This window comes from Chenopodium album, chromosome 2 (assembly GCF_948465745.1).
Source record: "Chenopodium album chromosome 2, dcCheAlbu1.1, whole genome shotgun sequence".
NCBI lineage: Eukaryota > Viridiplantae > Streptophyta > Magnoliopsida > Caryophyllales > Amaranthaceae > Chenopodium > Chenopodium album.
The window spans coordinates 29,478,733-29,550,821 of NC_137835.1; the positions used below are offsets into that span (position 1 = coordinate 29,478,733).

The 72,089-nt window shown below is 35.9% G+C and overlaps 1 protein-coding gene across 1 annotated transcript; it reads right to left on the bottom strand.

Annotated features, from left to right (window-relative positions):
• Positions 1-5,898: 5,898 nt before the first annotated feature.
• LOC145571040 (uncharacterized) lies at positions 5,899-44,283 on the bottom strand. Its single transcript, XM_081630140.1, has 2 exons — positions 43,909-44,283; positions 5,899-6,015 (listed from the first exon to the last, which is right to left on the bottom strand). Exons 1-2 carry the CDS (start codon positions 44,281-44,283, stop codon positions 5,899-5,901), a joined length of 492 nt encoding a protein of 163 aa, XP_081486266.1.
• Between the last annotated feature and the right edge of the window lie 27,806 nt (positions 44,284-72,089).

Consider the following 72,089-nt stretch of genomic DNA (forward strand, 5'->3'; position numbering starts at 1 on the left):
TTCTGATCCATCTAAGCTGCATAATGTGAATTAAACCTTCAGAAAGAACCATGGCCAGAAAATTTTATAAGACCAAAGATTGGTGAGTCACCAATCAACCATCATCCTAAGGCAGGGTTCATGACCAACACAAAGAGTAACTTTATAGTAAGACATTTTTAATGTTAATCATCAGTGAGGTATGGAGGTAGATCTTCCTTAACAGATTCAGAGTTTCAGCTACCTTAACAAGGAGAATGAAAATTGGTTTTCCATCACTATTACAAGTACAAGTTAACCAAGTAAAGCTAAATGGTATGGCTAATTAATTATTAAAATATACAAAGTATATAGAATATATGATTAAAAACAAAATATTTAGAGAAATTTATAGTCGACCATTACATATAACTTACTTCGTTAATGATAAATTTTCTTATTTAATATAAGAAAGTTATAAGAAGACCAAATATAAGAGATAACAGTTCTTACTCAGACAGAAAGGCCGAAAGCAACAATTTTCTTGGGTAAAAACACTTGATATCCTAAGATATTTGTCTTTTAATATCACACATTCATTTTCTAGCATCAACGTTACTGTTTTTTCATATTCACATTACACATTATCACCGGATTATTATTCTTTTAATTATTACATACGATAAAAGTCATTAGCCACATTTCAAATTTCTTTGATCCCCCACTCATCTCTGTGTGTGGGTCTAGTGTGTGTATGAGTATGTCTTTTGGAAGAAGGGAGATGCTAGGATTTTGCATCGAAAACAATGCTTTCATGACCTGAGAAGCTGACATACCTTTAAAAAATCACCAGCTTGAATCATAAAATCCTTAATTACTCTGTGGAACTGAAATCCCTTATAACTTTCCTGCCAACTTAAACAAAGAATGTAAGAAGATTGCGTACAAAATGGAGCAATTAAATGGAACATTCTAACTCGCATCCCCTTAATAAGACCCAAAAATAGCAAGCATTAATCTAATAAATTAATACATACCTGTATTCGCCGGTACAAAACTGCTTGCAAATCTAGGAACCAACATCAAATTTATTAGAGAAGTCACACAAAAATACTCAGAGTAAGTATCAACAAAATTATGATCCTAGGCAGTGCAATAGAATACGTACACAATGAGATCAAATGTTTTATATTTTCACTGTTAGGCATTTGTTCATAGACAAGTAGTTCAATAATAATCTAAGAATTTAAAAAGAATAAAATTATGCTTTATTATAAACCATCACCCCAAAGCCCTTCTTATTTAACATGATTGAGTGTTGTTTCCTGCCATATATAGGTCAAAAGATAATTTAGAAACTTGGTACAACAAACTCCATAAGAGTATGAAGTACGAAAGTATGTAACAAACATCCTTAAAGTTCTAAACAATACCTCCAGATGATTCATTAACATGTCTATAGATGATAATCCCGTATCTCATACGACCTAATAGAGAAGTTATGTCTGAAGACAAACCCATCTTGAACCATCCTTCCCAAGCCAAAGGGTCAACAATGCAAGCACATCCGGAAGCTTTGTTTTCCAATCAAGCATCATCCACTACTTCTCAGCAGCCAAAAACATTATAGTAATAGCATATACATCAAATATCAAATCCTCACTCCATCGTCTCTTAAAATTGTATCATTTGATAGCAACATATGTATTGGAAATTATACAATGATTCAATAACAACTATAATTTTGCACTTTAACCTAAAATTTTAATAAATTAAATTATAATTAAATATATTTGCAATTTATAATTATATTAGACAAATTATAAGATTAATTTAGTAATTTACCTTAAAAAATAGAAGTAGAGATGTATAGAACTCAGAGAATGGGAGAGCTCTATCCTTCCGTTGCCGGTCAAATGTTGTCGCGGCCGCCGCCGATTAAGTCAGAGAGGGAAGTATGTAGGCGGAGGAGAAAGTTTTGGGACACCATTGACACTAATTACTACCATGAAGACGACTTTGCCATCGCTTTTGAGGTGAGAAAGAGAAATGAGAGGTCGGCAATTAGAAATTGATCCGCGGATCTAATAACAGAGACAAGTAGAGGTAGTCGTTGTCGGTGATTTTGCGAGGGGAAGAGATCGAGGTGAAAAAGTATGGAGGATTAAGTTCAGTCGGCGAGAGGCGATGAGAGGAAGTGGGAATGAATGAAGGAGACGATGGGAGGATGGAACAAAAAAGACTAAGGGAAAGAATGAGGTTTCTAGGGTTTTTAATTTTAGGTTATTTTGTGTCATAACTTGGCATAGATGTTGCCTGTAATAGTGCAAGAATATAAGAGACTCGTAAAGTAATTCTTTATGAGTCATACATAATGAAAGATGGGATACGTATAGTTTACGTGTCGCTTGTTATAGTGTAGGTAATGTTTATGATATTCAACCTATTTTTAAGTGTCTTTTATCTAGCTTTATGTGTCACATGCTTTGTAAGAGGCGACACTAAAACTTTACGCGTCACATGTTAATTTGAGGCGACTTTAAAAGGGCGACTCCATAGGGTATTTTTGTAGTAGTGAAGGTAAAGACAAGGCCAATAAACACACAAACAAACAATCAGCAAAGCTGAGTACATAAGCGTATTTAAACACACTAACATGCTTTACCTATCAACAACCAACTTACCTTGTTTTACCTGTTTTACAAGCACACAACATACCACAAAACTTCTCAACTAAGTACTAAATAATTTATTTAATATTTCACATCAAACAGGTTTCCTCCCTAACCTGCCCCAATAAAGGGGTACTAACATGGGAGTTAACCGTGCCAAAATAAAGGAACCACTCGTAAGTGGCGGAATTCCTACGCATAATAATAAAAGGAAAATACAGCGTCCTGTACACCCATTAGAAGTTATAGTTAAATATAAAACCCCATAACTCCGCACATATGTTCATACTCAAGGTATATACGTTCCAAGAGTTTTGGTGTGTAATTTCTTTCACTTTACATTATTTACATAATATTAAACTTGGTGATGTATCTCAAACCATAATCATTCAATCATAATAATTATTTAAATAATTAAACATTCCAATTTAATTCTTGAAAAATTTGTGACCACATAATATTTAATGCTGAACCCTTTTTTAATCTACCATGGACGCGTAATGCGTTAAAATTCCTATCCCTCGGTGCTAGAAACACCTTAAGTGCACTAAGGCACCAAAATATAATTTAATCCTCGTGTACAAAGACACTTAAATAGCTCATTTCCCATGCTTATAGTATCAATAAAAATTATATTAACCATAATAAAATTCTCTTTTTAATATTCCAAACCAAATTAAACATTAGTTTAATTAAATATGCTTTCTATTATGCAATAAATAAAAGTGGGGTTCATATTCAACATGCCAAACGATTATTTTCAAATCATTAATCCATCACAAATAAATTATGCTTCATAATTAAATCACCAAAATCAACCAAATCGCAATTTCCAACTATAATCTAGCATGATACTACTTGAGATTAATTAATCAAGCCTAGCATTTTACTACATCATCAAAAATATGCTAAGTACGCGAACGTACCTCAATTCGTCTTTCCAACTAGCCAAAATGCTAGAAATTACTCAACTTTAAGTCTCCTACAATACCAAGTATATAAACTCAATTAATCCCTTGATTACACAAATTTTCAGCAACTTTTAAACACTTTAAAACCTCTTTAACAGGATGAAATTTTGTTTTAAAACCCTTAAAACTCTTTATTTAAGTGGGTAATTAAAACCACAAATTAAAAACATAATTATAGTGCTTATATTAAAATTCCAGCACACTTTTTAAGGTCTAAATCCCTCAAATAAATCTAAAAATCATATTAAAACCAAATAAAACCTTCTCTAGTTATGGGTAATCAACACCTTTTTATTAAAACACAAAAGTAGTGCTTAATTAGAAATCCAACATTATAATTTAATTAAAACTCATCAAAACTCCATAAAGATACAATCTTTAAGCTTTATAACCACTTATAATAAATGGGTATATAAAACCCCCAAATCAATTGTAAGTTAGAACCCTAAAATCAACACTTTAATAATAAAAACTTTAACTTTTAATACTTTAAAAAATCTGAAAATAAAACACTTTATAATCTAATATTTACAATCTTTTATCATCAAAACATAATTATAGGACATACTAATCATATTTTCAATAATTAAAATCAATACCTAAAATATATATTAATATAAACTTTAATTTAAAACAAGGATTTAAATCAAGGAGGGGGAGAGAGAGGAGGAAAGACCTCCACAGTGGTTGGCCGGACTGCCGCCGACGGGAGTTAGGTGGACGGCTAAAGATCCGCCAGTGGTGACGTGGCGGCTTCGTGAGGTGATCGCAAGGTGGGTTGCGTGACTTGCGTGGGAAATTCATGCATGAAGTTCCAACAACAAAAGTAAAGAAAGGAAAATAAGAAAAGGAGGAAAAGAGGAAAAGAAAGAAAATAAAAAATAAAAAATAATACTTACCCCCAATCTGATTTTTGAGCCTCTTTGTGTGGGAAAATTTTAGTGTTTTAAGAGGTTTTTATCGAGTAGAAAATAGGGTTTAAATTTGGGCTCAATAAATAAGTGGGCTTGGATTATAAAACATTTGACCCACAATGGTTCAAATAAAGGGTTGAACTTATTTAAATGAAATGGGTTATTCTAATAAGAGTATGTAGAACTAGTTTACATACGATATTTTAGTTGAACCCAAATAATCAATAAACATTTGGCCCAAAATATAATTTACTTTTATAAAACTTTATAATTAAAATATTTTAGCCTTGTAGAATATTTAATTAAATTACTTGAACCCATAAATGTATATTTTATAAATACTTAAATACTTTATAAAAATACATAAAAATACGGAGTATTACAATAAGTTATCATATTCATGTATTATAATAGTTGTGATTGACTGTTTGTTAGTAGGTATAAGGTATTATATTAACAATGTTTGTTAATATATTATTATATAACCTTTATTTGATAATAAGCTACAACAATCAGTCAAAATATGATTTTTGTTTGATATTAGCTTTAAAGTTACGAATTTACGTTTTCAATTCTACAAAATGCATGTCATGATTTAAACTCTTGATAATTGTACACCCTAACTTTTTACACTAATATATAACATAAGAATAATAATGGATAATATCCTTTAGTCTTGAATAATGTGTTATTACAGTATCATATTATGTTGATTCGTTTGATGATAGGTTATCATATTCATGTATTATAGTAATTGTGATTGACTGTTTGTTAGTAGGTATCATGTATTATGTTAACAATGTTTTTTAATATATTACTCACTCTATCCCCAAATAATAGTCCCTTATGAGAAATTTTCAGTCCCAAAACGACAGTCCCATTTGCTTTTTTCAAATAGCATTAATATTTTAGTTTACCAAAATACCCTCTCTTTTTTTTATCCTTTTCCTCTTTCCTTCAATTTTACCCCTATAATTTCCTCATATTCTTGTGCCATTTTTTTCCCAAATTTCTACAATCTTCCTCTCTCTTTTGGCATTAAATTTTATGTCCCCTCTTTCTCTCGATCTTTTCATTTTCCCTTCTTCTCTCTCATAAATTCTTGAAGAACCCAAGTTTTTGTTTGTTCTCTCTCCTAAATTCAATGATTTCCAATGACGATATTGATAATCGAGTTGTAGATCGGTATTTACATAGGACCTGCGATGCAAAGCCCCCTAAAAAAACCAAAGAACTCGCCATTTTCATACCAAGGTATTCGTATTAAACCCTTTGTGCATATTAAACCCTTTGTGTTCATTTTTTTTCTTAATTTCCAAGTATGATTTGTTAGTTGGTGGTGTTTGGTAGTGCCAAATTAATTTTTCATGCCATTTTAAATCACTAGTAAGCAGTATTAAGATCATATTCAAAGACGTCTTCCTCATCTTCGTTGCCAACATCTTCAACAGCAACATGTAAATCAAAAAACATGTCTAAAGCCATTGAATACAGGCGACACTACAACAAAAATTCTCAAAGAGAGTCGTTCAAATATGCCTAAGAAACCACCTTTTAATGGGTCTCTATCTCAGGGGTCTGTTTGATAAATAGACCCCGTCATGATAGGCGGTCTGTTTTAAAGACTGTAGAAACCCAAATGTGTCTCCCCAAAACCAAACTCGGTGATGAACACCTTTCGCGTCATTTGATTATCGAATGAGGTGAAAGTGTGGAAAGTCTAATGATGAGGATGTTTTTATTAAAATATTTCTCTTTCTGTTTTCTAACAAATATTTCTTTTCTCACTCCTATTTATGAAAAATAGCCAGTCCAATTTGGTTTGGTCCATAATAAAGGTCCAATAATAATGTAGTTGGATTGGGCTCAAAAAGAGCTTCCCAATGATATATTATAGGCCCAATTCGGATGACTTATGAGAAGTTATGTATTAAATTAGATTAGGCCCGATAATCTAGAGGAAAGCCTATTATTTTAAAAGAATATTTTATTTAGATTAAAAATTATTAAATCTGATTTCGAAAACTGCTCGGAAGCATAATTACCTGCAACCGGTGTTGAAGGTAATTACGCGTAGAAAAGCGCGTTGACTTCTGGACCTGTGCGAGATGACGGAGTCGTCGCCAGGCGTTGACCTTCGTCGCCTGACGTTGGCCTTCGTTTCCTGGCAACGAGCTCGTCGTTTGGCGCTGGCTCCTGTCGTTTGCGACGGGAGGAGTTTTATTCCCAATATGATTTTCTTCGATCCCGTGCTATTTTTCTTATAAATAGAGGTCGTATCTCCCTGTTTTCAAATCATCTACATTCACAATCTACATCTTCTCCTTCTCTCTAAAAGCTAGAAGCTTTCTCTCTTTCTTTTCTTTTTCTAAACCTTCCCTCTCTCAAAACTCCTCATACATTAGCTTTAGAAACACCTATCCAAGTTCGAAGTTGCCTTCGCCCTAGACGTGAAATGTTGATACTTTCTGAGGGTTTGGTCCCTAATCTCTTCTTCGATTATTTAATTTAATTGTTTGATTTATTATTTTCCTTGAAGTTACTAACGTGTTTTTTTTGTTATTAGAAAGAGATACGAGGCATGAAAGTAAGTACTTCAATTGTTTTATTGATTTTTTGATATAGAAATCATGCTTAGATTGTTTTATTGATTCCTAGTATCATGTTAGGATGTTTTATTGCTTCCTAGTATCATGTTTAGGGTAATTCCTAATATCAAGTATGATTCAAAGAATGCTTCCTATGTGTTTCCTTATATCACGTTAGTATCATGTTAGGGCTAAAGCTTTTATTTTTATTGTTTAGTAACATGCTAGGGTTTGTTATTAATCTTGTTAATATCATGCCTAGGATCTTGCTATTAATATTATGCTTTAACATTATTATTATTATTATTATTATTATTATTATTATTATTATTATGTTGCTTGATCACACCTTTTATGAATGTTTAAAGGGAATTTGTACTTGTAATCACGCTTAATAAGATAATTAATAATCTTGTTTAGGGTTAATATGATTATAATTCAAGTGATCGCCAATAATAGATTTTTTTGTGCATTAATATTCAACCAACATAGAGTAAACAGGTTTAGGGTTAATCCTATTGATTGTATGTTAGTCACAAAGCACACATGAATGCGAGAAGAATAAAGTAGAGGCCTATTTTTAGGGCAAGTTCAATCTCTTTTAGGTTGGATTTGTACCTTCATCCTCGAACTTCCAATCATGGTTACAGACCTATTGGAGTTAACGATCTCCTGGATCGTTAAGGGGTGTAACCTTCACCCTGTGAACGGTTTACAATTTCCTAAAACTTGTTGGCGACTCTTTTGCTTTAGCTTCCTTCGCTTTGGACGCCACCATTCTTAAGTGTATGATCACAGTGGGGCTCAAGTGTGGGATGACTTGAAATATTCCCTACAGTTTTTTGGCGACTCCACTGTGGAGGATTTCTATTGTATTCCTAAAATTTATTTTGGCAATGATTTAAAATGAGTGGATGAGACTCGAAAAGTTCTAAATATTTCATGTGCGTAATTTTGATTGACATTATTGGCATAAGCATAAAAAGGTTCTCATTGGAAAGACCGTCCGTAATGAGTAAAAAACATAGGATTTTTCACACGTGGGAATCTAGGAAAATATCTTTCACAACTAGAATCGAAATAATGCTACGAAAAAAACTGGAAAATTCAAGAATAGAAAGCTGCTGAGGCATGTAGGAATTAGATCTGAGAAAACAGCGTCGGCACCTGACGTTGGCGTCGTCGCCAGGCGACAAGCTTGTCGTCTGGCGACGGTGCCAGCGTCTGGCGACGACGTTATTTTCTCGCGCCAAATTCTTCCACTACCGAGCCAAAAATCTACCTTCTTGTTTCGATTAGTTTTCTAGTACTGTTTGCCCGGTTTTACTTCCTTATTGAGTTTTCACTTATTTTTTGAAACCCATATGTGTTCTACATATAGCCATAACCCTCTAGGAATTCATGCTCCATATACCCAATTGAACAGTTCTGGCAACAAAGGGTACATCCGAGAATGTTGAATTCACCAAACCATGGAAACGAGTTTAACTCGCGGGGTCCCATCAACACGCGCCAACCCTTCCAAAGGTAAGGCTTCTGCGCAGTGCATCCGGACTCATAACCATGGACCCTTTTTTTTTACTAACCCATATCCCAAACTTTAGAGAACTAGAGCCATGGTTAGGTTGCAAACTCATTGCATCATATCGTGACTATATGACTACTTGTGCATCATTTGTTGTGCATAATCTATGTGCTTTTTCCTAACCATTTGTTTCACTTGTGTATGAGTTAAATAAATACAAATAATGACTAAAAGGACTTTGCTAATTTAATTAATTAGTTAATTAATAAATAATAAAAGTTTAATAAATTGATCAAACTGGACTTAGTACGACTTTTAGGCTAATCCTTTTAGACCAAAATATTGGAAACAGTCCCAGATCGATGTTCCATAACGGCGCAAAGATCTGGACTGCTGCGCCACACGCTAGTGTCTGGCGCCAGGCAACGATCCCATCGTCTGGCGTTGGCTGCCAGCGACTGGTGACAGGGTAAAGTCGTATCCCCAAATCAAAAGTAATTCCTAAATCCTCTAACTAATGTAGATAGGGAAGTAGGGTCGAATCCACAGAGAAACAGATCTTTCTATTCCTAATTAACTAATATAATCTAGATTATGAGGTAACCAATATTTATAATTGAATAATATACTAAACTACGAAGATCAAGAATAGGGAGAAAATAATATATAAAAGGATCTAGGGCATAGGTTCACCGATAAATAATATTCCAGGGTAGAATATAGTAATCATTCATCAATGCATACATCAATCAGATTATAAAGGGCTTTCGCTACATATTATAATCACACAATTAATTTACCGGTATTAAATCTCATCTTTCGAATCTCGACCTAACCATTTATAAATTAACCTGCCTATTGAAACTAGACCTAAACATCAATTCTCATCTGTCGAATCTCGAATCAATATTGTCAAACTCATGCATAAAAGATCAGGCCTAATCTAGTCACAGAGCATTAAATCAATCAATAGGAAATTAATCTAGCATTGATAATTAACAACAATAAATTACCCCTTCATATTATTTATGGATCCCCATAAACCCTAGAAAGAAAACTACTCACACATAATAGAAACTAGACTAATCAAAGCAATAAAGAAAGACATGATTAAAGGAATAAAATAAACAACTAAGATTAAGAGAAGAGAAATCGTTACCAAAATAAATCTGGAATTAAGAGTAGGTTAAGAACAAAGGTTTAAGAAAAAGAAAATCTAAGAAAACAATTAAGAGAGTAAAGAAAGAGTAAAGAGAGAGAGAGAGAGATAGATCCTAAAATCGTATTACGGAGGAGTATTTATACTCCGTACAAATCCTAAACTAAAACAAACTTAAATGACGAAATTAACTCCTAATAATAACACGCGCCCGATCGGGCGAGGCACCGCCAGATTGGGCGCGCCTTTTTGCTCTTCAGTTTGAATCTCGCGCCCGGCTGGGCGCGTCACCGGGCGCCGACCTTCGCTTCTCCCGCCCGGCCAGGCACGCCTCCGAGCGCCAGCCTCTTTGGCCGGGCGGCTCTCTTGGGCCACTAATTGGACTACCATTGAGCTCCAATTCTTTGGGCCAATCTGGGTTTCTTCTTCGGGTCTTGAATACTCGGTCCAAATACCCCGGTATCACACATATCGAGCCCTTAATCACCGGTTCGATGGCTGTAACCGGCCCTAGGCTATAAAATCTGGTCGTGCTTCTCCAATGCTTGTGATTGCTCCAAAATACCTCGGGAAAATACTCCAAAAGTGTAAATCCCTGCAAAAGTCAACCAAAACTACGAAAACACTAGAAAACACCAATTAGTAATAAAAGTGGCTCTAAAGAGCCAAAAACACTACTAATTATTACCAAGGGACGGGGGTAAAATACTATATAAAATAGACACATCAACTGGCGACGGTACTGTCCTTTGACGATAGTTTGTATTTTTGCTCAGGTCTTCACGATGTGTCAGCTTAATCGATTTGCTAATATGGTTTAATCAGTTTATTAATGGCAGTAATTATATTCAGTCCTTAATCGAGTCTTGGAACATAATACCATGGTCTCACAAAAGAGTCAAAGTATGTCACTCACAATCACTAGTTTAGCACACACTTTGTGAATATGTCACCATGACCATGTCTTATGTTCATGCATGAGTCATCCTTTCCGTCATTTGAGTTAGGGGTACATTCTATTCCTAATTCTTCTATATATCCCCATATACATCATCTTTCCATTCTCTACATGTTTTCTCCATATCACAATATTCATTCTTCCAACCTCCTTCCATCTATTGAATGTTTAATAGAGTTTGAGTCAAATAATTAACAGTAAATATCCCCAATTTCCTTTACACAGCACTTGGTTAAGGAGAGAAAGACGATTAATTAAGGACAATACCTTTGTTCAAGTCTCACTTTTTGACAACCCAATTAGTCGGAAAAGAAAGGCTAAGAAGATAATAGCGTCTCAAGAAGAAGTTAATGAACTCAAGAGGGATGTGGCCAACCTAACTGAATTAATGAAGAGTATAGCTCTTCAAGTCAATGAACCTGTAAGGCAACAACAAATGGAGATCATGCAAGAAAGCTTGAGCAAAATATCCAACGATTATAGGTTCCAGGGCATTAGCTCACAAGGGGTCTTAGTGGACAAGGAACTTCTTCCGCAGAAGTTCAATGCTAGTGACATCCCTAAGTTCAAGGCTACAGATAATCCTTACTTTCACTTAAGAGTGTTTGAGACAATAATAAATATTAAGGGGATAGATAAGAAAATTTTTCATACATTGTTTTCTTTATCACTTGAAACTGTTTGTCAACAATGGTTCTTTTCTCCTGATAAAGAGAAAACCTCTACTTGGGATGCTATTGTAAACGCTTTCATTGATAGATATAAATGTAATATTCAAGTCGAAACTAACTATAAACAACTTGAGATGCTAAGACAAAAGAGAATGGAGGCTTTACTCCTTTATTTAATAAGTGGAGGGAAACCTCTGCTAAGATGATTGAGGTCCCTATTGAAAAAGAATTTGTAAGGATGTTTATCAAGAATCTCCAAGAGAAATATTTGAAGAATTTGAAATATCAACATAATTTGAATACTTTCAAGGTCGTCTATGACATCGGTATTGAAATCAAAGATGACCTCACAAAGCAAAAAGCTGCTAACAATAGTAACCACAGTGGCTGGAAAGGAAAGAAGAACGAAAATTCTTCTTTTTTCGAAAACATCTAGTCTAGTAACATTGTTAATACCTTTGACCATAACGGTGTCTTAGACATGGATAATCAAGGATCTAAAAAGAAACCCAAAAGAGAGTTCACACCCATTGGAATGACCTATGATGTTGCTTTCGATCGTCTCTATGATCGAGGATTAATCAAACCTATTGGCCCTACCGATGATCCAACGCCAGAAAAATGATCTTCAAGATGGGATCCCAATTCTTATTTCAAGTACCATCAAGGAAATGGTTATACCACCGATGAATGCTACAGATTTCAAAATCTCATTCAAGATCTCATAGAAGCAAACAAGATCCCATTGCCTCTAACTAGCAATTCCAAGAAGACCGGGTGATGATTAGCATAAGACATGAGGCAGGTGTAACACCCCAATAATTCTCTCTTTAAACCTGTGAGGACCCTGAACAATATTCAAGAGAATTACTGGCATGCTACCGCCACGTGTTTAAACTTTAAGGCTTTATCAGAAAATAGCGGCGGAAAAATCAGTTATATAAATAAGTTTCAAAACCAATAACCAAAACCAAATTAAGTGATACAAGTTGGAACCATTAAGGCCCTTATTCAAAGCCCAACAAAAGTAGTAAATAAATAGAATCAGATTTTAAATAAATAGAATCAGAATTTATATAACTTCAAACTTATAAAAAGAAATATACTGCAAACAATAACCAACTCTCCACTCAAAATCCCACCACCTTGATGCAAGTCCAAACTATGTAAACATCTGTGATGAGTCTGCTCCCCAATATTACAAGTGTAAAGATTGGATCATTACAGGGTCATTGAAAGGCGAAGGCCATGACCAAAGAAAGACACACAAAGCACGCAATAAGCAAAGCTGAGTACATACAAGCTGCGAAACATGATAAGAAATCCCTAACATGTTACTAATAATCAATCATCATGCATCATTAAATTATAGACTCAACACACGAATCAATTATTAATTTTATTAAGACTACACTAGTTAATAGTAGCAAACTCATTTTATTTATTTCTTTGGATTAAGCAATAGACAAGGTTGTCCAACCCATGCTCCATTTGGCACATCAATAAAGAAAACCCCATGCCTCCAATCGGAAACATTAATAAACATCCAATGACCACGGGCACGACTCCGTGACCGTAGTTAGTATGAGATCTCACCTAAATCCTAGTTTTGAAAAATATTTGAAATAAGAGACTCGTAGATCAGACGGCCTCGAGAAAATTACACGGCTAATACCCCGTGTACCCCAACCCCTGATTGTCATTACTCTAGAAGTGCACCAATCTAGAGTTTTATTTCTCATCCATCTTGCACTTTACGTGATTTACAGGTTTAGACTTGGTGATGACTCATGACAGGCTCAAGTCGTATCACCTAATAAAAAGTAATTCCTAAAACCACTAACTAATAATAGATAGGGAAGTAGGGTCGAATCCACAGGGAAACGAGTCTTTTTATTCCTAATTAATTAATATAATCTAAATTATCAAGTAACCAATATGTAAATTTGGATATAGAACTAAACTACGAATATTAAGAATAAGGAGAAAACAATGAATAAAAGGCCTAAGGTATAGGTTCACCAATAAATAATATTCCAGGGTAAAACATAATAATCAATCACCAATGCATACATTAATCAGATCATAAAGGGCTTTCGCTACATATTACAATCACACAATTAATTTACCGGTATTAAATCTCATCTCTCGAATCTCGACTTAAGCATTTATAAATTAACCTGCCTATTGAAACTAGACCTAAACATTAATTCTCATCTTTCAAATCTCGAATCAATATTGTTAAACTCATGCATAAAAGATCTGCGCAAATCTAGTCACAGAGCATTAAATCAATCAATAAGAATTAAAATTAATCTAGCATTGACAATTAACAACAACAAATTACCCCTTCATATTATTTATGGATCCCTATAAACCCTAGTAATAAAACTACTCACACATAATTAAATTTAAACAAATCAAAGTAATAAAACAAGACATGATCAAAGGAATAAAATAAATAACTAAGATTAAGAGAAGAGAAATCGTTACCAAAGAAATCTGGAATTAAGAATAGAGTTAAGAACAAAGTATATGAGAGAGAAACTAATCTAAAAGATAAGTAGAGAGAGAAAATATAAGAAAGAATTAAGAAAGAGTCAAAGAAGGTCCTTAAAATTACGTACAAAAATCGTAGTTAAACCTCCCTAAAACAAATCCTAATTGAAAACTAATCAGATCCCCTAAAAAACACGCGCCCGATCGGGCGAAGGGCCGCCCGATCGGGCCCGCCTTTTTCTCTGCGTACTCTTGTAAACAGTCGTGCCCGATCGAGCTAGCAGCTCACCCGATCGGGCGCGCCTTTGGCCACGCACCGGCACAACTTTCGCGCGCCACGCTTGATCGAGCTAATCTTGCCCGATCGGGCCCTTGCTTAACCTCGAGGCTTGGAACTTCGATTGGCCTTATTTATTCGGCCCAATCCGGATATCCACTTAGGGTCTTGATCATTCGATCCAAATACCTCGGTATCCCGATTACCGAGTCCTTAATCACCGGCTTGATGACTCTAACCGGCCTTGGGCTTCAAAGATGGTCGTGCTCCTCCAATCTCCGTAGTTGATCCATGGAAACCCGGGAAAATTCTTCAAAAGTGCAATTTCCTATAAAACTCAACCAAAACTACGAAAACACTTGAAAACACCAATTGATAATAAAAGTGGCTCTAATGAGCCAAAAACACTACTAATTATGACCAAGGAACGGGGGTAAAATACTATATAAAATAGACACATCAAACTCCCCCAAGCCAAACCTTTGCTTGTCCCTAAGAAAAGATCTCATCAATGAATAAATAAATATGCTTCACCCCAAAAAGTAAAAGTCGAGCACAAACAATTCAAGGTAAATCGAATAAACATGCTTCAAAGTCAATCAATCAAATCCATCCAATTACCCTTCCTCCCAACAATTGTCAAATAGAGCAAACCACAAGAGCATATAGAATTCAAGACTAGTGCTCACACACTCAACTCTCATTTATGTGGCGAGTAAAAGATGCCCTCCCAACTCACACTCTCGTGTGTATAAAAACAATGTACGCTCAACCTAATAGTCGACTCGAAATATGTCAAATCGTTCTTTACATTGATAAAAAAACACTTTCACATTCATACAACTCTATGCACAAAGGTCGGAAGGTCTTTAAAGCTTGTAATGTAAGGCTAGGGTAAAGGGTAGGAATCATTTGGGAACAAGTGAGAGAAAAGCTATGCTTAAGGGAGAAAATCCTAGTAAAACCCATGATCAAAATAAATAATGATCAACATCTCCTACATAACTCAACTCTAACAAAAATCCACCAAAAACAACTTCAAACAATATAAACAATCCCAACTCTTACAATTTCACTCATAAGATATAATAATAAAGAAGTGGAGTGAATAAACAAACTTTATTTTTCAAACTTGAATTTTTCATTGAAGCTCAATTTTTCTTCCCTTTTGATCAACCTCCAACTAGAACATTTGAACATTAAACAATTTTTTTTTCTTTTTTGCTTTTTTTTTTTTATTGAAGTTCACTTATTTTTTTTCTTTTTTTTTTATTTATTTGAACTTCTCTTTTTTTATTCATAACATCATACTTTATTTTTTTTTTCAAGAAGATATAATTTTAAAACTCATCAAAAATGAATATTATCAAAACAAAATAACTTTTCAAAATCCACCCAAATTGTGCAAATAATACGCACACTACAAACTCCCTCACCTCACTCACTAATATCTCCCCCAAGCCAAGCTTGGGACTAGTAACCAATGGGGCAAATCGGCTTGTAATATGGCTAAATAAACAACAAAAGTCAAGGCAACAACATGGGTAGCAAGAAGGGAACAAATGTATCTACAATCATCTGGAGGCTACCTAAAAGAATGAACGCCTTCATCCTCCACAATGTGCATAATAATGAATCATATAAATACTACTTATAGTTGCAAACCAATACTCAAATTCATTGACATACCAGGAACTATCACACATTACTAACCAAATCAACTAGTCAAGCACTATATTCACAAGCAGTTAGGCAAAATTAACGCATGTTAAGGTATCTAAGCAATCAAACTTTAAATCATGATCAACTAATCCACAATGCTTATCATCAATAACCAAGAATTAAAACAATTTTCTCAAGTATGGGGCACAGGGAAGCATGATTTATAATTCATTGGAACGTTTTTTTGGAATTTTGTTTTTATTTTTCAATTTTTTTTGTATTTTTTCATAAAGGAAAGCAATAAAAAACTACACTAGAAAGCAAATAAATAGAGAAAAGGAAGAGAGTTACCAAAAATAAGATCATCCCCCCAAGCCAAATCAAGCAATGCCCTCATTGACTTGGGAATGTAGCTAGAGTAACTACTCCTCATCTTCATTCATCCTCGAATAGCCTCCCCCATGGCTAGAACCAGCTCCTCCATGGATCGAACCACCACCTCCGTAACCCGAACCACCTGCAAAATAGTTAGGGTCTACATTCCCCCCAAGCCCACCAAAAGGAGCATCAGTCCCATAACCGTGGACCAAAGAGTAGTCCACATAGGTACCAAAGGCACTTGGGTCCGAATATCCTCCTTGAGGATATTGAAACCAATCGGGAACAAGTGAGTCAGGGGGAATAGCCCCCCGACGTGCGTAGTCATCATACATGGGGTATAAACCCCTCCCAAGGTTTCTCTCCACATGCCCCACCCTCCTTTCTAGAGACCCTACTCTCGTATCTAAGTTTCGCACCATACTCTCCACTCTCCCTTGCCCCATATCAATCCTATCTAGTTGGCTCCTAAAAGCCGAGAAGTCATAAGGGGCGTTTGGGTTTATGTTATAGTTCGTGGAAGAAGTGGGGATGTCATAAGTGTAGGGATGGGGTGGTGGTTGAGGGTGAAATTGAGGTTGTGGTGAAGGTGGTGCTTGGTGAGCCGCTTGAGCCTCACCTTGGTTACCTAAAACAAAGGTGTAAGAAGGTTGACCCTTCTCAAACTTAGTCAAAATGGGGTAAGGCAACGTAAAGGCATTGTCCCTTCTACCCGACTCCCTTTGGATTACCCACCAAGTTTCACCCCCTATGACATTGATCTAGTTGAGGCTACCTAAGTAGGGTAAGTCCATAAGAGTCGGGCCTACTACCTTCCTAAAGTCGTTAGGAACAAAGTTAAGGTGCTTGACCACTATGTGGGTGACTAAACTGCCAAAATAAATAGGGGCCCTAGACCTACCACTCTCGGCCGCGTTGGCCGCCCGTTGAAAGTGTTGGGCTATCCTATGAGGTATGTTTAGCTTGTCACTCCTAGGGATCATGTAAGACCCTAACAACTCTAGTTCATCCCTCCTTACATTGGCGGGTTCATGCCTCCCAAAGATAGTGAGGCCAACAAACCGTTGCCAAATTTTTGGCACGGGATGTTGTATCCAAGTGCCCTTGGCATGTTGGAGGCTTAGTTGGCATCCCCCGTGAGGGATTGATAGACAACGACAATGTTGTCTTGGGATGGTTCAATAGGTCTATCCGATTTCAACTCAAGTAATTTACCAAACTCTTTTAAAGTCAATCTCACATCATTATTAAGCAAACGGAATTGAACATGAGTAATCAAAGCATTAGATTTTATCACATTAAAACTAGAAATAAATTTCAAAGTTAAATAGCCATAAGTATCATAATGCAATTGAAATAAACCACTCATTCCAATACCCTTAAACAATTTTTCTATCGGTTTATCGATTCCTAATCTAGAAAGCGTAGAATGATGAACAAAACGTGTAGGAATTACCTGCCTCGAGATGAGGTTGAGCATCCTTTGTCGTTGTTCTTGTGAGGTTATCACCACCTCGCTCCATCCCGGAATTTGCAGCTCCGGGTCAACCAATGGTGGTAGTTGTTGCCTTGAGATTTCACCCCTTACGGTTCTAGATCTTTTGGAGGCCATTTTTATGAGAAATGGTGGAATTTGAAGCTTTCTCTCTCTTAGGGTTTTGGAAAAATGTGAGAGAAAGTGGTAGAAATTTAGTGTAAATCGAAGGGAAAGATGAGAGGATTAAGAATATGTAAAAAATTTTGAGTTTGAATAGAAGAATTAGAGAAGATCTTGAAAAGGAGTAGAGTTTGAAGGTATGAAAATGGGGGTTTTAGAGAGATAAAGTGATGAAGAAGAAATGAAATAAGGAGAAAGTGAGAAAAGAAGAGGAAGAAAAGCAGGTAATTGGTTGGCCAAAAGTGGCGCGCCCAATCGGGAAAAAATAGTTTGTTCTGAAAGTTTAAGTGCGTGCCCGATCGGGCAAGCTTCGCCCGATCGGGCGCGAATGCAAAGGGAATTTTCGCCCTTTGCTCGCCCGACATATCTTTTCTCCTTACTCGATTTTTTAAAAATTTCGCCCGATCGGGCGAAAATAGATTGATTTCCAACCTCACTTGCGCGCCCGATCGGGCGAAAATAAAGCTGAAATTTTCTTTACTTGCGCGCCCGATCGGGCGAGGCTCGCCCGATCGGGTCCGTGCCCAAATCGGATCTCTTCTTTATTTTCAACTTCTTTTCTTAAGTCTCCGTACTTGTCAAATATATACCTGTACAAAAACCCTAGCAAAAGGTAAAATTGCACTCTCCTCTCCTCTCTAAAAAAAAAAAAAGAAAGATAAAGAAAAATAAAAGAAAAACTAGTCTAGAAAGCAAGAAATACGGGTTGCCTCCCGCAAAGCGCTGGTTTATCTAGGTACCGCATGACCTTCTTACCAAGTACAAGAACTAGGACCCTTGACCTAACGCTTGGTCGGGTGGTTTCTCACCCAGTCGAGCGATGTTTAGGCTACAACGCGGCTTCCTGACATACCCTGTGGGACGCCAATTCACCTCGTCTGGTGGATCCTCCTTGACTTGGATTAGGGGATCTTCAAAGTTCAGCACTAAAGATCCCTCTTCGATCGGGGGTTGCTTCAAATTTTCATTGCAATCAGCACTTGCAACTCGATCTGACGGAACACTCACCGCATGCTCATTTTCCACAACTTGCTCGATTGATTCCACCTTTTCATCCTCAAAACCAAGACCGACAGTGTAGAGGGCTCTTTCTATTGCATCAACTTCCTTCTGCCATTTGTCTATCTCATCTGTAAAGGATGCAACACAAGATACCGCCTCCAAGGGATCTTTTACAAGAGCTTGGGGCTTGTTAGAATAATTATGAACCACATTAACACTAAATCACTTCTCCTCTGTCATGGGGCATTTAGGGGTATTATTGAGATTAAAAATAATTTTTTCGTCCCCTACTGATAGTGTTAATTTACCGCATCGCACATCTATAATTGCTCCTGCAGTGTTAAGGAATGGTCTACCCAAAATAATTGGGGTTTGCATATCCTCAGCCATATCAAGAACAACAAAATCAACAGGTATATAAAATTTACCTACTCTAACAGGAACGTCCTCCAAAATACCTAGGGGGTATTTAAAAGAACGGTCAGCCATTTGTAGAGTAATATTAGTAGCTTTTAATTTACCCATATTTAACTTGGAACACACGGATAATGGCATAACACTAACGCTAGCACCCAAATCACACAATGCATTTTCAATCATTAGATTGCCAATATGACAAGGGATAGAAAAACTACCCGGATCTTTTAATTTAGGTGGAGATTTATTTTGAAGTACGACACTACACTCTGTAGTGAAAGCTACTGTCTCTACCTCACTAATAGACCTTTTCCTTGTCAATATTTCCTTCATAAATTTTGCATATGCAGGAATCTGTGTGATTAATTCAGTGAAGGGAACTGTTACCTTCAAATCTTTTACCATCTCCAGAAACTTACCAAACTGCTTGTCCAAATTTGTTTTCAAGTGACGATTGGGGAATGGAAGTTTGATAACCGGCTTTGGAGCATTATTGCTCTTATCTGGAGTGGACACCTTCCCTGGAGTCGTACCCTGCAATGTAGAATTAGATGTATTAGTACTAGGCTTTAGCCCTTCAAGGCTATTAGCTTCATTGTCAGGTTTAACGGAATCGAGATTAGCGTTATTTATTAAAACAGGTTCATCATTTCTGGGCATCGGGGGCCATTTATAGTTCGAACCACTCCTTAGAGTAATTGCATAGGCTTGATCCGTAGGCCTGGTCGGCTGCGCTGGCAGAGCTCCCGGTTGGCGGGCTTGTAGAGTAGCGGAAAGTTGCGCAATTTGATTATCTACAATTTTATTGTGTGCTAGAATTGAATCAATTTGGGCATCTCTACTCTCCATGTGCTTCTGCATGTTTACCAGCATCTCTCTAATTTCTACCAAATAAGGGTCGGAAGATGAGGAGGGTTGTTGTGGTTGGTTCTTCTGGCCAGCATTGGGGTGGTAATATTTCTGCTGTTGTTGTTGTGGCGCTTGTGGTTCTTCTGGTGGTGGTGGATTTTGAACATTAGTACTCCGGTAGGAAAGGTACAGATGATTCCGGTACCCAGGATTGTAGGTGTTGGAGTATGGGTTATTCTGCCTATAAGCTTGAAAGGCATTCACTTGCTCTACGGAACTCCTGCAATCTTGTTCCCAATGACCTAAAATTCCACAATTTTCACATAAAGCCTCATTAGCATTATTATTAATTGCAGAAACATTAGCTATATTAGCAGTGCTTAGATTATCTAATTTTTGGCAGATAGATGTTAATTGAGCTTGCAAAAAGGATACAGAGTCGACACTATGCTTCCCCTTGTTAGCAAAGCCTCTAGGATTCCCATATTGGGAATTATGTATCGCCATATCTTCGATAACTTGACCTGCATCATCAACATTAAGATTCATAAACCTCCCACTAGCTGCAGAATCTAAGATTATTCTAGATGAATTTCCAATGCCATTGTAAAAGGCTTGGATTAACTTCCATTGTGCCAAATTATGGTGGGGGAATTCTCTTTTTAGGTCCTTGAACCTCTCCCAAGCCTCATATAAAGTTTCATCGGCTTCTTACGGCTGTTCTATCTGCAGGATAATACTTGTTATAAAAATTCAAAACAAGAGTTTCCCAGTCAGTTATACCAAGTGCAGTTCTATTTAAACCATTAAATCATAGTTTTGCTTTTCCAATTAAAGAAAAAGGAAAGAGAATCTCCCTGATTTGGTCTTGTGTGACCCCAGCTTGCTTGATGGTACTACAGTACTGACAATAGTCTGCAATATGAAGATTTTGGTCATCACCCTTAGCTCCACTAAATTGCTTCCTTTCTATCATCGTTATAAATTGGGGTTTAATCTCAAACTGTACCCCATCAAGAGCCGGAGTGGGAGTAAGGTGTGGAAAATCTATAAGCTTTGGTTGTGAGTAATCATTAAGCTTCTTTGGAGCCGTCATCTCTGATTCTGGATCTGATGATACCTCTGAATTGCTAGAATCAGTTGGAGGATCTCGGTGATTATTATTATCACCAGAATCCGCTAGAATTTGCTTGTAAAGATTCTTCTGTCTATGGAAGGATCGTTCGATCTCAGGATCGAATGGGATGTAACCTGATCTGGAACACCTGGGCATAAACAAGAAAAACTAAAAGCAAATATGAGAATTGCCTCAAAGAACTAACGTTCTCTGAGACAAAAAGAAATAACCTAGACGACAAAAATAATCAGAAATAAAAATAAAATCGTTTCCCCGGCAACGGCGCCAAATTTTGACAGGCTCAAGACGTATCACCTAATCAAAAGTAATTCCTAAAACCACTAACTAATAATAGATATGGAAGTAGGGTCGAATCCACAGGGAAACGAGTCTTTTTATTCCTAATTAATTAATATAATCTAAATTATCAAGTAACCAATATGTAAATTTGGATATAAAACTAAACTACGAAGACTAAGAATAAGGAGAAAACGACGAATAAAAGGCCTAGGGTATAGGTTCACCAATAAATAATATTCCAGGGTAAAACATAATAATAAATCATCAATGCATACATTAATCAGATCATAAAGGGCTTTCGCTACGTATTACAATCACAAAATTAATTTACCGGTATTAAATCTCATCTCTCGAATCTCGACTTAACCATTTATAAATTAACCTGCCGATTGAAACTAGACCTAAACATTAATTCTCATCTTTCGAATCTCGAATCATTATTGTTAAACTCATGCATAAAAGATATGCGCAAATCTAGTCACAGAGCATTAAATCAATCAATTGGAAATTAATCTAGCATTGACAATAACAACAATAAATTACCCCCTCATATTATTTATGGATCCCCATAAACCCTAGAAATAGAACTACTCACACATAATTAAATCTAAACAAATCAAAGTAATAAAACAAGACATGATCAAAGGAATAAAATAAATAACTAAGATTAAGAGAAGGGAAATCGTTACTAAAGAAATATGGAATTAAGAATAGAGTTAAGAACAAATTATATGAGAGAGAAACTAATCTAAAAGCTAAGTAGAGAGAGAAAATCTAAGAAAGAATTAAGAAAGAGTCAAAGAAGGTCCTTAAAATTACGTACAAAAATCGTACTTAAACCTCCCTAAAACAAATCCTAATTGAAAACTAATCAGATCCCCTAAAAAACACGCGCCCGATCGGGCCCTTTCTTAACCTCGAGGCTTGGAACTTCGATTGGGCTTATTTCTTCGGCCCAATCCGGATATCCACTTAGGGTCTTGATCATTCGGTCCAAATACCTCAGTATCCCGATTACCGAGCCCTTAATCACCGGCTTGATGACTCTAACCGGCCTTGGGCTTCAAAGATGGTCGTGCTCCTCCAATCTCCGTAGTTGATCCATGAAAACCCGGGAAAATGCTCCAAAAGTACAATTTCCTACAAAACTCAACCTAAACTACGAAAACACTAGAAAACACCAATTAGTAATAAAAGTGGCTCTAAAGAGCCAAAAACACTATTAATTATGACCAAGGGACGGGGGTAAAATACTATATAAAATAGACACATTAACTCATATGCAAACAATACAATCAATCCAATACCAAATTAATCAAGTAAAACAACTTTCCAATTTGAATTCTTGATTTATTAGTGACAAGCAACATTTATTATTTATTTCTTTAACTACCTCGGTGTATAAACACCTTGAGTGCATAAGGCACCCCAAAACCCTAAACTCGTCTTATAAGACTTGAATTCTTCCTTTACTCATCCTATTTCAATAATCATGAATGAGTAATAAATAAATCATTACACATATTCACATACCTTTGCCTTTAAGCGCATCTTGCAAAGTTAATGCATAAATAATATTTATAAAGTTGAATAGTGCACATCATACAGAAATCACAATGTATAACCAAACAATCATTCCCAGTCTTCTCTATACATGATACTAGGTTTTCGTTACGTTCTAAACATGCTTCTAAAGCAAGGTTTCATAACTCAGACGTACCTTGAATAAACGAATTGGTATGCCACTTTACTATCTAGAAATCACCTTCAATAAACTCCTCTCCTAAACCAAACAATAACATCTTAATCAATACCCAATCAATTAAATTTACAACAATACTAACTTACTTTAAAACCTTCAAAATCCAAATCAAACAACACTTTAAAACCTTCCCTTTAATTAAAAATTAAAAGCTTATATATAGTTATTTAGGTTTCCTTCATAAAAACCTTAAAATACACCCTTATACTTGAAATTACAGCAAGTTTAAAACTTACTAAAAATCTGAAAAGTATTTAAAAACCCTTAAATATTTCACTTTTTAATGGGTGATTAAACCCTCTTTATAAAACATCAAAAGTAGTACTTAGAAACTATTTTCAGCACTTTAGATTAATTAAAAACCCTTTAAAACTTCATCAACACATCACCTTTATACTCAATCATCAATTAAAACACTAAGTACACAAAAGCCCCAAATTACTTTGATCATAAGAACCCTAGAATCTCAATTTAAATAAATTAAAACCCTAGGTTTTATAATTCATAAAATCTGAAAAATTAACAACAATTCTAAATATGAAATTATAACTTTCAATCACCAAAATATAGTTTTTCATACTAATTAAATTAATTTCAAAAAATAAAATAAAACCCAAAACAATTTAATAAACATTGAACAAAAACAAAAGGAAAACAAAGGAAAGAGAGAGAAGAGCAAGCAAGCAGCCACGTGGGCCGCGTTGCTGGTGGTGCGCCAGTGGTCAGGGGCGGCGGCGTCGGAGTCCGGCGGGTTGCAGGTGACTGGCGGCATAAGGGGCGGCAGTCCGAGCAAGCTAAGAAATGAGTGAAAACTCACGCAAAAATGAAAAAGAAAGAAAGAAAAAGAAAAGGAAGAAAAAGGAAAAAGAAAAAAATATAAAGGAAAAAGAAAAATAAAGGAAAAATAAAGAAATAAAATAAAGAGAAGAGAATTTACTAACCTTTTTGTGTGGGGAAAAATTTTAGGGATGTATGGGATATTTATAGGAGGGAGAGTAGTGGAGTAAGTAGAAAGATTGGGCCTCATGAAATTAATGGGCCAATTAAGTGAATAACAATGGACTAAGCTTTGTTTGTTTGGACATAATTAAATTGTAGAATGAAAGTGCATAAAATAATTTGTACCAAAATAGTTTTCGACCCAAATTAATAATTTGAAACTTTTGAAATTAAATTCCGGAAAAATACAAATAAATATTATAAATAAAATAATATTTCTTTTATAAAATATTTAAAAATACGGGGGATTACAGGAGGCTTCAACGACAAGATTTCATGACCTCTTTTTCTATTTCTTTTTTTTCATTCTTTCTTTCCCCAATAAATCTAGCATAGAAATTTTTTATTTTCCTTAGATTTACTTTGTAGGTTTTTTCTTTTTCTCTTTTTAATAAAATGAGCATTTATTTCCTTGCATATGATCATTGCATTACATTCTAAAAAAAATGTCGAACTAAGCACAAGGTATACTAATGATTTGAGGAACCTCTTGTAGCCCATCATATCATCTTGACCCTTTCAAATATATATAATCCTTTCTTGATAAACCACTTTGAGCCTCACCTAACGATAGGTCTTTCTTTTTTCGACCCACATCTACCTAACCTTGGGATGGGATGGTGTGCGATTTATGCAATTTTCAAAGAATAAAAGCTTGAGTGATTTTATAAAAATTTCAAAAGAATCAAAATAAAAGTGTACAAAAGGGCAAGTGTTCCAATGTCTTTGACATGAACACGTCTTTGATATGAAAACGTCTCAGACTGCGTCACTTATCGAGTGCTCGGTACCGTGCCTGAGAAACATGAATGTCAAGTGAGTGATAGACCGCATGATCGGGATTGTCCACACTTATAGAAAAGATTCAAAATAAAAAAAATGCTAAAGCAAAAAAAGAGAGCAAAAAAAAAAAAAAAAAAAAGAGCTCAAAAGTGAGAAACCTCAAGCATAACAATACAAATATTCAAAAGCAAGGTTGCACACCTTGGGGGCTTATCTAGGGTCTTGAGCCTTTATCCCCTTCTTCTTCAAACCTTTAGCCTAACCACGTTACAACCCTTAAAATACCACTTTGAGGTATACATACACTCGTGCGAGGTTCGGCTAGAGCTACGTTCGGCTTGATTTTTAACGGATACGTAGGCAACCTCACAAAGGGGTGCGACCGTAATAAACATGCATTCATATTCACATTCACACACTCACACCTTAATTATATCAAAGGATCTCCAATGCTCATCCCTATTCATTTAGAGCTAGACTTGGGGGCTTGATCCTTACATTATTAGTCTACCCAGCCTAAGAGTCACCACCATTTGACTCTTTTCAATATATTTTTCCATACACTTAGCCCTTGCGACCTAACTTTAGTGTCACTATAACACACATCACATATACATGACCAAATATACTTCCCTTAGGAACCCTTTGTCATGAAATCTTAACACAACGCTGAAGTATGCCTTGTCATATCAACATTAATCATCATTGCATCACAAAATATGAAGTACTTAGCCTCTGCGCCTAAGTTACCTAAATACTTTCATTATCAAGTCAACTAGGATAGTCTAAGGCGTTACAATCCTTGTACTGTGAGAGACAACGTTAACGGATTAAGCTCATTCAACATGCACCTTTAAAAACTTCGCTTCTTTCTTTTTTCGCGTCTTTTTCGGGAGAAAGTCGGTACCCTCCACAAAAAATGACGGAAATTTTTGTTTTTCTGCATTTCGAGCCATGTACATATCAGGCTTCATGAGTCAACACTATGCACACACGAGTCACACGAAATGAGTCATCATTAAGTCAAGTTTATACCTTGAGTCATGTCAAGTCAATGAGTCAAGCAATACTAAGCCTTAGGTCAACCCTAATTACATGAGCAAAGTCCTATAGTCTAAAATGTAAATACAGGTACACTAAGTCTAAGACGGACGGGTAAGCTTTACAAAAGGTTTGAAGCAAAAAGACGCAAACAACTTCGCAAATCAACTAGAGTCAGCTTGATTGCAATCATATTTGATTGTCGATCGACCTGATGGCAGTCTTATTAATTGATTGGGTTCGTTGGTACGCCAGTTTAGCCCCTATAAGCAAATTGACATGATTAGTAGTCGGCTCGATTACAATCGCAGTAAGTGATTGGCCTGACGATGATCGTCTCACTTAGCTTAAGCTCCTAAGCATTGGCTCATTACAAGCACCAAGGCATCGTTTCAAAAGCAAGAACTTATACGAAAAAATTTTCCAAGATTGGATTGTCATCCCCAACCGACAATACTTCCAAATATGGGTTGTCGCGCATTCTTCTTAAACGACAATTTTTCCAAGATTGGATTGTCATCTCTGGCAAAGTTTCCAAGCGTGGATTGTCGTGCTCCTGCTCTGTTTGGAATTTTTTTTCCAAGTTCGGATTGTCATCGCTTGCAAATTTTTCCGAAATTGGATTGTCATACACATAGTTACCTATGGAAAAATTTCCTCAACGTGGATTGTCATTCATTTTAGTAAGTAGCAAATTTTCCCAAAGTGGATTGTCGATCGACTCTTCTTTTGCAAAAGTCCAAGACGCGGATTGTCAATTGTGGCAACATTTTCCTAAAAGGATTGTCGTATAGCATTGGCAAATTTCCAATATGGATTGCTTTCAAGAGTTATAGATTGTTACGAAGCATTGACAACTTTTCCCAAAAATGGATTTTGGCAAAATTTCCGAGATACGGATTGTCGCTTTATTGTGGCAACATTTCCAAGGACGGATTGTTACGTAGCTTTCACAATTTTCCCTAAATCGGATTGTCTAGGTTATTTAAGAGTTGTGTTGACAATTGCTCCTAAAAAAGAGAGGATTGTCAGCAAAGTTCAAGCGAGCTTTAAAGATCGACGGGCCTTGATCTTTAGTGATTTTCTTTGGAATATTATCACAACAACTGAGGATCGTTTCGGGCGAAGTAATCTTCGATCATATTCCCTAGCTTGCGGAAGATGGACACAAGGCGGTAGAAGATCGTTTCGAGAGAAGCAATCTTCGGTAGTGTTCTCTGGCTTGCAGAAGACTATCACAGCAGAATTTGGAAACAGTTACGGGCGTAGCAGTCTTCATACAGTATCCCCTAGTTGAGGGAGATCGATTAGCTCTTTGTTCAGAGACGCGTGGACATATCAAAAAGCTCCATTGTTCAGAGACGAGTGAATATCAGTAGCGCCAAAGCAGCAAGATGGCGTTCCCTAGCTTGTGGAAGGTTGTCACAACAACAAATGCAGCAACAAATTGATTACCCTCAGAGACGTGTCCTCGACGGTGCAAGATACGTGTTTCTTAATTGTATTATCTATTTTAACTAACGCTAGTTTACAAGTATCGGCGTTACAAGAATGGTTTGGGATTGCAGAATGGTACGACTGTCGCGTGTCTACCAAAAATAAACCTAACTAAAACCTCCTAAAATGTAGTAGGGTAAGCTAGGGTCGATCCCACAAAGAATTGGATTATCAAATTATTACTTGTGTAAGTTAGAAACCCCTGTTTTGAACAAATAATGATATGATCTAATAAATAAGCTACTAGCTAGATAACAAATAAAATACGGGGAAATAAACTAATAAAAAGTGAAATACGATAAAATCAAGAATAACGAAATAGGGAATCGGGAGATGTATTATAACATTGGAGTATCAAATATTGCTCATCAAATTATACGAATTATGTTTATATCTTAATGTTAACCAATGAACAAAAACAAGCATTCAACACTTCCCTTACTTGCAAATACACCAAACGAGCTCTCGGAATATCATCTAACTAACTAATAATCTAGAACAAGCTCTCTAGACTCGATAATTAGCCGCATTAATAACAAGGAAGTAGTTAACTTAGGCCACAAATCTCACAAGCTCGGACTTGTGCAACTCGAATGGTTGATAATCTTAGGTATTACGACAAGTTTTAGTCACCAATCAAACACCTAATCACTACTAATGGTATTAACTAGGACAATTACGGAGCAAAAGTTAATACTCTAGTGATTAAACTAGCAAATTACACTAAAGATGGCCGGTCTAAAATATAATCCTACTAGTTCATAATAATCAAACGGATTATCAAACCAATTAATACATAAGCATAATACCCAATAATTACAACAAATCTATTCTAATAATCCAATGCATAATATATCTCCCTACCCACTAATAATCTAGCCTGACATATTAAGAATTAGAATCATAACAATGACAATTATATCACTCATATGACTAAAAAGAAAGAAAACAATAATTGAGATTGAACAACTTCGTAGATCATCCAACAAATAATCAAATTGCAATTATTATAAATCACCTAATCTAACAAAGAATTGAAACAATAAAAACAAAAGTAACTTAGCAAATTCTACTACTTTATCCAACGAATTATCATTAACTGAAGTTATACATGCAAAGCCATAAGCTACTAATTAAATAAAGAGTACCACTTATTACAGCTGAACTTTGGGGAATCAACCATGAGCAATGAGCAGATTCATAAATTGCTTCTTCCTTCCTTCCTCTGCTAGCTTCAGTTTTTTTCCCTGATACCACTCTCTCCCAATTCAGATATATACTTCCAATTTATAGTCAACCTAGCCTCCAAATCATCCCCCCAAAAAATATTAACTGAATTCCTTAAAGAGCTCCTCTAACAGAAAGATAAGAGGCGTTTGATTTATCTTAGCTACTCCGAATATTTCGCTCAAATAGTTATCTGATTTCATCCTTTTCTTCTCTTGCTTGATAATTTGATACCCGCGAAAATCGGTGGAGGTTTTACTTTGTGAACCCGCAAGAAAGAGAGATGTTCATGAGCTACCCTTCCTCTTTTGTTCTAGCTAGTAAGCAACTGATATACTCCAAGGCCCACTTGGCTATTTGCAATATAACATTATTGGGTTAACACATAAGTGAGTTGGTCGGGCTTGTGACCTTTGCGTCGTTTATTCCGAGCGGCAATAAAATATTACTTTGATAACGTAATCTTCCTTCCTACAAACAAATAAATCAAATAGTAGTAACTCGTGTCTCGGGAAGAAAAATTACTTAATAAACATTTAAATTAGTAAAAGTCAATATAAAAACAAGAGTCTAATAAATAAAATAATGTAATTTTATGACCTTATCACATAACGTTTTGAATCATTCTCCGTCCCTATCGTTACTTTGACATTAGTTTTCGAAAAAAAAGTTTCTCCGATCCAAACTTAGTCAAAGTGGGGGCTTCTGTAGACACTCAAATGTGTCTCCCCAAAACCAAACTCGGTGATGAATACCTTTCGCGTCATTTGATTATCGAACGAGGTGAAAGTGTGGAAAGTCTAATGATGAGGATGTTTTTAATAAAATATTTCTCTTTCTGTTTTCTAAAAAATATTTATTTTCTCACTCCTATTTATGAAAAATAGCCAGTCCAATTTGGTTTGGTCCATAATAAAGTTCCAATAATAGTGTAGTTGGATTGGGCTTGAAAAGAGCTTCCCAATGATATATTATAGGCCCAATTCCGATGACTTATGAGGAAGTTATGGATTAAATTAGATTAGGCCCAATGATTTTTAAAGGTGGCCCAATGAACTAGAGGAGGGCATATTATTTTAAAAGAATGTTTTATTTAGAATAAAAAATATTAAATCTGATTTCGAAAACTGCTCGGACGAATAATTACCTGCAACCGAAGTTGAAGGTAATTACGCGTGAAAAAGCGCGTTGACTTTTGGATCAGCGCGAGACGACGGAGTCATCGCCGGGCGTTGACCTTCGTCGCCTGGCGACGAGCTCGTCGTTTGGCGCTGGCTCTTGTCGTTTGCGACGGGAGGAGTTTTATTCCGAATATGATTTTTTTCGATCCCGTGCTATTTTTATTATAAATAGGGGTTGTATCTCTCTGTTTTCAAATCATCTACATTCACAATTGACAAGGGAATAAACGCGTCGTCAATTATCTATCCCTAGATCAAATACAATTTATACAAGCTAAACAAACCTAATACGAGTATAAGGCAAGCATAGGGGTCGAACCACAGAGAACGGATAAACACCACCAAATGTTATCGACAATTAAGCTAGTCCGGCATAGGAGATAAATAAACTAAAGTCTAAAGATGCTAAAACAAGAAATAAAACATTAAGGCACCAAGGGAAATGGGTAGGTGAAGTTGACGCTTGACCATACAATAACAAAGTAGCATATCAATGGTAAACTAAACATGCATGAATATCGAAGTAAAGGGTCCAATCTAGCCGCCTTCCGGGGTCAATTGGCTTCTCCTAACATAGCCTCTATGTTTCCACATTAGAACCATATACTAGGTGGTACTATTAAATAACAATCGATAGTAATGAATCTCAACTAAGTCAACTTCCGTTACTTGTTAGTAAAGACTCATCTTTGATCAACTAACAATGTGCACTTGCAAGAAAGACCAAAGAATATCAAGCATGAAAAGACTTTAATCACCATTAACATAACCCCAACATTAAAAGCATGAACAATTAGCAACTACACCATCCCCACACCCTTGGCTAGGTGACTACTCACAAATCATATTGAAAACAATATCAATCATCAAATCAATAAGCATCAACATGATTAATAAGAAAAGAAGAAAAATCAAAACAAATAAGCAAAATAAAAAACAAAACAAAGGTAAAGAGAAAGAGTAAGAGATTGCTCATTAATTGAAGATGAAGGTCTACAAAGGATTGAACAAGCTCATTCTTCAAAATCCAAGTTCATTAATGAAGAAAACCACACTTTCTCTCTCTACCAATGAAGACTAATCCTAACCTAAAACTAATTAGAGAGTAGAATATATAGTTATTGAATGTTCTCTTTATTACCCCCAAAAATGGGTATTTATACTAACTTAATAAAACTAGAAAAAGTAGAAAAAAGAAGGAAATAAAAAGAAAATAAAAGAGAAAAGAAATAAAAGAGAAAAGAAATCAGAAAAGGAAAGGAAAAGAAATAAAAATAAAACAAAAAGGAAAAATAACAAAAAAAAAAGTCAGACCCCCAATTCTCCTTCTTCCAAAATGAAGCTAACTCCATTGAAGCGCATCTTCATCATCACCACCGTTCATCAATAATCATCATTGAATCACCACCATCGATCATAATCAATGCTCCAAATCAATGGCTATCATCACCAATTGCATCATCATCATCGTTATTAGACCGGTTGATCTTCATTAATAACCACGTGTGAAGCTCGTGGATTGGTTCGATCGAACCGATGGTTGGTTCGACCGAACTACGAGGTTGGTTCGGTCGAACCATGGGTATGTTCGACCACTCCTCTTCGAATAACAAAACCCCCAAAGTCTCTGACTCGACGTTCGGCCGAACCCTCATTGATTTGCTCGAACTTGATTAATTTGTGAATTGCTCTGATTTTTGGGTCGATTGGTTGCTTAATTGGTGGTTTGATGTGGCGCAAAGTGCTGCTGCTGTTGAATGTTGCGAGTGCGACTGATTGTGAGGGGTTATTGGTGAAGGGTGAGCGCTAGTTGTGTGTGGTGTTTGGTTGTGGTCGTGTGAGGTGGTGAGAGCAGGGGGTTGCAAATTGGAGCAGGGGCTGTTGCGGCAGCTGTGCGGTGGTGTGAGGGTGGCAGCAGGTAAGTGAATTCGGGGCTAATGGGTTGGTTGATGTGGCTGCGTGGTTGATACGGGGATGGACGTAATTGATGTTGTGCTCTGGTTGTTGACGCTGGTGTTGGTCAGGGGCTGCTGTGGTGATTTTGGTTTGGTTTGGGTGGCTGCTGGTGTTGGTGAGGGTGAGCAGGGGCTGTTTTGGGTTGTGGTGGTGCGGCTGCTTGTGTGTGTGGTGTTTGCGGGATGGCTGTAAATTAGCCATTGAAGGTTGGACTGGTGGTGAGTGGTGTTGTTGTTGGCGACTAGAAGTGAAGGAGAGGGAGCAGGGGAGATGGAGGTGCTGTTGTGGTGGAGGATAAGGGGGTGTGGCGATGGTTAAGATTGGGCAGCAGCTTTGGGGCTTGAAAGCTTCTTGGATTGACACCTTTGACTCGAGCCTCCGACCTCCGAGCACGATCCTACACAACCAAATAAAAACAAGGGAGAATCGGGACAAAAAAAAATAAAATAAAATGAAAATAAACAAAGGACGAAATAAAACAAAACCACGACAAATAGAATAAAATAAATAAAATAAAAATAAATAAAATGAAATAGAAAATAAGAGACATAAAACTAAACTAATAAAAATAAAACAAAAACTATACAAGCAAATAAAGTAAAATAAAATACGAAAATAAACTAAAGCTAATAAAATAAAGAAAATAAACTAAAACGCTCCAAAATTACCAAAATAAACTAGAAACTTTATTAAAGAGAAAACAAGAGAATAAAAGGAAAATAAGGGAAAAATAAACACGGAAAAGACTCTAAAACTACTCCCTAAGAGTAACATAAATGTCACTCATCAACAATCTACATCTTCTCCTTCTCTCTAAAAGCTAGAAGATTTCTCTCTCGCTTTTCTTTTTCTAAACCTTCCCTCTCTCAAAATTCCTCATACATTAGCTTTAGAAACACCTAGCCAAGTTCGAAGTTGCCTTCGCCCTAGACGTGAAAGGTTTGATATTTCTGAGGGTTTGGTCCCTAATCTCTTCTTCAATTATTTAATTTAATTGTTTGATTTATTATTTTCCTTGAAGTTACTAACGTGTGTATTTTGTTATTAGAAAGAGATACGAGCCATCGAAGTAAGTACTTTAATTGTTTTGTTGATCTTTTGATATAGAAATCATGCTTAGATTGTTTTATTGAATCCTAGTATCATGTTAGGATGTTTTATTGCTTCCTAGTATCATGTTTAGGGTAACTCCTAATATCAAGTATGATTCAAATAATGCTTCCTATGTCTTTCCTTATATCATGTTAGTATCATGTTAGGGCTAAAACTTTTATTTTTATTGTTTAGTGACATGCTAGGGTTTGTTATTAATTTTGTTAATATCATGCCTAGGATCTTGTTATTAATATTATGCTTTAACATTATTTTTATTATTATGATTATTATGTTGCTTGATGTTTTTATTTATTATTATTGCTTGATCACACCTTTTATGAATGTTTAAAGGGAATTTGTACTTGTAATCACGCTAAATAATTAAGATAATTAATAATCTTGTTTAGGGTTAATATGATTATAATTCAAGTGATCGCCAATAATAGATTTATTTTTGCATAAATATTCAACCAACATAGATTAAACAGGTTTAGTGTTAATCCTATTGATTGTATGTTAGTCAGAAAGCGCACATGAATGCGAGAAGAATAAAGTAGAGGCCTATTTTTAGGGCAAGTTCAATCTCTTTTAGGTTGGATTTGTACCTTCATCCCCGAAATTCTAGTCATGGTTCCAGACCTATTGGAGTTAAGGATCTCCTGGATCGTTAAATAGTGTAACCTTCACCCTATGAACGGTTTACAAGTTGCTAAAACTTGTTGGCGACTCTTTTGTTCTAGCTTCCTTCCATTTGGACGCCACCATGCTTAAGTTTATGATCATAGTGGGGCTCAAGTGTGGGATGGTTTGAAATATTCCCTACAAAAACAAACATACCCGTTAATAAAGATGTGTGTTCTGTTATGTGAGGGTACAAGTTGATCATATACTAAGGGAAACAGACCTGTTATTTAAAATATTAGGTCTTTTCAATTGAAACTAACATACCTGTTATGTTTTGTAATGGATCTCTTAGATTCTTTTTCATTTAAAAAAAAAATCAATTTTTTCTTCTTATTTTAATTTGAAACTATATTCTTTTATTCCAATGGCGGAAAAATAGTACATTACACACTAGAAAAGTACTATGTTCTTCATAACAAAACTGATACAGAGTAATGGAGTATTATAATTACTACGTATACAAAAAAAAATTCAAACCTTTGAAAATTCCAACACTAAAACACACGAAGTATAAGCATAATTGAAATTTACACTTATAATTACTATCAATAATATGCGTTAATATAGCTTGAGTACTCCATATTCGCTCTGCCTCATTTGAGATTTTGTGGAAAACAGATTTGGGATTATAAAAACAAAGAATTAATTTAGATAACCACACAATCCCGTGAAAAAAAATGTATAGAATTGAACGGAACACATAATTAAAACAAAAATTAAATAAGAAATGCACATTACTAAAGAAAAAAAAAAAGGAAATCCATCAATTGAATAAGATCTAGCTAAAACAAATTAAGCGCTAAATGAATCACACATCTTCTTCTTTGTTGCAACATCGCAACATACATAGAAAAATCAACAATACAACACAATTCAACCTGCCAAGAACCATAAAAACGATTAAAGTTACAAGGATTATTTCTGAAATCTAAAAACATATGGATGAATATCAACTTCAATTTAACAAAACCGCATGCAAATTCAAACAAAAAAAAATAATAACTATGAACAAATCTAACACTAAAAGTTCAGATTACAATGTAAATAAAAAAATCACAAACAAAATTATCTTATTTTAGATCTAATCCATCAAAGAGAAATAGAAGCAGTAATTGTTATAAAAATAAGGGAAATTCTCATTGGTAGCAATGTAAAATTGCACATTCTCAATGGTAACAAAATTTTTTACAAATTCTCGAAAATAGCATTACTTTTGATAAATTTCTCTAACATGACAATATTTTTCTAATTAACAAATATTTAGCAAATTGATCATCATCATCAACTCGCCCACCCCATGGAACCCCCACCCTATTGAACCTCCACCCTGTCGAGCCCCCATCTAGCACCACCACCTGCACCGTCTCCCTGTCTCACCGACCCCATGACAACCCAAACGAAGCCCCACCCAATTCGACCCCCGCCCCAAACCACCACCCCACCCAATCGATCGAGCCCCATCCAGTCGAAAACCCAACCTAATCGAACCCTCGCAATCGAAACCCCAACCCAATCAAACCCCTAGCCAATCGAACCCCCACCCAGTCGAAACGCCACAATCGAATCCCCGCCCAACTCTATGGTGGTCAAATTGAATTTGTCGGTGGCTATGGTGGTCGAAATTGGGTAAGCCCAAATTGGGTTCGGTTTGGGGTTAATAGCTGATGGTGGTTCGATGGGGTATGGTGGAGATGGTGGTTGAAGGATCGATGGGGTGTCGCGGAGATGATTGAAGGTTGATGAATGATGGTGGTTCGATGGCTATGGTGGTATGATAGCTGTGATCTTTGGTGGCAATGTCGTTGTGTTTAAGTTTTTACTTGTTCGATCTCTCTAACTCAAGTGCAATTATCAAAAATTATTTCAAACAAAAAACAAACTTTCTGCATTAGATTGTCGGATGCCCTGTTTTACTTATGAACTAATGTTGATGAAGTATGGTTATTGTAGGTATCATTCAATAAATTAAGTGAGGGTAATTTAGTAAATTATTATTACATAACCATGGTTAGTGAATTTTAAGCTAATATATCACATTTAATAAAATAAAGCTATACAAGGGAATAATTGTAAAACTAATGCTATTTAAGAGAATTTGACAAAAATTTTACTACCATAGAGAATTTATAAACTTTTATTGCTACCAATGAGAAAAACCCTAAAAATAACAAAGTACAAAAAAAAAAAAAAATTCCACCATTGTTGCGTTGTCGTCACATTGTTATCGCCAAGATTTCTCATTTGGGGAAAATAAAACAAATCTTGAGAAGATTAAACGAGGGATTTTCTTGCATTTGGTCTCAATAATTTAGAGTGAAAAAATTGAGAGGAGAGAGAATGAAGACAAGATAAGGAAGAGACTAGAAGAATATTAAAAGAATAGTAGGGAATTATATAAAGATGCTGGTATATAAAAATGTACTACAAGCTTTAAGTGATCTATTAGTTGATGACAGGTCTCTTAAATACTTGTATATTTTTTAATTGAAACACGGTACACAGTAAGAGACATGTTAGGTTTAATTTGATAAAGGGCTACTTATTTCTCTTGAATTATTTTACCCGCCAATGTGATGGGCCCAACTACATATAAGAGACCTATTATCATTCATATTGGATATATCTTATATCAAATAGACCCATTAGCTAACGTAACGGGTCTTAAAGTAGTGGTCCCTTATTTAATTTTTGTAGTAGTGCAATGATGATAGTGGATATACTTAAATTTTTTTTCCTTATTTTTGGTGTTGTGAAAAGTTTAAATTTAGTTTAGGAGGGAATGAAATTATTTTTATACGGGGTAATGAGTTTCAATTCTGATTTGATTTAGAGAGCAATCTGTGTACTTTAATTTCATTGGGTATTGTAATGAAATACTCTAATTTCATTGGTCAATTTTAATTTGCATGGATTCAGCTTTGCATAGTGCATTCTAAGTGGACATTGAATAAAAACAAAAAAAATCCTTTGGTTTCTTCTTAAAAGCGCAAAACAACAAAGCAAATACACTTTCTCTCTCTAGAATTTATTTGCTTATCATTCTCGGTTTCTTTTCCTTATAGAGTTGTATTTCTTAGTTAAGTTTCTTAATTCCCGTGATTTTTCCCATAAGGGACTATAATTTGTGGACGGAGAGAGTATTATATAACCTTTATTTGATAATAAGCTACAATAGTCAGACAAAATATGGTTTTTGTTTGATATTAGCTTTAAAGTTAAGAGTTTACGTTTTCAATTCTACAATATGAATGTCATGATTTAACTTTTGATAATTGTACACCGTAACTTCTTGCACTAATATGTAACATAGGAATAATAATGGATGATATCCTTTAATTCTTGGATAATGTATTATTACAGTATCGTATTATGTTGATTTGTTTGATGATAGGTTATCATGTTCATGTATTATAGTAGTTGTGATTGACTATATGCTAGTAGGTATAAGGTATTATGTTAACAATATTTGTTAATAACTTATTATACTACCTTTATTTGATAATAAGCTACTACAGTCAGGAAAATATATGATTTTTGTTTGATATTAGCTTTACAGTTAATAATTCACGTTTTCAATTCCACAATATAAATGTCATGATTTAAACTCTTGATAATTGTACACCCTAACTTCTTACGCTAATATACAACATAGGAATAATAATGGATGATATCCTTTAAGTCTTGGATAATGTGTTATTATAGTATCATATTATTTTGATTTGTTTGATGAAAGGTTACCATATTCATGTATTATAGTAGTTGTGATTAACTGTTTGTTAGTAGGTATCAGGTATTATGTTAATAATGTTTGTTAATATATTATTATATAATCCTTTATTTGATCATAAGCTAATTTTGTTTGATATTAGCTTTATAAAATTAATAATTTACACTTTCAATTCCACAATATGAATGTCATGATTTAAACTCTTGATAAGTGTACACCCTAACTTCTTACACTAATATATAACATAAGAATAATAACCACAAATCGGTCTTCTATCTAACATTAATACAGTATTTTCTCTACTTTAGTTCTTTAATTTTTTGAAGGTTTTAAGTACAATATGAATTTATTGCTAACCCTTACCCCAATTTAGAAGATAAATAACATAAATTACAATTGACACAAGGAAGAAGTAACTATTATGAACCTATTGAGCATTAACAAGAAAAGATACCGGGCTAATATGATAATATAGCTGTTTAATTTGTGGAACTATTTGATTAAGTCTGCTATACTAGACTAATCCCTTCAATTAAACTGTTGTTTTTATTGATGACTTCAAGGTTTTTGTTTTTTTTTTTTTTTTAACTTCAAGTAATTATAATTTATATTCAAAAATACCTTTTGCTTTATCAAATTGTTGTTCTTGACTTTTTAAAATCCTTCAATATTAAACTTTTTTTCTTATTAATGGCATGCTTGCGATTATGAAACTACTTGGGATAGTGATTTCTGCCGTCAAATAAGAACAACATATGGAGGAAGGAGTTAGTGCAAATAGCTACCCTTCACTATATCACTGTGTTAGATAGATTTCGCCAGAGTGACATTCAACGATGATATATTTTGTCGGGGCTATACTCGCTTGATTTTTATTCTGATTCGCAAAAATACAATGACCACTGTATAAACAGTAGTATATCTATAAATGATCGAATTCTATGTTTAAATAATACCAAGAAAAATTATTCGTTTTCCCGCCAAGATCACTTATTCGAGGACTGTGCCATCAAAATCCCGTATAGCAGCAAGGCAGGAGGGAAAAGGCGCAAAAATTATCCCGCCCCTATCTTCTATATTGGCGCTTTTATGAAAAAAAAAAATTATGTGACGTGTCGCAAGCTGATGCAATGTGTATGTAGAACCCACACACATGAGATGTATCCGTATCACCTTCCACATTGATTATTTGGTTGCCAACATTAAAGAAATAGAGGAAGAAGGATTAACATTGAATGGAGTGGGTTACATCCCTAAAAAAAATAATAAAAAAATAAAAAAAATTCAAGTGGGTTACTGCTAATACCAATTGATTTAACACCTTAACAAAAGTGAAAGGTTTATCAAAGAAGAAACTAGCCAACTAGAAATAACATTCCTATTCTGGTTCCTTCACATCCCCAAAATAGCTTGCCATCTTTGTCTAATGTAACGCCTTTTCCAACACAATCCTAAATACATATAATTAAATATAATTAAGTGTTTTTTTTATTATTATAAATAAATGAAAATTTTATATTTTACCACCCACAAAATACACCTATGTTGAAAATACAACCCAAAAAAATTATTTTAAATTATCACCAATTAAATTAAAAAAAAAACTAATAAAATCGCCACCTTTTTTCGTATATCCGGTCAATTTTCTTGTAGCGGGCCCCACATTTTGGCTACTAACGACTATTTTGACCCTATTTCTCCCCCCCCCGATTTAAACTATTCTTCCAACTCCTCCAAATTTCTTCATTAATTACCCTTAATTTCTCACAAATTTTGCGAGGTTGTATTTGAAGAAATATCTCACACAAGTGCAGATGCTCCTTTCACAATCAGGTAAGCTCAATTCTTTGTTAAATTAGGGTTATTCGCACAGTTAAATCGGAGTTTTTTGAAATTAAGGTTCCTACTTCAATTGAATTGGGTTTTTTTTATAATTAGGGTTCCTACTTCAATTGAGTTAGGTTTTTTTTTCTTCTTAAAATTAGGGTTCATGCTTCAATTGAATTGGGGTCTCTTAAAAGGGTTTCTGCTTCAATTAAATTGGGAGTTTTTATGAAATTAGGTTTCTTTGTAGTTATTGTTGTGCAATTGTCTTAAACAATTGATTATTAATGTATTGATATGCGTCTTAATAATCAAATATTCCCACCTTCTAGTCCCATATCAACTACCAACGATGGCGACTTCTCCTTCCTCTTTCTCTTTCTCAGAAAATGCAAGTGCATACGGTGTAGTTATGTTGCAATACGGGAAAAAAAAATTGGGTTTACTTTCATTAATGGTGGAGAGGTTGATGATTTGACAATGAATTTATGAGGAAAAAGGAAGAAAACGAATAGAGGGAGAGTAGAGTAGAGTACAATAGTATGAAAGGAAATCGAGAATAGAGAAGAAAAAAAAAAGACGGATATAAAAAAAGTGAGGCCTACTGCCGAAAAAATGACAAGTAATATGAAAAGGCCAAAAAGGTGGTGATTTAATAAATTATTTTAATAAACTGGGTGGTACTTTTTAAAAAATTGGTGGTAATTTAAGAATAGGTTTATTTAGTGGGTGGTAAAAAAAATTCCTAAATAAATTTCAAAGTTAAAATAAAAATTACATATTACCTTAAAAAAATTATAATATTTTGTGCTGCTTGCAATTTTTACCCGAACCTCATCCAATTCTTGAAATAATTTATTGACTTTAGTGGAGACTTGTAGTGAAATTATGAAATATAAGCTAATTATTGCCAAACCATGTTGAAATTTATACATTGTCTGCATATAAATAAGATTGTTCCTAATTGCGCAACGACAACTATAAATCTACCTTCTTGTAGTAGCCTTTGCATATTTGACTAAGTTGATGAATATAGCTCGATCTAATCTTAAGTAGGGATGGCAATGGGTCTTGGACCCGACCCAGACCTGGTTGGACCCGATCAATATTTTAGGCTTTGGGTCCTCAAATTTTAGACCCGATGGGTATGGGTCAGGTCCGGGTCAAAAAACATAGACCCAGACCCGACCCATGGACCAGTTTTTTTTAAAATAAAAATTAAATAATAATATATATTAAATATAATATTATTAAAATAACCATTTAATAAAATATACTTTAATATTATACTAATCAATTAGAGGATGAGATGATAGACTTTACAGAAAGTCAGTACAACCAAAGAAATTAGTTTTTAAGATTTTTTTTTTTCAAGCATTGTCTTTACTTTTTAATGAACAAATTATTTGTGTGCCAAAATTATGAAAAAGTTTTTTTTTAATGCATATTTAACTACTTTCAAGCATTAGTATAGTTATGTAACACCCTAATAATTCTCTCTTAAAAACCTATGAATAACCTGAACAATTCCAAGATAATATAGGCGTGCTACCGCCACGTGTTCAAACGTTAAGGCTTTTTCATAAAATAGCAGCGGAAAAACTAAATCAAGCATAGATAAGTTTCAAAACCAATAACCAAAACCAAATTAAATCTTACAACTTGGAACCCTTAAGGCCCTTATTCAAAACATAAACCAATAGAAATAGTATGAAAGTAAAGTTTAGTTTAAATAACTTTAAAAGTAAATAGAAATAAAAATAAGAAAAGTAACCAACTCTCCACTCAAGATCCCACCATCTAGAAACATATGCTGCATGTGTAAGAACCTGTGGTTAATCTGCTCCCAATATTACAAGTGTAAAAATTGGATCGTCACAGGGTCATTGAAAGGCGAAGGCCATGACCAAAGAAAGACACACACAAAAGCGCGCAATCAGAAAAGCTGAGTACATACAAACTGCGAAATAAATTAAGAAATACTTAACATGCTACTAATAATCAAGCATAAGCATCATTAAATTATATACTAAACACATGACTCAACTATCAAATTTATTAGGACGTCACTAGTTGATATTAACTAACTTATTTATTTATTTTCATTGGATTTAGCAATAGACAAGGTTGTCCAACCCATGTTCCATTTGGAACATCAATAAAAGAAAAACCCCATGCCTCCTTTCGGAAACATCAGTAAACATCCAACGACCACGGGCACAACTCCGTGACCGTAGTTAATATGAGATCTCACCTAACTCCTAGTTTTAAAAAAAAATATTTGAAATAGGAGACCCGTAGATCAGAAGACCTCGATAAAAGTACACGACTAATACCCCATGTACTCCAACCCCTGATTGTCATTATTCTAGACGTGCACCAATATAGAGTTTTATTGCTCATCCATCTTGCACTTTACGTGATTTACAAGTTTAGACTTGGTGATGACTCATATGCATAACAATACAAACATTACAAACACAATTCAATCAAACAAGGCAAATTTCCAATTTCAATTCTTGATTTATTAGTGACAAACAACATTTATTATTTATTCCTTTACTACCTCAGTGTATAAACACCTTGAGTGCATAAGGCACCCCAAAACCTTAACCTCGTCTTATAAGACTTGAATTCTTCCTTTACTCATCCTGTTTGAATAATCATGAATGAGTAATAAATTAATCTTTACACCAATCACATACATTTGCCTCTAAGCGCACCTTGCATAATTAGAACACAAATAATACTTGCAATTATATAAAATAGTGCACATCATATGAAATTCACAATGTATAACCAAACAATTTAACCCAGTCATCCCTATACATGATACTAAGTTCTCGATCCGTCCTTAAACATGCACCTACAAGCAAGGTTTCGTAACTTGTACGTACCTTGTGTAAACAATTCGGTTGGCCACTTTAGAACTAGAAGTCGCCTTCTACAAAGTCCTCTCCTAAACCAAACAATGAGAAATAAATCAATACCCAAGCAAATAAATTTACAGCAATACTAAACTACTTTAAAACCTCTTAAATCATCAAAATAAAGCTTTTAAATTGTTCCCTTAAGTTAATAATAATAATAATATAACATCCCAATTATAAGTTTATATGTTAAAATCATGAAAATATAGCGTATAATATAAAATTACAACAAGTTTAACTTACTAACATATGCTGAAATTTGTTTTATTAATAGTTTTTGCAATTCCAATAATCTATGCTTATCATATTGCATAAATAGTTTTTTAAAACATATAGAAGCATTCTAAAACTTTATTTTTGGCTCAAAACTAATAAAAATCAGATTATATAAAATCTGGAAAATAATTTAAATTATAATTTCCAAACTTTTGAAGATCTACACTCATAATTCAATAGTTTGAATAGAATATTACACATTAAAACCTTAAAACCCTTCAAATAAATAACATAAAACTCAAATTTCCCCAAATATATAATCTGAAAATTAATATATAATCAAAATAATCATACTTTATTGTAGTTTAAACATAGAGTAATTAGGTAACTTGATTAGTACGTTATCAAGCCCTAAAACATGGAAAAAAAAAACAAGGTTTGGACCCTAAATTATACAACGTATATAATCTGAAATTTTATATAATAAATTAAACATGCTAAAACTCATAAATTTATAACATTTTATAATTTAAACATACTATCAAACCATAATAATATAATTTAGAACAAAATTTTAATTAAAGGTTGAACCTTTAAGCAATTTAATGGAGATAATAAAACAATAAAAAGAAATAAAGGAAGAGAGGGAGAAGAGGGCCGAACGACAGCAACAAGGGAGGCGTCGGCTAGTGGCCGACGGTGGTTGCAGGCGGCGGTAGGGAGGCTGCGGTTTCGCTGGGCAGGAAAACTTCGAAGCTTCAATTTTTTTTTTTTTTTTTTTTGTTTTCTTTCTTATTCACGTAAAAGAGGAGGAAGAGAGGTGAGGGTTTAGTGTTTTATTTAGGTTTTATTCTCCTAGTTTTATTAGGAGTGGGTTTTGGGTAATTTGGGTTTGGGTAGGAATTAAGTATTTTGGCCACTAAGTTAAGGAAAGGCCTATAATTTTAATAAAAACTTAATAGTTTAAACTTATTAATAAAGAAAATTGTATTGCTTTTACATTAAATAATCCATACTTATAAAACTAAAATTAAAATATTGTATAAATAATAAATAATTATATTAGAAAAATATGGGAGGTTACAATCTACCCCTCTTAAAATAAGTTTCGCCTTCGAAACATAACCCAAAAATCATAATTTCTCCAAAACTGTTCAAACTTTTATATTTTGTATTGCTGTAAATTGCTTGCTCCTTAACAAGTATACTCAACAAACTGAACTTTGTACTCAATGAACTCATACTTGGCCAGAGTTTACATACTTTTATTGTATGTAAACGCAATAATAATGCATAATAATAATCAAAAACATAAAAATTCAAGCAATAAATGGTATAGTTGAGGAAAAAGTGCGAAATTACATTGCATTCTACCCCCCTCAAAAGAAAAGAGTTACGCCCTCGTAACTCACCTCGTCAAACAGCTCAGGATACTTGTTTCTCATCTCTTCCTCGGCCTCCCTAGTAGCCTCTTCGTACTCTTGGTTCGACCAAAGGACTTTCACTATCTTCACATCGTTGGTTCTAGTACTACGCACCTTGTGGTCTAGTATCTTGACCGGTCTTTCTTCATAAGTTAGAGACTCATCTAGTTGAATAGTCTCCGGCTGCAAAACATGGGTTCCACTAGGCACATACTTCTTCAATTGGGAAATATGGAACACATCATGCATCTTCTCGAACTCCATTGGCAAAGCCAATTTGTAAGCAACTTTTCCCACACGTTGGAGAATTTCATACGAACCCACATATTTTGCACTAAGCTTCCCTTTCTTGCCGAATCGCATCACACCTTTTGTTAGAAAAACCTTTAGAAAGACCTTGTCCCCAACACTAAAATCATCATCCCTCCTCTTCAAGTCGGCATAACTCTTCTATCTATCTTATGCTGCCTTTATACGCGACTGGATTAGTCGCACCTTGCTCACCATATCCTCAATGAACTCTGTTGCCAAGGTTACCCGTTCACTGTAGTCATTCCAGCAAACTAGGCTTCTGCACTTCCTTCTATATAATGCTTCAAATGGTGCCATCTTGATGCTTGCATGGTAACTGTTATTGTAGGAGAATTCAACAAAGGTAGGTGATCCTCCCAATTCCCTTGGAAATCTAAAGCACAAGCTCATAGCATATCCTCCATGGTTTGGTTTGTTCACTCAGTCTAACCGTTGCAGGGTGAAAGGCAGTACTCATCTTCAATGCTGTTCCAAGGTTCTCTTGCACTTTTTGCCAAAACTTTGATAAAAACCTTGAGTCTCTATCTGACACTATGTCCTTGGGAACTCCGTGCAACCGAACTACATTCTTCACATAAACACTTGCTAGCTGCTTCTTTTTCCAGGTCTCTTTGATAGGAATGAACATCGCTGACTTAGTAAGTCTGTCCATAATCACCCAAATCGTGTCATTCCCAGTACGAGTCTTTGGTAAGCCTGTCACAAAGTCCATGGATATGGAATCCCACTTCCAACCTGGTATTTCTATTGGTTGTACCTTTTCCATGGGTCTTTTGTGGTCTATTTTCACCTTCTGGCACGTCAGACACTTTGATACAAACTCAGCAACCTCTCTCTTCATATTCGGCCACCAATAGAACTCTTTCATATTCTTATACAACTTATCTCCCCCAGGGTGAACTGAATATAGTGTATTATGGCACTCCTCCATGATTTTTCTTTTTATCTCCTCCCACTTCTGTGGTATGCACCATCTCTCCTTATATCTCAAACTCTCGTCTTCATGAATCTTGAATTCAGTCTCTGCACCACTAGTCACTCGATCTCTGATTTTCTGCAATGACTCATCTTCCAACTGCTTCACTATAATCTCCTCAAATATGGATGGTTGGATTGTCAAGGCGCTCAGCAACCCCTCTAACTCTCCTTGATTAACAACCTCAAGGTTTAATCTTCTCATATCCTCACACAACTCATTGGCCACAATTAAAGCATTGACATCATGGCTTGACTTTTTGCTAAGGGCATCTGCAACAACATTCACCTTTCCCTCATGATACTGGATGTGGACATGGTAGTCTGTGAGAAACTCTAGCCATCGACGTTGTCGCATATTCAAGTGATCTTGGGTGAAAATGTACTTTAGACTCTTATGGTCCGTGAAGATCTTACAAGAAACACCATCAAGGTAGTGCCTCCAAATCTTCAAAGGGAACACAACAGCTGCAAGCTCTAAGTCATGGGTAGGGTAGTTGACCTCATGTTTCTTCAGTTGTCTCGATGCATACACGATCACCTTTCCATTATGTTGTAGGACACATCCCAGACCATGCTTCGAGGCATCACTATAAACTACGAATCCTTCTCTCCCATCGGGTAATACCAGCACTGGTGCATTGGTCAATCGTTCTTTGAGGGTTTGAAAAGCTGATTCATAAGGGTAGTCATGGGTCTGGCTATCCTCGAAAAATCCTTAACAAACCTTCTATAATATCTAGCTAATCTCAAGAAACTACGAACATCAGTCACATTCTTAGGTGTAGCCCACTCACTCATCGCTTTGATCTTCGTAAGATCCACGGATACACCCTCCTTTGAAATGTAATGCCCCAAAAATGCAACTTTCTCCAACCAGAATTCACACTTAGAAAACTTAGCATACAACTTGTTCTTCTTAAGAGTTTCAAGGGTAGTTCTCAAGTGCTCATCATGTTCTTCGTTCCTCATTCCTTGAATACACCAAAATGTCATCAATGAACACGACTACAAACTTGTCCAAGTACTCATGAAACACTCGGTTCATCAAGTCCATGAATATGGCTGGTGCATTGGTTAACCCAAAAGGCATGACCATAAACTCGTAATGTCCATACCGAGTTCTGAAGGCTGTTTTTGAAATGTCTTTATCTGCAACCTTCAACTGATGGTACCCCGACCTTAAATTAATCTTCGAAAACATACTTGCCCCCTTCAGTTGGTCAAACAAGTCATCTATCCTAGGTAGAGGGTACTTATTCTTCACAGTCACATTATTCAACTCTCTGTAATCAATACATAGCCTCAAACTTCCATACTTCTTTTTCACAAATAAAACAGGTGCTCCTATAGGTGATGCACTGGGCCTAATGAACCCCTTGTCTAACAACTCCTACAATTGAGCCTTTAGCTCACTTATCTCAGCTGGTGCCATTCTATAAGGTGCTTTTGAGATAAGTGCAGATCCTGGAACTAAATCAATGGTAAACTCAACTTTCCTCTTAGGTGGCATTCCCAAAATCTCTTCTGGAAAGACATCTAAAAACTTATTCACAATGGGTACATCCTTCATCCGCCTACTCTCACTCATACTCAAATCTTGAACACAGCAAAAGTACAATGGACATCCGTTATTCACTAGCTTCTTGACCTTCAAAGAAGAAATGATCCCAAAACCCTTAGGCTTCCCTAAACGTCTATAGGACACTGTCTTATCCAAAGGATCACTCAGGTGCACCCTCTACATCTCACAGTCTATCTTGGCTTTGTATAAACTCAGCCAATCCATCCCTAGAATTACATCTAAGTCCCCTAGGTTAAACTCAATAAGATCCGAAGGAAAGATATCTTCTCCTATTTTCAAAGACAAGCCTTTGAATATTTTATTACAATGAACAAGTTTGCCCGTAGGTAGACTGACTGACACATCAACATGACTTGATTCAGTTAAGTTTAACTTGCACTCAACAGAGGTAGAAATGAAAGAGTAAGCTGCTCCAGAGTCAAACAGAGTGTTGAAGGAGACAGAATGAATAGAAAGAGTACCAGTAACTACATCCGAGGACCTCTCAGCTTCTCCCTTGCTCATCACAGACAAGCGCCCGGGAGTGTTGTTTCTTTCCTGGTAACCATTGTTGTTGTTGCCTGAGTTTTTGTTTTTGTCGTTGCCAGACCTGTTATTGTTTTTGCTACCATTTAAGAACTTCCCATTCTGACCATTTCCCTTATTCCCCTGGTTGTTAAAGTTGTTAGGCCTCTGCTGGGTGTTCCCACCGTTCCCACCATTTCCCTGTTGTTTCTGCTTGGTGAAACACTCATATTCCCTGTGCCCCCTTTTGTTGCAGAACCGGCAAGTCATCAAATTCCCATCACAGTCTCTCTTAGGGTGGTTTCTCCTACACCTCTTACAGTGGTAGGTTCTCTCTCCATTGTTAGCATTAGAAGAACTGCTAACATTTTGGTTACCCCTATCAAACGAGTTCCCATTCCTAGGCCTCTTAAAGTTACTCTGGTTCTCAGATTTCCCAAAGTCCTTCCTTTTCTCCCCAACCTTAGCACTCGCACTAGAACTCTTAGTATTTAGAGGGTACAGGTGTGCAGCTCTCTCATATACCTTATCAAGGGTTTTAAAAACTTTCCTGGCTAGGCTATTTTGTAACTCGTCATCTGAGCCTTCAGTTCTTCATTTGGTACAACCTCAAGAGCGAACCTAGAAAGGGTCATAAACTTATTATAATACTCGAAGATTAACATATCTCCCATTGTCAGGCTTATAAACTCCTGAGCCTTCTGTTTCTTCAAGAATGGAGGGTAAAACTTGTCCCTTAAGGAGGTCTTAAACACTTCCCACACAAAGTTAGGTTTGGCCCTAACGGTCACATCATTGTCTCTCCACCAGATATCAGCTTCGTCCTTAAGGTACATAGCGGCCTAGTCCACTTTCATACCCTCATGACATTTGAGTGCCACGAACAGCTTGTCAAACTCTCGAATCCAGTTTTCTAGGAAAGTAGGGTCAGCACCTCCCTTAAAAACCGGTGGCCTAACCTGGGCCAGGTTCTTAAACATCTCAGCTTGGGGGTCGACTTGGTCTCCCCGATTTTGGTTCAGATTTTCAGCCAATAAACGAACAGCATCAACTAAGGCAGCGTTCTCAGCCATTCTAGCTCTACGCCTGAAATAAAATAAATATGCACTCCATTTTAAATGAAACCCAAATTCTATTCACACATATTCATTGAATCACAATATTATATTTGGCACATAAATTGGTTCAAAAGGGTACTTTGAGATTGCACCCCCTTGTCCCAAGCAAAACCACAAAATAAAAACACGATTAATACGCAGGATTAAATGAAGTTAAGAAAATAATTTCCCCATCCCGCAACACTCTTATTAAATGTAATCATGGACAAAGAAATTCTCCCTAAAATTATATGATCACAAAAATTAAACTTGCTCTTGCTCACAAATAAAAGTAAAATGAAGCTCTTAAAATAAAATATCAACTTCTTATTGTAATTTATATAAAGGTATCAATCCCAAATAATAACTCTGTAGCACTAGCTACTTATTAAAATTAATCATCCAAATCATACTATAATGAGGTTCTAATAACCATTATCAATGGAAAATGCCTTATTCATGATAACTCCACCCTAACAAAAATAATCCTCAAGGTATCACATTGATGTTCTTATCTTTCTTCTCATTATAATAATTAACATCAAAATCAGGATCATTTTCATCATCTGAGTCTTCAATAATTATTGCCTTGTAAAGCGGATTCGGATTCCTAGTAGCTCTCTTCCCAGCATTTGCATCTTCAGGTGGTGGTTGTAGCCATTCAAGATCATCCTCATCTGGAAATTCAATAAGAGAATGCTCATGGAAAATTCTTTGGTAGGTTTTAATCTTATGCTTTTTATTCTTTGCTGTCTTAAACTCGTGTATGCACTGGTAGTCTTCCTCATCAAGATTAGTTGGCGTAATAGTCCTTTCAAACCTCTCCAGAGTATGGGGTTGTTCCTAGTACCATTATTCATGCTTTCAGACGTGATTACTAAGTCGCTCATCTCTTTTCTACGTTAACCCAACGCAACGAACATTCAAAAGGCATAACACAAGCATATCACAAAATAAATCAATTAGAACATAATTACAGCATATTAAATAAATAAGGAAAATAACACTTCATGTGATAATTAAATGAAAAGATATGTATGAAATATGCATGCATTCCCTTCTTAAGTCTACCTAAAGCTCACCAAGCAGACAAAATAAACTTCAAAATTATTTTAAATAAAATTGTTTAAAATATACTTAGTTTCAAATAAAGAAAAAAAAATTTGTCTTTAAAATTCAAAATTTCAACCATTGAATAGGCGCCTATGTCATACTAAGCTAATTGGCTTTAGTGCTAATTAAATCTAACCTAAGCTCCCAGATACCACTTTGTAACAGTACACCACAATAATTCTCTCTTAAAACTTGTGAATAACCTGAACAATTCCAAGAGAATTACTGGCGTGCTACCGCCACGTGTTCAAACGTTAAGGCTTTTTCAGAAAATAGCAGTAGAAAAACTAAATCCAGTATAGATAAGTTTCAAAACCAATAACCAAAACCAAATTAAATCTTACAACTTGGAAACCTTAAGGTCCTTATTCAAAACTTAAACCAATAGAAATAGTATGAAAGTAAAGTTGAGTTTAAATAACTTTAAAAGTAAATAGAAATAAAATAAGAAAAGTAACCAACTCTCCACTCAAGATCCCACCATCTAGAAACAGATGCTGCATGTGTAAGAACCTGTGTTTAATCTGCTCCCCAATATTACAAGTGTAAAAATTGGATTGTCACAGGGTAATTGAAAGGCGAAGGCCATGACCAAAGATAGACATACACAAAAGCACGCAATCAGCAAAGCTGAGTACATACAAGCTGTGAAATAAATTAAGAAACACTTAACATGCTACTAATAATCAAGCATAAACATCATTAAATTATAGACTCAACACATGACTCAACTATCAAATTTATTAGGACTTCACTACTGATATTAACTAACTTATTTATTTATTTCATTGGATTTAGCAATAGACAAGGTTGTCCAACCCATGTTCCATTTGGAACATCAATAAAAGAAAAACCCCAAGCCTCTTTTCGGAAACATCAATAAACATCCAATGACCACGGACGCAACTCCGTGACCGTAGTTAGTATGAGATCTCACCTAACTCCTAGTTTTAAAAAAATATTTGAAATAGGAGACTCGTAGATCAGATGTCCTCGATAAAAGTACACGGCTAATACCCCATGTACCCCAACCCCTGATTGTCATTATTCCAGACATGCACCAATCCAGAGATTTATTGCTCATCCATCTTGCACTTTACGTGATTTACAAGTTTAGACTTGGTGATGACTCATATGCATAACAATACAAACATTCCAAACACAATTTAATTAAACAAGGCAAATTTCCAATTTCAATTCTTGATTTATTAGTGACAAACAACATTTATTATTTATTCCTTTACTACCTCGGTGTATAAACACCTTGAGTGCATAAGGCACCCCAAAACCTTAACCTCGTCTTGTAAGACTTGAATTCTTCCTGTACTCATCCTGTTTGCAAAATCATGAATGAGTAATAAATTAATCTTTACACCAATCACATACCTTTTCCTCTAAGCGCACCTTGCATAATTAGAGCACAAATAATAATTGCAATATAAAATAGTGCACATCATATGAAATTCACAATCTATAACCAAACAATTTAACCCAGTCATCCCTATACATGATACTAAGTTCTCGATCCGTCCTTAAACATGCACCTACAAGCAAGGTTTCGTAACTTGTACGTACCTTGTGTAAACAATTCGGTTGGCCACTTTAGAACTAGAAGTCGCCTTCTACAAAGTCCCCTCCTAAACCAAACAATGAGAAATAAATCAATACCCAAGCAAATAAATTTACAGCAATACTAAACTACTTTAAACCTCTTAAATCATCAAAATAAAGCTTTTAAATTGTTCCCTTTAGTTAAAAATAATAATATAACATCCCAACTATAAGTTTATATGTTAAAATCATTAAAATATAGCGTAAAATATAAATTACAGCAAGTTTAACTTTCTAACATATGCTGAAAATTTGTTTTATTAATAGTTTTTGCAATTCCTATAATCTATACTTATCATATTGCATAAATAGTTGTTTAAAACATATAGAAGCATTCTAAAACTTTATTTTTGGCTCAAAACTAATAAAAATCAGATTATATAAAATCTGGAAAATAATTGAAATTATAATTTCCAAACTTTTGAAGATCTATACTCATAATTCAATAGTTAGAATAGTATATTACACATTAAAACCTTAAAACCCTTCAAATAAATAACATAAAACTCAAACTTCCCAAAATATATAATCTGAAAATGAATATATATTCAAAATAATCATACTTTGTTGTAGTTTAAACATAGAGTAATCAGGTAACTTGATTAGTACGTTATTAAGCCCTAAAACATGAAAAAAAAAAACAAGGTTTAAACCTTAAATTATACAACATATATAATCTAAAATTTTATATAATAAATTAAACATACTAAAACTCATAAATTTATAATCTTTTATAATTTAAACATACTATCAAACCATAATAATATAATTTAGAACAAAATTTTAATTAAAGGTTGAATCTTTAAGCAATTTAATGGAGATAATAAAACAATAAAAAGAAATAAAGGAAGAGAGGGAGAAGAGGGCCGAATGCCAGCAGCAAGGGAGGCGTCGGCTGGTGGCCGGCGGTGGTTGCAGGCGGCGGCGTGGAGGCTGCGGTTTCGCTGGGCAGGAAAACTTCGAAGCTTCAATTTTTTTTTTTTTTTTGTTTGCTTTCTGATTCACGTAAAAGAGGAGGAAGAGAGGTGAGGGTTTGGTGTTTAATTTAGATTTTATTCTCCTAGTTTTATTATGAGTGGGTTTTAGGTAATTTGGGTTTGGGTAGGAATTAAGTATTTGGGTCACTAAGTTAAGGAAAGGCCTATAATTTTGATAAAAACTTAGTAGTTTTAACTTATTAATAAAGAAAATTGTATTGCTTTTACATTAAATAATCCATACTTATAAAACTAAAATTAAAATATTGTATAAATAATAATTAATTATATTAGAAAAATATGGGGGATTACAATAAATTTATAATATGTATAAAAGATCATAAAAATTAATAAAAATTATAGTTAGACCCGTTTCAGACCTGAGACCCCTAGACCCGATGTGTAACACCCTAGAAATTTATTTCTTTTAAAATACCTATTTTGCCCTATTTAAAACATTAAATAGAAACATCTAAAGTATTACCGCCACCGTGAAAACGGCTAAGACAACTATCAAACACACAACGGAAGACTCTCCTTTAAAGTTAAAACGACTTAATTTAAAAAGTCAACTCACGAAAGTAAAGTCAAACCAAAGTAAAACAAAGTCAAACCTACAACTTGGAACCATTGTAGGCCCTTAACCAAATTAATTCAATTTAAAACTTTTACGTTAGTCTCGCAATAGAAATATCATAAAATAAATAAAAGCATAACACATCATATACTTATGTAAACTAGCATGATTCGCTCTTCACTCATGCCCATCATGAATAAGTTTCATCACCTGAAAAGCTTCTCTCTACTTGTTTCCACTACTCTCCATTAAAAATGGGTCATCATAGGGCCAAGGTAAAGACAAAATCAACAAACACACAATCAGCAAAGCTGAGTACATAAGCGTATTTAAACACACTAACATGCATTTACCTATCAACACACAACTTACCTCGTTGCACCTGTTTTTCAAGCATACAACATTCAACAAAACTTCTAAAGAAGTAACTAAATAAATTATTTTGTTTTGATTACGCATTGAACGGGTTTCCCCCTAACCTGCCCTAATAAAGGAGTACTAACACGGGAGCTAATCGTGCCAGTATAAAAGAACCACTCGTAAGTGGGGGAATTTCTGCGCATAATAATTGAAAGGAATGTACAGCGTCCGGTACTCCATTAGAAGTTATGGTTAAATATAAAACCTCATAACTCCCCCCATATGTTCATACTCAAGATATATACGTTCCAAGACTTATGGTGCATGTACACACCCATTTGTGTCTCCCCAAAACCAAACCCAGTGATGAGTACCTTTCGCGTCGAATCATAATCGAATGAAGTGAAAGTGTGGAAAGTCCAGTGTTGTTGATAGTTTTAATTTCTTTTCTCTTCTCTTTGTTTTTGAAAACTTATTTTAAGAAAACAGCCAATCCAGTTTGGTTGGTCCATGATATGGGTCCAATAGTAGTGTAGTTGGATGGGGCTTGACAACAGCTTTCCAACGATATATTATAAGCCCAATTCCGATGAATATTGAGGAAGTTATGGCCGATTTACTGAACTGGCCCGGTTTGAGCCTTATATGCGGCCCAATGATCTAGGGGAGGGCCTAATATATTTATCATTCCTAATTCAATTAGGAATGGTTTTAGTCTTCTAGATTCTTCTAGAAGGTTCTTTTCATTCCTAATTCAATTAGCATTGATAAATTGACTTTTGTTTACTTTTTAGAGTTTTAATTTTTTTTTTGAATAGCTCTTACAGTTTTAATTAGAATAAAAGAACATTTTTTGAGGAAAATACGATTTTATCCTCCTGTACGGCAATTTTTATCTGATTTTAAGAAAACGCGTGGATTTATGAGTCGGCGCCAAACGCCAGCTGTAGCGCCTGATGCTACGATTGGCGCCTGGCGCCAACTCGGTTTTTTGCGTCAGAACTCTGTTTTTGATATTTTATCTTTTTGGCTAATTTTCTTTATAAATAACGTCGTAAAAACTCCGTTTTGATTATTTATGAGGGTTTGGTCCCAAATCTCTATTTCCATTATTTAATTTAATTGTTTTGTTTATTATTTTCCTTGAAGTTACTAACGTGTGTATTTTGTTATTAGAAAGAGGTACGAGGCATCAAAGTAAGTGCTTTAATTGTTTTATTGATGTTATTATGTAGAAATCATGCTTAGATTGTTATTTTAAATTCCTAGTATCATGTCTAGGGTAACTTTAATATTAAGTATGATTATAAGTATGATGCCTTTTATGTTCTTCCTAATATTTATGATTGTTAGTATCATGTTAGGGTTAAAGCTTTGATTTTTATTATTTATTGACATGCTAGGGTTTGTTATTAATCTTGTTAGTATCATGCCTAGGATCCTGCTATTATTATGCTTTAACATGATTATGATTTATGATTATTATTTTAATCATGATTATGATAATTATTATTATTATTTTGATGATAAATTATATTGATGATAAATTATATTTATTGTTATTGCTTGATCACGCCTTTTATGTATGTTTAAAGGGAATTGGTATTTGTAATCACGCTTAATAAGATAATTAATAATCTTGTTAGGGTTAATATGATTATAATTCAAGTGATCGCCAATAATAGTTTATTTGTGCATTAAATTCAATCAACATAGATAAACAGGTTTAGGGCTAATCCTATTGATTGTATGTTAGTCAGAAAGCGCACATGAATACGATCAGAATAAAGTAGAGGCCTATTATTAGGGAAGATTCAATCTCTTTTAGGTTGGATTTGTACCTTCATCCCCGAACCCTATTTGGTTCAAGACCTTATGGAGTTAACGATCTCTTGGATCGTTAAGGGGTGTAACCTTCACCTCGTGAACGGTTTACAAGTTCCTAAAAAACTTGTTGGCGACTCTTTTGCTCTATCTTCTTTCCCTTTGGACGCCACCGTACTTTAATGTATGATCACAGTGGGGTTCAAGTTAGGGATTAACGCTTGAAATATTCCCTACAGCTTTTGGCGACTCCACTGGGGAGGATTTCTATTTTAATTCCTGAATTTGTTTCGGCAATGATTTAGAATGAGTGGATGAGACTCGAAACGTTCTAAGTATTTCATGTACGTAATTGTGATTAACATTATTATCATATGCATAAAAAAGATCTCATTGGAAAGACCATCCGTAATGAGTTAAAAACATAGGATTTTACACGTAGCAAATTTGAGAAATATCTTTCACAGCTAGGACCAAAATAACAATGCGAGAAACTGGAAAATTTTATCGAGCACAGAAAGTTGTTGAGGCATGTAGGTATTAGCGTCAGCGAACAGAAGCTGGCGCTAGACATTTAACTGTAGCGTCAGACGACATCTCTGTCGCCAGGCGCTACAGTTAAATCCTGGCGCAAACCTCTGTTTGCTGGCGCCAAATTCTTCCAATACCGAGCCAGAAATATGCGTTCTAATTTCGACCAGTTTTTCGCATTGTTTGCTTGATCCTACTTCCTGATTGAGTTTTTCTCACTTTTCTGAAACTCATATGTGTTCTACATATGGACATAACCCTCTGGGAATTCATGCTCCATCTACCTGATTGAACGCTCTGAGCAACAAAGGGTACATCCGAGAATGTTGAATTCACCAAACCATGGAAGCGAGTTTTTCTAAAACTCGCAGTGTCCCATCCACTCGCCCCAACCCTTCACGGTTAGGCTTCCGCGCGGAGAATTTGGACAATTAATCATGGACCCTCTATTGACTAAACCATATCCCGAACTTTAGAGAACTAGAGCCATGGTTAGGTTGCAAACTCATTGCATCATATTGTGCCTACTTGACTAATTGTGCATTATTTGTTGTGCATATATATGTTTTCTTAACCGTTTGTTTGACTTGTGTTGAGATTTAATGAATTAATGACTTAAAGAACTTTGCCTGATTAATTAATTATTTAATTAATTTGAGTAAATAAAGTATAATTTTTTAATCAGAATTGACCTAGTACGACTTTAGGCATACCCCTATTGATTGATAACACCGAAAACAGTCTCAGATTGAAGCTCCAGTAATGGCGCCAAAGTTTGGACTGTAGCGCCACTCTGTGGAGTGTGGCGCCTGGCGACAGCTCTGTCGTCTGGCGACAGCTCTGTCGTCTGGCGCTACACTACAAAGAGAGGCGCCAGTCCTGTCGTTTTGACGATAGTTTGGATTATTGATCGAGTCATCACTTTGTGTCTAATTAACCAGTTACTAATTAATTCGGCTAAATATTACTGTCAATAATACCTTGTTAAGTCATTAATTGAGTCTAGTCACATAGTCTAGCCACATGGTCATGACACGAGTCTCAACATGTCACCTACACTCACTATTCTTAGCACGCACTTTGAGTACATATCACCATGACCATGTCTTAAGTTCATGCATGAGTCGGTTTTTTCCCGTCATTTGAGTTGGGGGTACATTCTATTCCTAATTCTTCATATCCCTCCATCTACATCATTTTTCTTCACATTCTATTCCAATATTTCTTCACTTCCTCCATATTGCATGTTGAATAAAATTTGAGTCAAATAATTAACAATGAATATCCCCAAATTCCTTTTCCACAGTATTTGGTCGAGAAGAGAAGGGCGATTAATCAAGGACAACCTCTTTATTCAATTCTCACTTTTTGATAAACCAATTCGTCAAAAGAGGAAGGCTAAAAAGATAATGGCAAGTCAAGAAGAGGTCAATGAACTTAGGAATCAATTGAATGACGTGACTGAGGTGTTAAAGGCTTTAACCCTCAAAATTGATGACCCTGTGAAGCAACAACAAATGACCCTCATGCAAGAAAGTTTGAGCAAGCTATCTAGTGACTATAAATTTCAGGGCATTAGTTCATAAGGGGTCTCGCTGGACAAGGAACTTCTTCTGCATAAGTTCAACGCCACTGACATCCCTAAATTTAAGGCAACAGATAACCCTCACTTCCATCTAAGAGCTTTTGAAACTATAATGAGCATTAAGGGTATCGATAAGAAGGTTTTCCCCTCTCTGTTCTCACTATCCCTCGAGACCGTTTGCCAGCAATGGTTCTTTTCTCTCGAGAAAGAAAAAACCTCCACCTGGGAGTCCATAGTAAACGCTTTCATAGATATAAGTGCAACATCCAAGACGAAACAGACCATAGACAACTCGAGATGTTAATACAAAAAGAAAACGAAGGGTTCACTTCTTTCTTCAACAAATGGAAGGAAACTTCCGCTAATATGGTCAAGGCTCCTATCGAAAAAGAATCTGTGAGGATGTTTATCAAGAACCTCCAAGGGAAGTATTCAAGGCACTTAAAGTACCAACACAACTTGGATACTTTCAAGGATGTCTATAATATAGGCATTGACATTGAAGATGACCTTCTGAAAGATAATAGTGCGAGAGGAAAGAAGAACGACCATCCTTCTTCTTCCTCTCCCATTAATGAGGTACATACCACGAACTCCTTTAAATTGCGAATCCAAAGGTCAAAAAGGGTGTTCACTCCACTTGGTATGAGTTATGAAACAGCTTTCGAGAAGTTACACCACAAAGGACTAGTCATGCCCATAGGGCCTGTCAAAGATCCAGTTCCAGAAGCCAAGCCACCCAAGTGGGACCCTAATAAGCACTGCAAATATCACCAAGGAAGGGGTCACGACACTAAGGAGTGTTGGAAACTCAAAGAATCTATTCAAGATCTGATCGATAACAATGAAACTTCCGAAATTCTAGCCATTGAAGGAGATCAAACATCCTTCGATCCATCACTTCTTATTACACCTGTAGGAGAGCCCATGATCGAGACATCTTATATAACCTCTCTCAATGAAGTGGCCATGATTGGGGAGGTTGAAAGTCTTTTCTTAAATAATACCAGGGAAGACTCGTCAAGTCTAACAGAGGACGTTCGAAAACTGCAAGATGTCGTTGCCATGCTCTTGAATGTGGTAGAAGGACTAGCAAATCGGGTGATGGTCATCGAACAAAATTCTCGCCAAGAGTTAATGAAAAACTCAATGCTCCTAAGCCACGGGAAAAACGGACCATTGAATAATACACACCTATAGGAATGACTTATAATGAAGCTTTTGACTGTCTTCACGATCAAGGTCTTATTCACTCCATTAGTCCCAGTCAAGACTCTCCACCTGAAAAATGTTTTCCCAATTGGGATCCAAATTCCTATTGTCGATACCATAGAGGTCGCGGTCACACTAACGAAAAGTGTCTTGCCCTCAAGGATCGTGTTCAAGACTTCATTGATTCAAATCTCCTTCATGTTCCTCCGCACGACAAGAAGGCCAAGATTAGTAACAATAGTAACAGTGGCTGCAAAGGGAAGAAGAACGACTACCCTTCTTCTTCCGAAAACACCTACTCTAGTAACAATGTTGGTACTTTCGACCTTAATGAGATCTTAGCCAAGGATAATCAAGGATTTAGAAAGCAACAAAAAAAGGATTTTACCCCTATTGGAATTAGCTACGATGACGCTTTCGATCGACTCCATGCCAAAGGACTCATTACGCCTATTGGTGTTGGGGTTTGGTGAGTCCGACTCACCGCGGAAACAACCCCGACCCAAGGAACCACTCGTAATTAATAAAACCATAAAGCATAAATAAATAGACACAAGAAAAGGAAGAACGAATCATACCCTTGAAGCGAGCTTCGCCCTCTCAAAACGGGCTATTACTTGAAAGCCTTGAGCACCGCAAATGTCGTGCCTCCAACGGTATCCACCCACAAAGGACGAACACGACTTTTTAGGTCCGTTACCTTGGAGTTAGCAAGGTCCGACCAAAACCCAAGTGTTAATGGAGTTTAAGAGTTTTTCCAAAATATGGAATGCTCTTTCTAACTCCCACTCAAGCACTTTACTCCAAATCCTAAGGTTGATATTTATAGAGGAAAGTATGAGTGGGAATTTCTATCCCATCAATGTGGGATTCATGAAATTCCACAAATTAATTTAAAGCTAAATTAAATATATAAGCAAGTAATAAATCAACAAGTGTCCTAGTCATATGTAAAGAGGAGTATGGACCACTTGGAGAGGAGGGGACCATACTTGCTCCCCACTCCTTCCTCTCCTTGTGACACTTGTCCACACCAAAAAGCAAGCATACTTACTAGCTTCCCCTTTCTACCCGACCTAGGCCCACGACCCAGCTAGCCTCGCACCGTGCGGGCTGCTAGCTGCTGCCAGCTCGGCCCAGCACGCCCACGCACATCAGTGCGGGCTGCTGATGTCGAGGGCGCTGCTAGCTAGCCACGCACATGTGCGGGCTACTAGCAGCAGCGCACGCCAGCACGCCACGCACTGCTTGCGGGCTGCTGGCCGTGTTGTGCTAGCATGCCTCGCACATGGTGCGGGCTGCTAGCTCGGCTAATCCCCTAGCACTCGGGATTCCGATGCTAGGGGTATTTTGGTCATTGTTCATTTTTTACTAATTTGCCGTCTCGTCTTTTTATTATTTTTTACTCGACTTCCGACGCTCGGTTTTGACGCTCTAAGCTCGAATTTCCGACGTCTAAATATTTAACACTCGGGCGACGAATTAATTTCTTCCGAATTAATTTGTCGAGTCGGTTCGTATATTTTGCTTGGGTGTGACCCGAAGGGTTCAGTCAAGATTAAGTTGTAATATTAATTATATTAATATTACTGATCGGAAGCGGCCTCCACCCAGGCATTCCGATCACTTAACCTTACTGAATATATTAGCTTTCTAATAATTCTGAATCCGCTATCAGAATAATACACTTGTTCGAAGGACACCATTCCTTTCAATCTCCCACTTGTCCTTCAGGACAAGTGTGCATTTAGTGTATAGTCCATTTCCTGTGTCTCTTCATGAACTACAGAGTAAAATTACTCGTCATCTCTGTTACGTCCAGAAGTGTTTCTTGAAATCCGAGTTTGACTGTCAATAAGCAGATGATTTCTAAAATCCATCTGAGCACGGCCATGCATCTTCACAGTCTCACTCTTCGAGAGGCCTTGTAAACAACAAGACATGTTCCCTATTGTTAGTAGGGGGACATTTCCAGTCTTGTAATGTAGCTTCTCTTACTAAGAGGACCTAGACGCCCGATATCTGTCGTTATAATCCCCAGTTACGGCAGAAGTTTGGCGGATACCAAAGCGAACTAGTACTCAAACAAGAGACCACCCACTACTCATGGTCTAGGAAAAGAGTTCCGATAGTAATAATGAGAAAAATACTTATGACGATTTTAAATCTCTTAAAGTATTCTCATAGGTCGATCAAGTATGGTTCTAAACCAATACCGGTGCAAATGATTTATATCCTCATAGCACAAGAAACGGTGCTATAAATCATACTACACACTAATCTCTAATGGTCATTAATCGTCCACAAAAAATATGACCTTGATTAGGGATAATTTTCGATTAAAATATTCAATGTTCACTTAATAGGTGTTTCTTTATCCAAGCCATTGACTTGATACCCTATTTTGAATATTTATTAAAATCGAATGGACTCATTATTTAATTCTAAACCACAATTAAATAGTTTTGTGGAATATTTAGAAATATTTTATTCCACCGTGAAACTTCACAATGTTTCATCTTATGATAAATGGTTTTTCCCAAATGTTTTAAGAGTAGTACTCTTCATAAAACATTCATAGAAATCACACTCATATTTGATATGCTTGATTTCTTTCATGCAATTATGAATGTTGTCGTTCACTTATTGCATAGGTTTAGTTATAATTACTTTGCAAACCTTAGCATCTTCATTATCCACCATTTCCATAATAAGATGATAAAATTTTGAGAGTGTTAATGGATTACATGTGATTCAGGATTTATTGTCCAAGCAATGGCTCCCACTCATTTTCATGATTTGAGACCTTCTACTTGCAACCTACAATCATCAATGTTCAACAACGAACTTTTCCATTTAACATCTATCTTATTATTGCCTTTAAGGCAACAATATTCTCAACATATGTTTTAGTAGACTCTCCGTTGATGCCTTGCATGGATTTCACTCCAAACGACTCACAATGATTTGGAATACTCAAATCACTTACGATCATGGAAATTTATCTTAAATTTCCGCACATTATACATGGATGCATATCCATGTTACCATTCTCAAGCCACGACACTTCTTGCCTCGTGCTTATAAATGGCTTCCTTGCTAAGGATCTAATCCTTGTTAAGGTTTGTGCTTGCAACATCAAAACTCAAGTTGTATTTGTTTCATGCGTCAAGAACTCATCCAACTACTTATTTAAGTGCTATGGATGTTCTTGACTATAATCTAATGATCTAATACTTAGATTAATGTCGACTGGTATTATATACGTACTTCACATGCTCTAAGCAAGTAAGTCGTCTGACGATTCCATATCATAGCTTTACATGATGGATTTAATTCTAGAATGATTCTCAATTCTATTCCATCCATGTGACATTTAGCTCATTTAGTTACACTGAGTCTTGCCAAAATGTTCGCTATGTGATATGGTCGAAAGTCTCTTACTAGAGTCTTTCTTGGTTGACTTAGTATTTAGCCTAACTTATACTTAGTTCAAACATTTACTTAGCTTCATACATATATGGGTCGAAAGCCTTTCAAAGTCCTTCATGTTTAACATGGTAAATTCCTTAACTCATTTAAACATTTAATTAAGTCTATACCATAGAACTTAATTCCCAACATGTACTAAGTATCGTCTTTAGCTTGGTCCATTGTCGAAAATACTTTCAAATCTAAGCATTTAGCATTTGATAGTTGTTTCACTATAGAGTTCGTAAACTTCTCGTTGGACCTTTACTTTTGCTCCCACTAAACTTCTTGTTCATCAGAATTTCTATGTTTCTCCATAAGTCAATCCTCTTATTAACTTTATGAGAAAACACTTTCCAATTCCTTCATGCAATGCTTCCTTTAATCCCATGACGGATTCCATGTGCTTGCTTTCAAATCTAGCATTATTTAGATTTTCAAAACCCTTAGACTATTCCATAGTCACTTCCAAGATCCTATTTTGGGAAGGCGATTTTGGTATCTATTTTGCCATATTTCATATGTGCAATTTTGCTAGATCAATCACGAAAAGACTTAAGCATTTCGATTGGTGAATAGGTTTTTATTAAAATCAACTCCTTGAAATTAATTATATCCTTTTCAACCAATCTAGCTATGTATGCATATACATTTCCACATTTGTTAGTTTTCTCCTTGAAAACTTATTTGCAATTGATGGATCTTTCATCCTTCATGCAAATTAATCAAGTTTCGAACATGATTTTCAAACATGGAGTCTATTTCGGATTTTCATGGCCTCTAACCATCATTCGGAATTTGGATTTGTCGTAGCTATCTTACAAGACATTATTCCTTTGCTTGTAAGTCTTAGGTTTATTTCTAACTTAATAGAAAATTTATAGGATTCAATCCAAGCCTTTGGTGAATTCTATACCTATACGGGGTAATTGCATCAAACACTGAGTTTTAAGGCGCTTTCAAAGCCCTTTTATCATGTTGATCTTACTCCAAAATTTTTAATGTTTTGTGAGTAATGAATTCTCTTTTAAGGCACTTGTAAATTCCTTTTGAGTATTATTGATCAAGCATTCTCATGAAGTTCTTTAAGGTCTTCCGAGATTCTCAGTTCTAGTTTGTTGCTAAGCTCGATGGTCATCGAGTTCATTTTCCTCCCACTTGTCGTTTTGGAAACGTGTTACTTTCCAGAAAGACACCACTTAGAGCAACAAACATTATGTTCTCAATTAGGATGTGGAGGTAATGCCCGTAGTCTCACTTGAATGCTTACAAAGAGACATGTATATTGTCTTTGGGTAAAAGTTCGTTGTGAAACAAACAGTTAGCTCCCACTTGAGCTATCTTTAGTCTTTATTGAGCCATTCAGCTCCCACTGAGCCACCTAACTCCCACTGAGCCACTTAGCTCCCACTGAGACTAAGAGCCTTAGACATATACTTGAAAAGACTTTTAGAAGTTATTTCTATCCATAACTGAATATGGCGTCCTTTCTTAGCTTTGACATATTGTTTAGTGTAATATTAGTCATTTGTGCAAATCTTTAAGAACTTTATAGGAAGGGTTGTGAACCATCATCGTTTGAGTCATTTTCCAATGACATCGAGGTCTCCGTGAGGACACACTATGTTCTTTGTGGAGTTCTTTATGAAAATTTCCATTCATAACTTTGAGATGGTCACGCTTGGCTCAAGCAAACATTGCTCGATCTAATCTAGAAGTTTTGATATCTTGCCAAGTCGATTCTGTACTTCACTGGACTCTTGAGCTACTCAGGTCAAGTTTGTTCACATTTGATGAATATAGCCATATCCTTTCAAATTCTTTGTGAAACGTTGAAGTAATTGATTCCTCTTTTTCGGAGTCAATTGTCTATACCAAGAACAATAGCTCTCTGCTTTATCGGTTTCAACAACTAAGACTTGCTTGTCTTAAAATGATTCCAAATCGAGCAACTATCAAGAGCCTATCTAATAGAATCTTGAGTACGTTCTTGTCGATATGACATTGCTAAAGATGTTTGGAACGCAAATCAAGCCCGTGACTTGAACTTAGTGAGTTAATCATGTTAGGAAATGTTTGTTTATAATCAAGCATTCTTGACTCAACGCTTGGATAACCATGCCATTCAAATAAATCTCGCAACTATTGCTCATTACTTTGAATGTGAGTCTTTCCGTGTGTAAACGGATCAATTGCTGATTATGGAACATAATAACCATTATTTGTTCCAGCCTTTGGCTTAAAAGGTCTTTAAACAAAACATACGACCTTACAACTGATGTAGCTCTTCTTGCTTCATTCTAAGCTTGTAAGTTGATAACTTAGCTTAACTTCAATAGTTTGAGGTCACTATCATAGTGGAACACTCAAGCAGTATCCGATACTTGTGAAGATAACGAATTGCTAAGTTAACTACAATAACATGAACTCATGAGTTGAAATGGAATCTAATTCCTTTTCTTTGTTCCTTCTTTCCTATATTTCTTATCATACAATATCTCATAATCTTACTTTAAGAATCATTTCTTTAAGTACCTTGACTCTTATACTTTGTTAGGCATAATCAAGCACTTAGTGCGCCGTAAAACAAAGTTCCATCTTTTCCATTAATTCTTACTCGAATTACTACATCAATGAGTCCTACTCAATTATGTATGATGCGAAAAGATACATTGGTTGTCAAACATTGACAATCTTGAGTTTGCAACCCAATACCTCATGTTTTATCAAAACTACCTAGTATTTTGAATACATGATGTCCAACCGTCCTTTCGGACTTAGTTATAGTCATTTATGAGAATTGTATTTTAGAAATGCTTTTCCTGTCTTTGAGAACTGTTCTCAAGGATTTCTTTTACCAATCATGGAAACAATATTATTTGATTTAGAATACTATAAATATAAGTGCAAAGTATAACCATTTATCAAGAACATAATAAGTTTGAAATTTAATAGCATTCATGCAAACTTCAATCTTATTAAACGTCTTATTTACGCATAAAAATTGTCCCTATTTGGCGAAAATAAGGCGATTCCAAGATCCGAAGAAACAAAGAGTGGTTAAGCATGCTTTGGCTTGTCTTAACACTCAATCTTCTAAGGTAAGCATTGCCTTGCTAATGGCTCTAAGCCACTCTTGGTTAGATAATCATCGCATCTAATGCATCTTTGACGATGTATCTCTTTTGCCACGGTATGTAAGGACTCCTCACTCATACCGATGAGTTCAACCAAAACCAACATGCACACCCGGTGTGCCTTATGAGCCTTGGAGTAGTGATGGCACCTCGCTTTGGCGTAGCCTACCATCACCCTCGTTCGGTTGGTAAGTGTTGTTTTGGAAAGGCAAATTTGACTCAATATTATTAGGGACCTAGGATTTCTATGTTGGTTGATTTAAGTGAACTTAACTAATCATCACAACATAAAGAAAACCTAAACATGCATCTAACGAATAATTCACATGTATATAAGCATAAAATATAAAGCGAAATAATAGATGCATATTGGCAACTAGCATGACCCCTTGAATTCTTCAAGTCTTCAAAAGGTCTTCATTTGCAATTCAAGGCTTTGTCTTCCAAGATACGCCGTCAAGACTTAACCAAACTATGCAAATACTAGTGTCTACGACTAGGAATAATCTAAATATTAAGGTACAAAAATACTTAACGGTGCGTAGACCGTATTTAGATTTACAAAAATACATAACGGCACGCAGTCCGTATTTTCTATCCTAATCGGGTCCCACAAGTTGCCATTTCATAAAACCTATGAGAGAGAATATATATTCCATTCATCCATTCACTATTTGTGAATGGCCCATGCAATTTACAATATCAAACAAGTAAAATGCATTTAAACAACGCGCGCACTAGTAACTAATCTAGGTGGTTAATCCGATTAACACGCCTAATTAAAACTAGTCAAAGTTGTTTAACCGATTATGTAATTGACGTCATTAATAATTGAAGCTCCCACTAAATTCCGCATTTCCCTTAATTAATCCAATTAATTAAGTCGGTAGCACCCAAACTTGTCAAAATAAAATTTTGTCAATGCCGCTCAAAACCGAGGCCTAGCCTCCCAAAATTTTAATTAAAATAAACAAAATTAATTAAAATAAATAAAACGGCAAAGTAAGCAAATATTAAGGCAGCCGCATTTCAAGTGGCTTTCGCTTTAAGCGTTTTGCCAAAGAAACTCGAATAATTGCGGCTCGTGCAAACCAAGCACACTACGGCCATTCGCCTCACCGCACCAAGCACATACACACACAAAAGCTCCGCACACACGGCCCGCGGCAAGCAACCTTGAGCTGCTGCCACTGCCGCACGCACTGCCATGGCTGCTGCTGCGTGGCTGTTGTGGCCGTGTGCTGCTGCCGCACATATGGCCGCACGCAAGGCGGGGCAGCCACCTTGGCAGCCACATGCGGCTGCTATGCAGCCCGGCTAGCCAAGTGTGGTTCTTTGCCTCGTTTTGCGTGCCATGGCCTCGGGATTTGATCCCATTTCGTGAGACATAATTAATTAATTCTAAATTAATTTTAGAACTAACTTAATGAGCAAAAATGAAAAAATTTTAAACAAGTCCAACTTAATAAAATTTCAAAGTGCAAATAACCAAAATAATGCCAAGAACCATTCTTAATTAAATTGGTTTAGCTTAGTGCAATAACAAAGTTGAGGCAATTTCTCACTTTTAATTTAATCAATTTAAATTAAACTTGAGAATTTGACAAAGTAAGGGGAAGTTGGAAAAATATGAACTTTAATGTTCAAATGAAAATTCCAACATCTAAATTTTGTGAATCCTTGAAAATTATATCTTCCAACATGAAGATAACCAAATTTCTATCACAAAAATTGAAACTTTATGTTTCCAATCAACTCAAAATGATTAAAACAACAAAGTTTAACATAAAATAACATGGAATTTAGTGGTTTTTAAAGTTTCAATCACTTATCACAAACAAAGATTGAATCTTTAACACTTAGGAAGCCTCAAAACAAAAAATTTCACACTAAAAAGCAATTAGTTTGCAATTATGTGAAAATAAATCAACCTTTAAGCATCAAATACTACCAAGTAAGTGTGCTTTAAGGGGACTTAAAAATGCAGAAAATAATGCAAATAATCAACCACATAATCAACAAGTTATGCCATTAATTTCAAGGTTAAAAAAGACTTAAAATTTATCGTCAAAAACGAAAAATCCATCGAAAAAGGCATTTCTGGTCAGAATTTGGCTATAATCACAGTCCCAAAGGGATAAAAACCTTTCCAGAACACCTTTTCCACCCAAAATTCACTATTTTTGGGCGAAAATCTAGGTTTCGGGCCAAATTTGACATTAAAAACAAGATTAAAATAAATAAAACCGAGCTACTAATCTAATTAGCAACTTAAACCAGAAAAATAAGCCAAAATAAACCTTGAAAAACATGATTATAAAAATAAACGAGCGGGGCTCCGATACCGCTGTTGGGGTTTGGTGAGTCCGACTCACCCCGCGGAAACAACCCCGACCCAAGGAACCACTCGTAATTAATAAAACCATAAAGCATAAATAAATAAACACAAGAAAAGGAAGAACGAATCATACCCTTGAAGCGAGCTTCGCCCTCTTAAAACGGGCTATTACTTGAAAGCCTTGAGCACCGCAAATGTCGTGCCTCCAACGGTATCCACCCACAAAGGACGAACACGACTTTTTAGGTCCGTTACCTTGGAGTTAGCAAGGTCCGACCAAAACCCAAGTGTTAATGGAGTTTAAGAGTTTTTCCAAATTATGGAATGCTCTTTCTAACTCTCACTCAAGCACTTTACTCCAAATCCCAAGGTTGGTATTTATAGAGGAAAGTATGAGTGGGAATTTATATCCCATCAATGTGGGATTCATGAAATTCCACAAATTAATTTAAAGCTAAATTAAATATATAAGCAAGTAATAAATCAACAAGTGTCCTAGTCATATGTAAAGAGGAGTATGGACCATTTGGAGAGGAGGGGACCATACTTGCTCTCCACTCCTTCCTCTCCTTGTGACACTTGTCCACACCAAAAAGCAAGCATACTTACTAGCTTCCCCTTTCTACCCGACCTAGGCCCACGACCCAGCTAGCCTCGCACCGTGCGGGCTGCTAGCTGCTGCCAGCTCGGCCCAGCACGCCCACGCACATCAGTGCGGGCTGCTGATGCCGAGAGGGCTGCTAGCTAGCCACGCACATGTGCGGGCTGCTAGCAGCAGCGCACGCCAACACGCCACACACTGCTTGCGGGCTGCTGGCTGTGCTGTGCTAGCATGCCTCGCACATGGTGCGGGTTGCTAGCCACGCCTTGCTAGCATGTCTTGCACATGGTGCGGGCTGCTAGCTCGGCTAATCCCCTAGCACTCGGGATTCCAATGCTAGGGGTATTTTGGTCATTGTTGATTTATTACTAATTTGCCGTCTCGTCTTTTTATTATTTTTTACTCGACTTCCGACGCTCGGTTTCGACGCTCTAAGCTCGAATTTTCGACGTCTAAATATTTATCACTCGGGCGATGAATTAATTTATTCCGATAATTCGTCGAGTCGGTTCGTATATTTTGCTTGGGTGTGACCCAAAGGGTTCAGTCAAGATTAAGCTGTAATATTAATTATATTAATATTACTGATCGGAAGCAGCCTCCACCCAGGCATTCCGATCACTTGACCTTACTGAATATATTAGCTTTCTAATAATTCTGAACCCGCTATCAGAATAATACACTTGTTTGAAGGACACCATTCCTTTCAATTGGACCTCTTCAAGATCCCCGGCTTGAGAAGAGGTTGCCTAGTTGGAATCCAAATATGCGCTGCAAGTACCATTAAGGTAGGGGTCATGCCACTGAGAGCTGTTGGAAGCTAAAGGAGGCTATCCAGCATTTGATTGATAATAACAAGCTTCCCATGCCTCCAGTTAACAAGAAGAGCGAGTGATGATAAAGCAAACAACAAAGGCGAGCTTCAACGACAAGATTTCGTGACCTATTTATTTTTTTTTTTTATTATTATCCTTTCCCCAATAAGTCTAGCATAGGCACCTTTCTTTTCCCTTAGATTAATTTTGTAGATTCTTTCTTTTCCCTTTTTTTAATAAAATGAGCATTTATTTCCTTGCATATGATCATCGTATTGCATTACAATAAATAAAAAATAAAAAAAAAAGAACCATTTCGAATTAAGCACAAGGTATACCAATGATTTGAGGCACCTCTTGTAGCCACATCATATCACATTTCACCCTTCAAATATACAATCCTTTTTTCTTGATAAACCACTTTGAGCCTCGTCTAACGATAGACCTTTCTTTCTTCAACCTACATCTACCTAACCTTGGGATGGGATGGTGTGCAACTTATGCAATTTTCAAAGAACAAAGCTTGAGTGATTTCAAAAGATCAAAATAAATAAAATAATAAATAAAAGTGTACAAAAAGGGCAAGTGTTCCAATGTCTTTGATAAAAACACGTCTCAGATTGCGTCTCTTATCGAGTGCTCGGTACCGTGCCTGAGAAACATGAATGCCAAGTGAGTGATAGACCGCATGATCGGGATTGCCCACACTTATAAAAATAAAATAAACGCTAAAGAAAATGAAAAGGCAAAAAAAAAAAAGAAAAGAGAGCTAAAAAAGAGTATAAAACCTCAAGCATGAAAATACAAATATTCAATAGCAAAGTTGCACACCTTGGGGGCTTATTTAGGGTCTTGAGCCTTTTCCCCTTCTTCTATAACCTTTAGCCTAACCACGTTACAACCCTTAAAAAGACCTTTTTGAGGTATACACACTTGTGTGAGGTTTGGCTAGAGCTACGTTCGGCCTGATTCCTAACGGATACGTAGGCAACCTCACATCGAGGTGCGGCCGTAATAAAAATGCATTCATATTCACATTCACACATCATGACATATCAAGGGATCTCCTATGCTCATCCCTTTTCATTTAGAGCTAGACTTGGGGGCTTGATCCTTACACCATTAGCTTACCTAGCCTAAGAGTCACCACCATTTGACTCTTTTCAAAATATTTTTTCCACACACTTAACCCTTGCGGCCTAAATTTAGTATCACTTTCACACACTGCACAGATACATGACCAAATATACTTCCCTTAGGAACCCTTTGTCATGAAATCTTAACATAACACTGAAGCATGCCTTGTCATGTCAAAATGCCCAACATCACTCATAATTGTCATTGCATCACAAAGTATGAAGTGCTTAGCCTCCGTGCCTAAGTTACCCAAATACTTTCATCATTGAGTGAACCATTGAGATAGCCTAGGATGGATTAATCCTTGCACCTTGAGAGATAGTATCAAACAACATTTGACTAAGCTCATTCAATATGCACCTTCAAAACTTCAATTCTTTTTCGCGTCTTTCTTTTTCGGGAGAAAGTCGGTACCCTCCACAAAAATGACGGAAAATTTTTTCTTTTTTGCATTTTTGAGTCACATTGAATCAACACTATGCACACACGGGTCATGAGTCACACGTGTCATTTCACTTCGAGTCGAGTCAACCTCGAGTCAATCACAGCGAGTCAAGTTTATACCTTGAGTCATGTCAAATCAATGAGTCAAGCGACATTAAACCTTAGGTCAACCCTAAGATAATTAAAGAGATTAGCAAAGTTCTATAGTTAAAAATAAATACAGGTGCAGCAGAATAGGGAAGACCCTACTCCAGCGCCAGACGACAACATCTAGCGTCTGGAAATAGATTTCAGCGCTTGGCGCTAGATCTCAGCGTCTGGCGACAGAGTCAATTCTTGGCGCCAAAGATATTTCAGCAGCGACAGAGCTCAAAGCCTCTCAGAAAGGTGATTTCGACCTCATACAACAATTTCGGGTTCCTTGGTACGCCAGTTAGCCCCTATAATCAATTTGACATGATTAAGTAGTCGGTTTGATTACAATCGCAATAAGTGATTGACCTGACGAAAGATCGTCTCACTTAGCTTAAAGCACCTAAGCATTGGCTCATCACGGAGACACCGACATAATGGTTCACAAGCAGCAAACCGCCGACGTACTGGCATAGCGGAAGCAAAGTTCAAGCGAGCTTTAGAGATCGACAAGCGTTGGTCTTCGGAAATTTTTCTTCGGAATATTATCGCAATAAACATTCAAGCTCTTTTGTTCAAAGACGCGTGGACAATCCTTTCAAGCTCTTTTGTTTAGAGACGCGTGAACATTTCCATCAAGCTCTTTTGCTCTAGAGACGCGTGGGCATATCATCAAAGCTCTTTTGTTCAGAGACGCGTGGACATTTCTTTCAAGCTCTTTTGCTCAGAGACGCGTGGGCATCCTATTATCAAGCTCTTTGTTCAGAGACGCGTGGACACATCATTCAGAAGTTCATATTAAAAAAAAAAAAAAGAAGCTCTATTGTTCAGATACGCGTGGACATATCCAAAAAAATAAAGAAGCTCTATTGTTCAGAGACGCGTGGACATATCCAAAAAAAAAAGAAGCTCTTTATTCAGAGGCGCGTGAACATATAAAAAAAAAAAGAAGCTCTTTGTTTAGAGACGAGTGAACATCGAAACAGCAAGATGGCGTTCCCTAGATTGTGGAGAGTTGTCACAAACAACTGAAGGTGATTTCAAGCGAAATTATCTTCGATAGTGTTCCCTTAGACGTGGAATGTTATCAAAGCGGAAGAGGATCATTTCAAGCGAAGAAATCTTCAATATTGGAAGCAGTTACAAGCGTAGCGGTTTTCAAGCGGGATGACATTCTCTTGGCAGGAGGTCGTCAAAACAACTACAATGCGGCAACGAATCAGTTACCTTCAGAGACGTGTGCTCGACGGTGCAAGATACGCGTTTCTTAACTCTTTTATCTGTTTAACTAACGCTAGTTTGCAGGTATCGGCGTTACAAGAGTGATTCAAGATCGCAAAACGTTCTGAATCATTCTCCGTCTCTATCGATACTTTGACTTTTGTTTTCGAAACTTATGTTTCTCCAAACTCAGTCAAAGTGGGGGCTTCTGTAGACACCCATTTGTGTCTCCCCAAAACCAAATCCAGTGATGAGTAACTTTCGCGTCGAATCATAATCGAATGAAGTGAAAGTGTAGAAAGTCCAGTGTTGCGGATAGTTTTAATTTCTTTTCTCTTCTCTCTGTTTTTGAAAACTTATTTTAAGAAAACAGCCAATCCAGATTTGTTGGTCCATGATATGGGTCCAATAGTAGTGTAGTTGGATGGGGCTTGACAAGAGCTTTCCAACGATATATTATAAGCCCAATTCCGATGAATATTGAGGAAGTTATGGCCGATTTACTGAACTGGGCCCGGTTTGAGCCTTATATGCGGCCCAATGATCTAGGGGAGGGCCTAATATAGATTTATCATTCCTAATGCAATTAGGAATGGTTTTATTCTTCTAG

Coding starts and splice junctions, on each gene's coding strand:
- LOC145571040 (XM_081630140.1), bottom strand. CDS start 44,283: ATGCGATTCGGCAAGAAAGGGAAGCTTAGTGCAAAATATGTGGGTTCG. Junction 6,016..43,908: donor ATCCTGAGCTGTTTGACGAG/GTGAGTTACGAG, acceptor TTTTTGTTGTAG/TGTCGCCTGTATTCAATGGC.